Source organism: Pleurodeles waltl, chromosome 3_1 (assembly GCF_031143425.1).
Source record: "Pleurodeles waltl isolate 20211129_DDA chromosome 3_1, aPleWal1.hap1.20221129, whole genome shotgun sequence".
Lineage (NCBI taxonomy): Eukaryota > Metazoa > Chordata > Amphibia > Caudata > Salamandridae > Pleurodeles > Pleurodeles waltl.
This window is the reverse complement of record NC_090440.1, coordinates 511110129-511182217: the sequence shown is the minus strand read 5'-3', so window position 1 is coordinate 511182217 and position 72089 is coordinate 511110129.

Below are 72089 nucleotides of genomic sequence, written 5' to 3'. Positions count from 1 at the left end.
CAAGGGCTCCATGAGGTCAGATCTGGGAAGAACCACTGAACATAATTTGCTGCTGTTGAGAAGAACATAGTAGGAGATGCTGCCATCTTGGTGGATTGGTGAGCAGGTAGGGCCTGGTCTCCTCTCAGTTCTTAAAGGACTTTATTTTCAAAAAATGTTCTAAATCCCAGGTTTTGGATTTTGGCTACATTTAGTACCAATAATAATGGTCCAGGGCTGGAGAGACTGTCTTGAATGGTCAGGACTAATTCAAGCAGGGTTCAGGTGCAGGTTCAAGATGGTTGTAGCCTTTTCTGTCCCCTGAGGATATGATCAGGAGGCCAGCCAACTAGCCCTTGGAGTCAATCTGGTAGTCCTGGGTTCAAGAAGAGAAACAGGGCTCAAGCAGCAGGGCAGGCATCTGAGGGTTCAAGGCAGGCTTCAAGTAATACAGCAGTACTTCCAGGTGCAGCAATGCAGTCTTCTGAAGTACACAGCAGGCTACAGCAGAAGGGAGTCCCTAGAGAGTCCTTCCGCAGTTCCAGACAGTGGACTGAAGATTGGGTGAATTCTTTGAAGTAAGAGAAGTATCTAGAGAATTCCCTTTAAAGTTCTTGGCGTTTCCTGCCTCCACTGCCTTGGCTCCATCCTGGCTGCCTGTAGGAAGATGGCTCTTTATACAGTGGACCAAAATGAGGAACACTGTGCAAAGAGTGCAGGCAAACCCCAGAGACACAAATGGCATTCCAAATGCTTTCTTTTGTGGAAGTGTGGTCAAGTAGTTAGGCATATCATAGCGTAGTGATAAGCATGTAAGGCTCACATTCATACAGTAAGTGAGACATACACTCAATAAAGAAATCCAACACCAATTTATTAAAAAACACATTTTATATCAATTTTGATACCAGGATCACCAAAGTCAGGTGAGTACTTTTCGAGTTGCGACTTTTTAAAGTTTTGCAGAAGTTCACTGTGCATTTTTCAGATGCAGTAATGTTATGCTATGGAAGAAGAACAAGCACGGCAGACAGCTATAGTACAGCGACTTACGGGACCAGTCTCCTGGACGTGGGGTAAGTGTGGTCCAAGGCCAAACCAACAGGTCACATGCGTGGCACTTGGGCAGTTGGGTGGTGCAGGTCAGCATCAGGTGCTTGTTCAACTCTATGGGGATCGGTCCAGTCACATAATTGCTGCAGGGGTGTACTAGGAGTCCAGTCCGGGTGAACCACCAAGGGGTTTCAAGTCTTGTGATGCTTGGGAAAGTAGGGACACCAGCGGTCCTGCTTTCCTTGGTCCGGGGCGTCCAGATGCAGATGCGGTGTGGTTCATTGATTTACTGTCACCAGGAGCAGCAATGGTGGAGGGGACCACAGAAACAGGCTGCAAGCAGCACTGGGGGTCCAGTCTGGCTGAACCAACAAGTGGGATCGGATCCCACAAGCCTGGGTGATGTAGGGACACCGGTGGTCCTCTTCTTCTTGTTTTGCGCCGTCTGGGTGCAGAGGTGTAGTGGACCGTCAGGTCTCCGTCACCAGAGGCGGTCGCGGTGAAGGAGGGCTGCATAATCAGGCTGTGGGAGGTCCACAGAGGGCAAGCTCGGGTGGGCTTCACCTCTGTAGGACCTAGGAACCACTCTGGTACTGTTGGCCCACTTTAGCTCGGGCTAGGCGGCTCGGGTGCAGTGGTGCTGTTTGCCATCAGGTTTTTGGCAGTCTGTGTCCTTATTGGTTTCTTTTGAGTGCCTGCAGATTCATGAGAGCATCTCCTCTACTCCAAGGGAGTTCTTCTTGGTGATTTGCGAAGCACTGGCAGATCTCCTGGTTTCTTGGAGGCTGCAGCAGCAGGGCAGGTCAATTGCTCCTCGAGGGTTGGTGCAGCAGGAAGGCTAGCAGGGCTGCCGCCAAGTCTGTTATGCTCTGCAGTTCTCAGGTTCAGTAAGCTTTTTGTCCACTCCTTCTTTTACACTCAGCGAAGACCTGTCTTCCTGGTATCAGGGCTCCCCTGCATACTCAATTTAGGGGCACTAAATGGAGTATAGGCTTAAAGATACTACTCGTAAATGCCCTTTGTGAATTCCCAAAGTCGTAAATGTAGATGTTTGGTCTAAGTGTAGACCAAATGTCTAAGTTTAACTTTGTGAATCGGGCTCCAGATATTTGGAATAGTGTGCTTTCACAGTGCATATATACTCCATTGTTTTTTTACTGTATAGTCCTGGATTTTCCATGGACGGGCCTAGGTGAGAATAAAATGTTTATTTCATGTCTAAGCCTGGAAAAAGTTATTTTTCGCAGAGTTTCAAAAAACAAATTATATGGTGAATGTACAAAGGTAATTTTTTTTATAACTTTAGTGGAAATCAAAACTGATTTAGAACCATTATTTCACTCAGCCCCTCTAAGAAGGCTCAATGCACTTTCCCTACTGATGGTTAGATGCCCTGCTCCCAGAAGACAATGGTTTGTCAGTATCTGGACTCTTTTCAGGGTTTAGAAATTTTAGAGTTAGCAGAACAAATGGCTGCGTTCATACTTCTTCCTTTGACTTGGAGATGCCAATTGGGGTTGACAGGATCGTCTCCTGTTTATTCCCAGGGCCCTGCTAGGACTTCTGCCTCCACTCTAGCAGGAGAACTAACCAGCTTTTGACCCAGCCAGATTGGAGGATTCCAAAGTAGAAGACTGGAAAAGCAAAAGCCAGAGTCTCTCCAGATGGAAGAAAGGGTTATCAGTTTTGGGTTTATTTCTTCTAAGAATTCTTACAGTAAAGCGAAGAGGAAGTCCTTGCTGGAAGAAAGGGACTTAAGGACAATAGACTCTTGCTGGCTTTCAGACACTATAACTGCTCTACAAGGGTCAAGTACTTGACTTTCTGCTTGCACGCTCCAGGGACATAAAAGGCAAACAGACCGCTGACTCCAACAAGGCCCAACTGACCCCTGTAGACCAGACCCTGCAGGAGCCCTGGCTGGAAAGAGTCCTGGAGGCTAGATTCCTACCCTGACTGCCTGAGAAATGCGGGAGTAAATAGGAGCAACTTTCCCAGCAGTTGGAGAAAATTAACACTTAGTAATATTTTCTACCTCAGAGGATAGGGACATGATGCTGAATCTTCCTGAAAGAAGACACTTCTTAGGCAGGCAAGACAATGAGGTTTGTACCACTCTGATCATTTTACTGCTGTGAAAATGGGCTCAGTTGAACCTCATGGCAAAGGTATCTGGGCTCTTGGAACCCAGTCTTGCTACACCTCAAACCTTGCCCTGCTGAATGATACTGATACCCAAAAACGTGACTAAGTCTGAAGGTACAATTTTAGACCCAGGCAATGTGGCAAATCTTCTGCAGTGGCAAAGCAAACTCAGCGGCTATGAAATCCAACTTTATCCAATTCTGAGCTTTTGGCACCAAAACCTAAAGCAGGGGCTAAGCAACAATGCATCCAACTTTGGAGAACCCAGGTAAGCTTCAGCCTTAGACTTTACCCTGGATGATTTGAGCTCCAAAATAGTGACTAAGGCCCTCATTACAACATTGGTGGTAAAATCCACTTACTGCCGTGCAGAAGACCGCCAACACACCGCCGCGGCTGCGGAAATCCGCCACAGCTATTATCCCAAGCACACCTTCAGACCAGCATGCACACACGTCAACACACAAGGGAAGCTCAGGCAAACATAAGCACCACACATCCCACAGGCACTCACGCAAGCATCACACGCATGCAGACACACCAACATCCACTGCCTCCACTGTGTCCCCCTCCTCCTTGTCTCCCTCCCAGTCTCGTCTACACTCACACCTGCATGCACTACATCTACAGCCACTACTTCAATCAGCAGCACACCCACCACCACACCCCGCTCACGTGCAGTCACCACCCCCACTACCATTCACACGTCCCCTGTGTCCTCTCCCAGTGTGTCTGTGACGCCACCTCCCAAGATACACAAACGCAGGCACACACCCACCCAACAGCCATCCACCTCACGACAGCCTCCAGCGCATGCACCTTCACCCAAAGTCACCAAACGAACACCTCCTACAACCACAACCTCTTCCTCCACTCCCAAACCCCCTTCAGCTACCCATTCCAGTGTCTCCAAAAAACTTTTCCTGTCCAACCTTGACCTCTTTCCCACACCTCCCCCACCCCGTCCGTCTCCTAGGGCCCGACTCTCCAGGTCCCAACCTAGCACCTCAGCCACAACATCTCCGGGACCAGTGGTGCCTGTAGTCACCGGAATCTGGAGTGCACCGGCCACCAGGGCAGCCAGTGTGGCACGGAGCCACAGCACGGACAATCCCCCACCTGTCAAGCATCAAAAGTTGGCCAGTGCCCGGCGGGAAAGGGGGAAGACTCCAGCCACCAAAGCCACTCCCAGGGGTCCCGTTGGGAGTGTGGAGTCAGCTGCGACACCTTCCAAGGTGGGGAAGGGCCACAAGAAACCCAGAAAGTCTGGGAAGAGCAGGATGGCAGAGGAGACTGCCATCATCCCTGCTGCCCAGGAGGCCACCGCCATCATCCCCGCTGCCCAGGAGGCCACCGCCATCATCCCCGCTGCCCAGGAGGCCACCGCCATCATCCCCGCTGCCCAGGAGGCCACCGGCAGCACTGGCCCTGCTGCCCAGGAGGCCACCGCCAGCACAAGCCCCGTTGGGCTAGAGAGGACCGCCAGCACAAGCTCCACTGGGCTAGAGAGGACCGCCAGCACAAGCCCCGCTGGAACAGAGAGGACCGCCAGCACAAGCCCCGCTGGGACAGAGAGGACCGCCAGCACAAGCCCCGCTGGGACAGAGAGGACCGCCAGCAGCTGAGTCACTGCAAAGGAGCCCACCGCCTCAAGCACCGCTGAACAGGGCACTGCCGCCTCAAGCACTGCTGAACAGGGCACCGCCGCCTCATGCACCGCTGAACAGGGCACCGCCACTACAAGCACCGCTGAACAGGGCACTGCCGCTACAAGCACCGCTGAACAGGGCACTGCTGCCTCATGCACCGCTGAACAGGGCACCGCCTCCTCATGCACCGCTGAACAGGGCACCGCCGCCTCAAGCACCGGTGAACAGGGCACCGCCGCTACAAGCACCGCTGAACAGGGCACCGCCGCCACAAGCACCGCTGGCCCATGAGCGCCAAGGGCACTGACGAGCAGGATGAAGCACTCTGGGCACAGAGCCCCTCCAGAACCAGTGGGTATTCCCATCCACTACATCTGTCCTTAGCAGGATGAAGCACTCTAGGCACCATGCCCCCTCCAGAACCAGTGGATATTCCCATCCACTACCTTTGTCCTTAGCAGGATGAAGCACTCTAGGCACCATGCCCCCTCCAGAACCAGTGGAGATACATCCACTACCTCTGTCCTTAGCAGGATGAAGCACTCTGGGTACCATGCCCCCTCCAGAACCAGTGGAGAGATACATCCACTTCCTCTGTCCTTAGCAGGATGAAGCACTCTAGGCACCATGCCCCCTCCAGAACCAGTGGAGAGATACATCCACTACCTCTGTCCTTAGCAGGATGAAGCACTCTGGGCACCATGCCCCCTCCAGAACCAGTGGAGAGATACATCCACTACCTCTGTCCTTAGCAGGATGAAGCACTCTAGGCACCATGCCCCCTCCAGAACCATTGGAGACTGTCATCCACGTGAGAGACTGTGGCTTTGCACTCCCCAGGATAGCACAGTGGGCAACCCACCCACTGTATAGACTTGAGAGACTGTGGCTTTGCACTCCCCAGGATTGCACAGTGGGCAAACCACCCACTGTAGAGACTTGAGAGACTGTGGCTTTGCACTCCCCAGGATGGAACAGTGGGCAACCCACCCACTGTATAGACTTGAGAGGCTGTGGCTTTGCACTCCCCAGGATGGAACAGTGGGCAACCCACCCACTGTATAGACTTGAGAGACTGTGGCTTTGCACTCCCCAGGATTGAACAGTGGGCAACCCACCCACTGTATAGACTTGAGAGACTGTGGCTTTGCACTCCCCAGGATTGAACAGTGGGCATGTGGCCCACTCGTGGATTTGGCGTCGTGCACTCAAACAGCTGAGGTGCCCCCCTTTCCCTCCCCCTGAGGTGCCTGTTTTCTAGCCCTCTGATGCCCCTGCAGTGTTCTCTCCTTCATGGTCGGGGATCTTGTGTGGGCCTCGCCCATACCGTGTGGGCCCAGTGTTCCACGGACTTCATTGGAGCACTACCTGGACTACTAAGCTTGGTGTATATTTTGTTTATGGTGTATATATATATTTTTGCGTACTTGATTTTAATATATTACAATGGTTACACTCATTTCCTTTTGCCTTTGCATTCTTCTGGGGATTTGGGGCTGTGTAACTATAATGTATAAATAAATATGTATTAGTGTGTGTGTTGTAGTGGGTGAGGGTGGGGGTGGGGTTGTTGCGTGTATGTGTCCCTGTTTTTTCTCTCCCCCTCCCCTGTGTCGTAGGTGCAATACTCACCGTTGTCTTCGTCGCCGGCGTTCGTGCTCCTGGTAGACGAGCAAGAAGATGAGGGCTGGCAGGATGTGCAGCACGGGTTCCATGGCTTCCGGATTCTTCGTAGGGTGTGTAGAGGTGAGCGTTTTCCCTTCGAAGTCGTGTTTCCGCCGTGTTTTTGTCCGCGGTGAATCTGCCCCAGAAAAGGTGGCGGATTGGTAGGTTGTGATACTGTGGGCGGTACTTTGTCTTCCGCCTGTCTGTTGGTGGTGACCGCCAAGCTGTTTGTCTGTACAGCCGTGGCAGTGGAAGTGTTAAATTGGCTGTCTTTGTTGGCGGTTTCCGCCACGGTCGTAATTCCATTTTTTTTAACGCCGGCCTGTTGGCAGTCTTACCGCTGCTTGAACACCGTCCGCCAGGGTTGTAATGACCACCTAAGGCCCAAGGTAAATACTTTGACTGGAACAACCCACTTGGAGTATCCAGCCTTTGCCTCATCATGGTTGCCTTGAAATTGTGCCTAATCCCACGTCAACTGATATATTTCAATGGCACTTTACTTTCTGTAAGCACGTTTTTGTCTTATATTGTAATAATTGTTCAGAGTAGGTGTTAAAAGGGGGCATGCGATTGAATACAATGGGCCCCTATGTATGCTGCAGGAGTAGCGCCGAAAATAATGACGCTGTCACCCCTACCCTACACCATGGTGTGCTGTATTTTAAAAATGGTGCACACATGTTGGCGGTTGGGTGGTGCAAGGAAAGTGGCGCTGCACTGGGTGCAACGCCACTTTTCATAAATCAGCCCATTTGTGTTTGACCTGAAGAGTCTTATTACTTGTGGAGGACCCACATTCTACCCAAGTAATACCCCACTTTCTTACAAAAAGATTCTTTAAATATGTCAAATTACCTCCAAAATAGAAGCATCTTAAACGGTAAAGGGGAACTCCAAAATACCTTTCTTTCTGAAGTTTGAAAGTTAGCCTACAAATATAGGGGTATATTTACTAAGATTGTGTACCCTGCTTGCAACACAAAACTACCACAAAATCTTTTTTCCCAATTTACTTTGCTCTGGAAATTCACTTGAAAGTAACGCAAAGCAGAACATAGCACTGCTTTCCATTACTGAGAGCCAAGGGGGCGTTCCGTGAGTGGTGCGTAGGCGCTCCCTTGCAACCACCCATGGTTTTTTATGCAAAGCCCTATCTACTAAAAAAAAAAGTAGACAGGTGTTTGCATAAAAAAATAACACCCATTACAAAGAGGCACTATCAAGGGGAAATGCTTTTATTTCTCCAGTCTTTTCCGATTTTGCATGCTTGCTGCACTGTACAGCACACATACAAAGTAGTAAACATTTGCAAGTAAGTCTAAGCATAATGTTGTGTACTGAAAGGCCATCCTTCCAGTACAAAACCTATGCAAGACTCATGCAGACACCCTTGTACTATGGGGCAAAGGTGTGTGCATGGCGCTCTTCAGCCTTATTTCGTTAGGGTGTTAAGGAGAGGGCAGGAGAGGGCCATATTTCTATGTGCTCTCCTGCTCTCAGCTTTGAGTGCTGCACTGAGTGAGAATTTGATAAATATACCGGAAAGTGCCTAAAATAACCCACATTTCTAACTGAAGATGGTTAACATTAAAATGAAAAAGTTCCAAAACCTTGAAGACAAACTTCTGAGAGGCGATGTGTAAAACGCTGGCCACTGAAAACAATTATTGCGTTTCCTGTATGTCGGGTAACTGAAAAACAATCGAGTTGCATGGAAAAAGGTTATGCTTAATCCATAAGTTTTTTAGTTTGAATTATTTATGATTTTTTCAGTCTCCTTAACACTCAACACTTTGGTTCCCGTGTAGTCTGCATTTTCCTAAAGAGCATGGATGATTAAAAATGCAAGAAGCAAACAGTGCTCATTAAAAACAAAATAAGATATTATTTTTGCACCTTGGGGTAGATTAATGAATATATTAATAATTGATACAATGTTATGTTTTCTCTTTAATGGTCATCAGATTCTTGATGAAACTGTTGAGCCTAACATCTCATTACAACGTTTGCTTAAGAATCAATGCATACCTAAATTATTTGTGTCAAAACTAATTTATTTCCACAATAACATGGAGTGTCAAACCTTGACACCTTGTTAATAGCATCCAGCTCATTTGCATTTTATTCAAATATCTCCGTTTATGAAACAGGGATGTGTGCTGGCGCTGGTCTACTTGGCGTGCTGCTCAGGCAGAATATCCGCATTAGTTTAGAGCATGCAGCCCAGGCAGGGTTACCTGTGGCAACTAATTATGGGATGCTTGACGCATATTAATGAGGCTTGTGAGCAAAGCTTCACTGCTGAGTGAAGAATAGGGCCAGTGCATGGCAACATGTGGGAACTCCAAAGAGGAAGAATTAGAAGTAGAGGTTTCAAGAGTCCACTGACTTACATTCTAATGATGGGAAGGTAAAGAGGTATAATGTGGAAGTGAAACATCTACTGGTATACTGTGGTTCAGATGTTCGGTAATGTAATCAAAATGTTGAAAACTGATTGTATTCCTAATTCATGGCAGCCATTGTTTGCCTCACATTTTAGCAGTGCGGCTCGCGGGAGGGAAAAGGGGCAGGCAGTGCAGCATGTGGCAGGGGAGACAGAAAAAGAACATATAGACCTTCAATACAACCTTGGTGGTCGGTGATAAAGCAGCGGTAATACCGCCAACACGCTGGTGGTAAATACTGCCACATTATGGCGTAAAGAGCCCAGACAGGCAGCCATTTTACCACACCGACCGCCAGGGCGGAATCAACAGGCACCACGGCGGTAGCCGCCAACAGCCAGGCGGAAGTCAATGTTCCACCCACTGTAATATGACAGCCCAATCCGCCACCTTTTCTGAGGCGGTACCAACGACATCAAAACCCTGGCGGAAACAATGCACAGAAGGGAAACGGCTCACCATTGGAGACTCAAGGAAGAACCACGCCGCCATGGAGCCCGAACTGCAGACCTTCCCAATGCTTTTCTACGTCCTGCTCCACCATGAACACCAACGACCGCAAAGACGACCACGGTGAGTACAGCTGCCTAGCACACAGGGGAGGGGGAGAGGAAAAAGAGAGTGACACACACACTCAACACCCCCACTCCCAACACCATACACACAAGCAGATGCAGTAACATAACATATTTACCCCATACCCCTCAGGAATAATGCAAGGACCACAGGAATAGATTAAAGTGAGTGTAATCATATTAAACAGTAAAAATAGGAAAATTCAGTCTAAAAGTATATACATATGTACAAACAAGGGACACTGATCAGTCCTCAATGTTCGTGGCCCACAGGGTCACATTACAAAGTCCAAGGCCCCACTTGACTCCTGCAACAACATGGAGAGAACACTGCAGGGGCATCAGTTTGAAAATAGGCAGGCACCTCAGGGGGACGGGGAACGGGGGGGCACCTCAGCCGACAGATGGAACAACACCACTGGTCCTGGAGGGGGCAACATGCCCTGTGCTGGGGAGTGCAAGGTCACAGTCCCTCAAGTGGGTGATATGCCCACTGGCTCTGGAGGGGGCAACATGCCCTGTGATCTTCATCCTGGAGAGGATGCGGTGAGTCGGTGCCATACCCACTGGTTCTGGAGGGGGCATCGAGCCCCGTGATGCACATCTTGGGGATTGCAAGGTCACAGTCTCTCAGATGGGTGTCATGCCCACAGGATTTGCAGGGGGCAGGCAGCACAACAGCCCATGGATGCTGGATTAGAGACTGTCCGCCGGCGGTGACGGCTGCTCCGTGGTGGTGCTGCTGCTGCTGGTGGTGGTGGTGGTGGGAGGCCCCTGCCCATCCCCTGCAGCCTCGGACGGCTGCCCACTGCTGCTGGTGGTGGTGCTGTTGCTGCTGCTGGTGGTGGTGGGGGAGTCTCCTGCCCATCCCCTGCAGCCTCGGACGGCTGCACCACCATTTTTGGTGGTGGGGCTCTGACTGAGTCCCAGCACCAGGCCCCTTCTCCTTTCTGCCTGCTGGTGCAGGCCCCTTGCCCTTCCTGGCAGCAGCTGGGGTGGCACCTTGACCTTCCTGGCAGCAGCTGGGGAGGGCTCCTTGACCTTCCTGGCAGCATTTGGAGCAGGCACCCTTTCTGTGTGTCTGGCTGGTGGCCTGGATCCTTTACCACCACGAGTTGCTGTGGAATCTACTGGGCCCCTGGACTGGGTGGCTGAGGTGCTTGCCAGGGTTTTACACACCCTGGCCAGATGTGAAGGACAAGGGGGTAGGGGTAGGGAAGAGGTCAATGGTGGAGAGGAAAAGCTGCCTAGGGACATTGAGCCGGGAAGATGGAGAAGGTCTGGGAGTGGAGGAAGAGGGAGTGGTTGTAGGAGGTGTCTGTCTGCAGTGTTTGGGTGCAGGTGCATGGGCTGCATGCTGTTGTGAGGTGGATGGCTGTTGGGTGTCTGAGTGCTTGCGTTTGTTTTCTTTGGGAGGGGGTGACAGACACAGTGGGAGAGGACACAGGGGACATGTGCATGGATGTTGGGGTGGTGACTTCCAGTGAGGTGTGTGTTCCAATAGGTGTGCTGGTGCTGGAGGTAGTGGATGAGGATGTAGTGCATGCAGGTGTGAGTGTAGACGCAACTGGGAGGAAGGTGGAGGATGAGGAGGAGGGGGCCACAGTGGAGGCAGTGGATGTTGGTATGTCTGCATCTGTATGGTGTTTGTGAGAGTGCCTGTGGGATGATGTGTGGTGATTGTGTTTGCCATGTCCACTCTTATGTGTTCACCTGTGTTCATTCTCATCTGCCTGTGTGCTTGGGATAGGTTGGGGTTGAGAGGAATGGGATTGGGCAGAGGAAGTTGGAGGGGGGAGTGTGGAAACAGGGACAATGGCTGCCATCAGTGAGGAGGCCAGAGCCTGGATTGATCTCTGTTAGGCCGCCAAGCTAGTGTAAATGCCTTCCAGAAATGCATCGGTCTGTTGCATTTGGGCTGCCAGCCCCTGGATGGCATTCACAATGGTGACTGCCCAACAGAGATGGATCTCAGGAGGTCAATAGCCTCTCTCACTCAGAGCAGCAGGGCTAACTGGGGCAGGGCCTGAGGTGCCTGGGGCGAAGGAGATGCCCACCCTCCTGGGTGAGCAGGCATGGGTAACTCGCTGAGGGGCTGCTGGGAGGGTGGTGCCGGTACGGTGGTGGCAGCTGTAGCTGGGGTGATCACAGAGTTGTCTGCCACCACCAGGGAGCTTCCATCGGAGGAGGTAACCGTGTCCGAACTGTCCCCTCCAGCCTCTGCTGTTGTGCTCCTCTTGCCCTCTGTCCCACTGGTGCCCTCAGCGTCGGTGGACTCTGCCTCCTGGGTCCTGTGGGATGCAGCTCCCTCCGTCACCGGTGCCTCTGCTCCTCCACCAGATGATGCTAATGCATATAAGGACAGGGTGGCAAAACAAAAAGGGGGGGGAAGAGACAAAGGATACACTAGGTCAATGGCTACACCAACACCACCGTTGGCGTACATACCACCCTCACACACAGGGAACAGCCCTACGCACTATGTAATGCACTACTAGTAACAATGCTAGTCACCAGGGCATGGGGAGGGACACATACTGCCAACTGCAGCATACCTGGGACCCACACAGCCCTGCCCAGTAGTGGATGCCTAGCTAGGTTGGAGGAATTTCCCATCAGATCTATGCCCAACATGGGACCTACTCTGCAATGTCAGGACTGGTGTTGGGGCACCCACAGACACACATCCCCCAACCGGATGCAACCCCACCAGGCGTAAGTTGTAATGATGGGCACTGTACTCACCCCTTGTGGCTGCTGTGATGCCCTCAAGCGCCTATCCAGCTCCGGATAGGCCACGGCCAGAATGCAAGCCATCAGGGGAATCAGGGTTCGAGGGGCACCCCTTCCTCGTTGTGAGGCCATCCCCAGCTGGGCCTCCACCATCTTCCATGCCCAGAGTCTCAGGTCCTCCCACCGTTTCTGACAGTGGGTGCTCCGCCTTCCGTAGACCCCCAGGGTCCGCACGCCCTTGGCGATGGCACTCCATATACCCTTCTTTTGATGAGTGCTGACCTGCAGAGGAAATATACAAAGGGAAAGGTATTAGTTAGACAGTCCTGTCTGTTACACTCATGGCCCACCATAGCCCTTCCCATCCCCTTTCGCACAGACATGGCCCAGCATACATGCTGCACGCTGCCCGGGGCCCATCCACCAACCCCCCCTACACGAGGCCTTCACACACAGCCCCATGCCTCGTGCTCACAGTGTACTCACCTGTTGGTCTGGAGGCCCATACAGCAGTCCGTACTGGGGTAGGGCCCCATTCACTAATCTCACCAACTCTGCCGAGGTGAAGGCAGGGGTCCTTTCCCCAGTCACACAAGCCATGGTAGGTTCCAGACACAGGTCACAGCAGCACTTGCAGTGTAGGTCCTCTCCTGTTGAAGGTCAGGTAGCAAGTGAGTGAACAAATCGAAAATGGCGGTGAGGTCCACTGCGGTGCATAACGTCACCGCCGGCGCACATCACCATTGGCCACTGTACCCCATAGGGCCCAATTTTATCCAATGAGGTGTTGCACGGCGGATCCCGGCCGCCTCCCACACCGGCACACAACGTCAGCGGAATTACCTCACTTCCACCTGGCCCTCCATACAGGACAGGCGGACACCATTTCAAGGGGGTGGCAGTGCATGGAACATAACTTTTTTTCACAGATCACAATTGTACATACAGGACATATGCTACTAATACATTTAAAATTCACATCATGCATTGAACTGTAATGGCTACAATGTAAATTTTATGACTGGCTCCTCACTCTTTTACCCCATAGATTGCAACCGCTGCAGATGAATAGGAGATGGAGACATCCCCCCATGTACAGACCCCTGGTGGACTTGGCAACAATGGAGGACAGGCACATTATCCTCACCTACAGACTTGACAGAGCCACAGTCACGGAGCTGTGTGTCCCAACTGGAGCCTGACCTGATATCTGCTATCCGTCAACCCACTGGCATCCCCCTCTTGTGCAAGTGCTATCTGTTCTCCATTTCTTGGCAACTGGCTCATTCCAAGTGACAGTGGGCTTGGCAGCAGGAATGTCACAGCCAATGTTCTCAATTGTGCTGACATGAGTGTTGGGTGCCCTGAATAAACACATGTGCAGCTACATTGTTTTCCCCCAGGGGGAAGATGTGCCCACGGTGAAGGCTGACTTCTATGCAATGGGACATATCCCCAACATTATTGGGACGATTGATGGAACACATATTGCATTTGTTCCCCCCCACGCCCGGCAAAATGAACAGGTCTTCAGAAATCAAAAAAGTTTTCACTCGATGAATGTACAGATGGTGTGTTTGGTGGACCAGTACCTCTCTCACATCAATGCTAAGTATCCTGGGTCAGTGCATGAAGCCTTTATCCTGAGGAATAGCAGCATCCAAATGTGATGGCCCAACTACAGAGGCACAGGGTGTGGCTAATAGGTGAACCCTGGTTCCCACCCAGTGGATGTTGGTATATGGGTATGGTGTGGGCCATAAGGGATAGTGTGTGGCTAACAGTTGTCCAATGATATTTGCAGGTGACTCAGGTTACCCCAACCTATCATGGCTACTGACCCCTGTGAGGAATCCCAGGACAAGGGCTGAGGAACGTTACAATGAGGCACACGGGCGAACAAGTTGGATAATCGAACGTGCATTTGGCCTCCTGAAGGCTAGGTTCCGGTGCCTCCATCTGACTGGTGGATCCCTGTGCTACTCACCCAAGAAGGTCTGTCAAATAATCGTGGCATGCATGTTGCATAATCTTGCCTTGAGACGCCATGTGCCTTTTCTGCAGGAGGAGGAGGCTGGAGATGGCCATGTGGCAGCAGTGGACCCTGTGGACAGTGAAGATGAGGAGGCAGAGGATGAGGATGAGGACAGCAGATCTGCAGTGATTAGACAATACTTCCAATGACACACAGGTAAGACAGTGTTACTTCACATTTCATTTTCAGTTTTTTGTCTCACATTGTCACTGGCAGGCTGTGATTTCCCACTTCTATGGCCACTCTCTGTACCCGTTGGCAACTCTTTTTGCAGATGTCGGTGCCCCACTATCGCTCCTGGTGTTGTCACTGCAGTCAACTACAGGTCTTTCCTATGTTAACATTACTGTACAGTTGAATTGCAATGTTTAAACCTTGTTAAACGAATACATACTGCAATCATTTGACTTACTCCATACTTTTTTTCAGTGTGTTTATTGCAGTGCTATGAAGAAAAGGGAGAAGAGCAGTGGGCTGGGGTGATGATGGAGGAAAGTCCAGGGTATAGTTCCAGTCTAGTTGTAGCACAGGTGCATTCTCCATGGGGGGAAAGGAAGGGGAATAATGGCAGTTCAAGGTGGACAGAGTGACAGAGTGGGACACAAGGGTGACAATCAGGAAAGTCTAATTTCCTGGTGGAGCTCTTGGCAATAGTCTCTGGCTTCTGCCTGGATCACAGGGAACGTTTGCGGGTTGGTTCTCCTTCTGGAGGGGGAGGGGTGCTGGTGGCCTATTGGTCCTGTGGCGGGGCCTCCTGTCCACTAGCGGCAACGGAGGTGGAGGGCTGTTCAGTAGTCTGGTTAGTGGCAGGGGCCTGCTGGTGTGACACTGCCTCTCTCATAATGTTGGCCATGTCTGCCAGCACCCCTGCAATGGAGACCAGGGTGGTGTTAATGGCCTTCAAGTCCTCCCTGACACCCTGGTACTGTCCCTCCTGCAGCCCTCTGTTCTCCTGCACATTGTCCAGAATATGGCCCAGCGTATACTGGGAATGTTGGTAAGCTCCCAGGATCTCGGTGAGTGACTCCAGGAGAGTTGGTTCCCTGGGCCTTTCCTCCCCCTGGCGCACAGCAGTCCTCCCTGCTTCCCTGTTGTCCTGTGCCCCTGTCCCCTGAATGGTGTGCCCACTGCCACTGACCCCAGGTCCCTGATTGTCTTGGGTGTGTGGTGTGCCCTGGGGTCCCTGTAGTGGTGGACACACTGCTGATTGACGTGTCCTGGGTACAAAGGTATGGGCACGCTGGATGGGTGCTGTGGTGGTGTTTCCTGAGGGGGAGGCTCTGTGGTGGTGTGTGACTGTGGCTGGGTAACCGACTGACCGGAGGTCTCTGATGAGCCAGGTGGGACATCCAGATCCAGGCGAGCAGAGTCACTGTCATCACTGTGGGCCTATTCTGAGGAGGGGACTGGATGTTACTGGTACCTCTTCTCCGGTGACATTGGCTGGGATACCTGTGAGGATGTAAATGCAGTGTTATTGTTTCTGTGTGTGACATATTATGCATGGAAGGGTTGCCCTCTATGGTTGTTTTTACTCTGGCAGCTTTCACTTGTGTATGTTTGTGTATGGTGGGATGATTAGTTGTCTCTAGGCTGCATGCTTTAGTGATAGGTGTCCATGCAGGTCTGTGAGTGGTGTCCATGCATTGGTGGTGCATGCAGGGCTTGGCATTGGGATGAGTGAGATGTGATGGTGGGGTGTGGGACGTGGTGATGTGATGTGAGTGAGGGTGGGGGTATGTGATGGTATGCAGGTAGGGGGGTGATAGAAATAGAGAGTTGACTTACCAGAGTCAAGTCCTCCTGCTACTCCTGCCAGACCCTCAGGATGCATGATTGCCAAGATGTTCTCCTCCCATGTTGTTAGTTGTGGTGGAGGAGGAGGTGGGGGTCCACTGCCAGTCCTCTGTACAGCTAGTAGGTGTCTTGCTGCAATGGAACACACCTTCCCCGTAGGTCGTTCCACCTCTTCTTGATGTCATCCCTTGTTCTGGGGTACTGTCCCATGGCGTTGACCCTGTCCACAATCCTCGGCCATAGCTCCGTCTTTCTTGCAATGGATATTTGCTGCACCTGTGCTCCATATAGCTGTGGCTCCACCCAGATGATTTCCTCCACCATGACCCTTAGCTCCTCCTCAGAGAATCTGGGGTGTTGTTGTGGTGCCATGGGTGTTGTGTGAGTATTGTGGGTAAGGGTGTGTAGGGTGATGTGTTGGGGTGTGTGTTGAGGTGCGTGGGTTGTGTATAGGTGATAGGTCGTGGTTCTTGGTGTGTGTGTGGTCTTGCTGTCTCTCTGGTGACAAATGTTTGTATTCGTAAAGGGTTGTTGGTAGTGTGGGTGTGTGTTTTATAGTGGTTTGGGTTTGGTGTGTGTATGGGTGTCAGGTGTGTGTAGTTTGAATTGACCAATGTGGTGTTGTTTTGTTTGAGTGTGTGTATTTTGAGCATAGCGGTATATACTGCCAATGGTTTACCGCCATTGAATGTCCGCTGTGGTGGTTCGTGGGTCATAATGTGGTGGGCGTTGTTCTGTTGGTGTAACGGTGTGGGTTTTGATGCCGCCAGTTTATCACTGACCTTTGGGCTGGCGGATTGGTGTGTGTGGCTGAATAGTGACGGACTGGGGTGTGTGTGTGTGTCATAATATGGTGAACGGATATCCGCCACGGCGGCGGTATGTTGGCAGCAGTTGGCATGGCGGTAAGTGGGATTTAGCCCCAATGTCATAATGAGGGCCATGATAATTTAAAAAAAAAAAAAAAACTTACCTTTCTTGCTGCACGGCTCGGATCCTGAGTCCTCGACTGCAGGCACAGGCTCCCAGACTTCCCTGCATCCAATCCTAAAGCAATTTTCATTCTGCTGGCAGCATGAAAGCAGTGTTAGGATTAGACAGAGTGCCCAGCCAGGGTTTTGTCTCCAACCAGGCAACTCAGTGCCTACGTTGCCGGGTTGGAGAGAGCCTAGTGCACATGTGTGTTTGGCCGGCCTAAGAAGGCTGGCCTAGCAAACATGCTCACTGAGGGAAAGTGCTGTGCACTCCCCCTCTGTGCTTGTCACAGCCCGTGTGCCCACTCCTTTTACAAGAAAACGATAATAGTTTATTATTGTTTTCTTGTAAAAGATTTGCAGCTGCTGCTGCTGGCGAAGTGGGGGGGTGACGCTCCTCATAGCAGACGAGCTGCCCCTGCATTTTAGATCATTACAGCATTGCTGTTCTCTAATGTCTCTGGGGAGAAGGAATAGAATGGGGGTAGCAGCTAGGGACCTTATAGCAACTTGGGTCCTTAATTAGAGTTTGGAGGACAGGATATTCCACAGTTTATGGAGGTTTGTGCAGCATGACTATAAGCTATTGCCAAAGCTAATAGCTCTTATAGATGAGAACTCTTGGCTTTGCCAGTGCTTGTTCCCACATTGTATATGTTTTTTATGCAATGGAGCTCTCTGTTTTCCTCTTTGTCTCCCCTACTTCACTCATTCTCATTCCTGTCTCATTTCCACTTTCTTCCTTTTGCTCTTTTGCTTATTCTGCCTCTCTGGCTTCCTCTCACACTGTTACCCACCCATCTTCATTGTCTTGCTCTCTTCCTCATTCTCTCTCTCTTTCTCTGCTTCTCCTTTTCAGTTTTTCCACCCCTGTCTCCCCCTCATTCAATTCATTTGATAAAAGGTGTTGAAACAGCGTTATGTATACACTACTGTAGATGTCATGTCCAATTTGTAAAAATGTAGTGAGAAGAGCACTCAAAGTTTTTTTCTAAGTTTTGCGCTTTGAAAAACCCAATAGGGCATATTTATAAGAGATTTGCATCATCATGCTTGCACACGCAATGTGGTACACACAGGATGCAAATCTCAGATTTTTTAAGCCCCGCAAAGCCACTTTGCGTGGCTTTGAATGGCTTCAAAAATCTGGAGTAGCGCAAAGCAGTGCAAATCACTGTGTTGCATTATTCTGCGCAAGGAAGTCATTCCAAGGGTTTCTGTGGGTGTTACCAAGCAACTCCCATGGTTTTTGAAGCATTCCCAAGCTTACCAAACATGGTAAACCAGGAAATGAACAGAAAAGAAACGCCTCCCCAGGAGAGGCGTAACGAGGAGAAATATCTTATTTGTCCTCATTACATCCTCTTTTTCTGTGTGCTGCATTCTGCAACACACATCGATAGAGGAATATGCCTCTAAGGATTATTTTCATGCAGGAAGGTGTCCCTTCCTGTACAAAAACAATCCTGCATGCAACGCAGGCACCCTTGTACCATATAAGTGCCAATAAGGTTGGTTGATCAGCACAACCAAAAGATTGCACAGAACACACAAACGCAAACGAAGAAGGTGCATCATTCAGAATTGATTTCACCATGTGTCCTGACCAATACCTCGAATTTCGTCAAATGTCAAGGTACCCAAGGAGAAGTTTGTAGGACAAATCAGAATGTAGAAGAGAGATGCATATATCAGTGTGTGCCAGACAGGATTCATCAGTTGTCTCGGTATACATATCCTTAAGGATCAACCTCAGAAAGCTACAATGTACTTTTCTTATCAAATTAAAAGAATCTTCCAGGTACCGCACAAACTTTTCCACCTGATTATGCCTCGGTCACAATTGTTTCCTGGTTTCGGTTTCTCCAAATGAGATTCAGTCTTTAATTTTCACATTTACAAATGCCTAACTTATAGTGAACTTTGAGAGACGGGAATGGATGGATCTTTGACATGTTGTGCTCCCTAGTAGAGGCAAATATATTGTTCAGCAGAGAAACGTGCGCTGAATAAGTCCTTGAAATTCCATCCTTTCAAGATAAGGCCCTCATCAAAGCATCTCACATCATGAACCTCACTATGGTCCTTCCTAGGAATGGGGAGTTATTGTAGTTGATGCATTCTAGGCTTTTTGTCGCTAAGCACTCCATTCAGAAATCTCATTCGACAAGCACAATGTTTTACAAGGGCCACAAATCGTCAAATTGCTTTAAACACCATCAAACATTGCACTGCCCTTGCGGAAAAATTGCATATTTCAAACCTTAATGCAGAACAGACCTCACACATGATGCTGGTCCACTGGGTTTGGAAACATTTCTTTTCCAATATGAACTCAAATCTGACATGCCAAGATAACTATGGGATTTATGAAAGACTGGCACTGGCAAGAGAAAGAGTCTGGATGATGTGTAGGCATAAAAGTGCCTTTACCTCTATCTTTATAGATATAAATTGACTGTGATCACAATTATCAGGCGCTTACAAACATGTTTTGAAACCCAAAGGACTAGATGCTGATCAAAAATAAAACATAGGGCATGTGACTGTTGATGCTCTAATTAATACATCAAGAGGGATTTAAGGCAGGAACAGGGCTAGCTGAGTCTCTCAGAGACTTTGTTCAAGGTTATAAATAAAACTTCACCTAACAAAATTCTAAAGCGATCAACCTGGTGGGTTTATTCAAAATATAGTTTCATTGCAGAAAGGATAAATAATAAATCAAGTAAATTAACATGCAGATTAATATAATGTCTATCTTTAAAAAATAACTCAGTGCTTTCAGGGTAGATCAACAAATCTCAAAACAAAGGTCTCAGACAGAGCAAAACAATTTGCTAGCAGAATGTCTTGAAAAAGGTTTGCAGCTAAAGGTCTGGCTCATCTTCAAATAGCAGGGTCTTTTATGATGCTTCAGGAACTGAAGGCGCACACATTTCATGACATGATATTACATAGAAGGGTTGATAAAGAAATGGTTCATGTACAACAACATACCAATCTATTTGCTTGTACAACACCACTAGAAAGTCCTACTTCCTAAAAGATCTTATTGGTTAAAACTGTGCATAATAAATTAATGATATGAACTCATGCTTATGAAATACAGGAATTCAATGGTTTGTTCAACTACAAGCAGAGCTCGGCTAAGCAGCCTTGACATTATTACAGTGAACATTCTTTCCACTTCCTTCTGTTAAGCATAATAACCTAAATATTTTACACAGAAAGAGAAAAAAACACATGCACGTGGAAAGCTTGCACACCTAAACTACATATGCACTTTCTGCAACATTTCATGAATGTCAATGCAAGCCTCGTCATGTTAACTGAATCATCCCTAAATTAAACATTATGTTCTATCAAATTAAAACTCACTAACATGACTGCAAGATTATAAATCACACAACACTGGAGAAAGATCACATTCTTGCAGACATCTTTTCAATGTCTGCCTTGCTGAATGCAAAGCAATCAACATCAGAAGTATACATTTGCTGAGTCTTGCGAAATGTATGAGTCTTTGCAATCACCATCAAAGAGGGTGAAGAGGTTTCTCAGGAGAGCCCTACCCCCAGCACAGTGCTCGACCTGGTGCAAATAGAAAGATGTAGAAACATGGGTTGTCAGCGAAGACAAAAAAATCAGCAAGGTGAATAAACTGAAAGCTTTCTGAAGCATTTAACATGAATGCATTCAACAGGAAGAGTGAATAATAGTACACACCCACGAGGGTTATCATGGAATAGTTGTAACCTAATGGAGAATTTAACAAATGATCAGAGACCTGAAAGCAGACCGCTACTAGTATCACGTCTATGAGAATCCTAAAATGGCAACCCGCCCGAATCTTTGCAAATGTCTCAACTACTGCCACGTTTCTGGGAAGAATATGCAATAAACTATTTGTTGTTGCTACTACATTGGCTTGAAATAAAAGGGTCCCTATGAAATAAAATGGTGCCTATCTATGGAAATGCACATAATGACTAAGTTAAATAATGGACTGCCATTCAAACGAAAGACAGTCCAATACATTGCAAAGTACATGGTACCTCATCATTGCAAAATAAGTCCAATTTGGCCTCAAGCTATTGACAAAAGAGAATGATTTATGACCACTCCCAAGAAGATGGTACAGATAGCTCAGCCTTCTCACAGGACCTTTTCTAAAGGCACAGTGTCAAATACTTCAAGGGAGTACCCCTCACATTCCACCTGCCAATCCTCTGTTGAACTAATGTTTAGAATTGTACATACATGTGTTCCTGAAGCAAATATCCCCACTATTTCAGCTCAATGGGAAGAATGGTTGTGTCATCTCAGTTACATTCAGGAGAAGCAGAGTATGTAAAGAAGCAATCTGGCAACAAATTTAAGTTTTGCTTCTATCCCACTTCTGCATTGTAACTGGGATCAATGCATCAGTGACATTGTGATTAATGTATGCTACAGTCCATTGTAGTGTAAAAGGCCATTTTATTAGGACATGATTGCAATATCTTACTTAAATTACCAGCAAACAACCTTATGTTTGCATTCCAATATGATAACTTCATTGAAAACATCTTAAAACATTCCTATTTGTTTGATGCTTCTTTTTACCATCCCTTCCATGGGCTCCTTCCATACACAACCCATTTTCACTTCTTCCAACCAAGCACCCTCTCATGCAGATTCCTCACCCTGTCCCGGGCATCTGACACACTGTAATCTTTCCTCCCCGTGCTCCCTTCTATTCTCCCCCGAGGGGTGGATAGACCCACATCTGACTCTCCACCCTCCAAACTTATGCCACACTACTCCCCTCATGCAACCTGCCCTAAACTGGTGAACTAAAACTACCCTTTCCCCAATAGAGAAAAAAACCTCTACCGAACCCAAGGCCTGTAGGGTGGGTGGGGTGTAAACAAACTTTCCCTGTTACTAGTGTGAGGGTAGCCCAGGAAGAGGACTACTCTTTCCTGCGACCCTCTTACATAACTCCCCAATATCCTGCCCAACATCCCCCACCTATCCTGTCCTCCTACGTACTTGCCAAGAAGAATCCCGTAGGAAGACTGGGCTGCGCCTTCTTCCCATGGGACCCTCCAATGTGATTAACATATACTACAGTCCATTGTAGTGTAAAAGGACATTTTATTAAGACAGGATTGAAATACCTTGCCTAAATTACCAACATATAACCTTATGTTTGCATTCCAACACAATAACTTTATTGAAAACACCTTAAAACATTGCTATTTGTTTGATGCTCCTTTTCATCATCCCTTCCATGAGCTCCTTCAATACACAAGCCATTCTCACTTCTTCCACCCAAGCAACCTTCTGTGCAGATGCCTCACCTTGTTCCGGGCATCCCACACACTATCTTTCCACCCTATGCTCACTTCTTCCCCACCCCAATGGGTGGATAGGCTCGCATCTGAGTCTCCACCCCACCAACTAATGCCATGCAGTAAAACCGCAGCAGGGGATTTACCCTCATCCCCATGCCCCACCAGTGAACCCACTGCAGCACCACCTCACTCTGACTCCCTGCACCACACCCTTTCGTTCAACAGTAGACCCACCAAGTCCCTCAACTCCAGGATGTAAGACACATTTCCAATATCTGACAGGTGTACCCCATCATCACAAAATAAGCCAGTCTTCTTCCTTAATACCGCCTTGCACAAGAACCTTAATATCATGACCCCCACAAAAAACCCTCATTGCGCAATTCAGCTTCCTCCTTGCTCTATCAATTGCCCAGTGTTTCAGTGCTCTCCATTTCCTACAAGGCACAAACTCTGTCCATATCACAGTTGTCCCAGCCAAGTTTTGTTGAATGAGCAGTAAGTCCCTTTGCATGTGTTGCAGTAGGGTAAGCCCCAATAGGTGCACCAGATCCTTCTACCCTAAGTTAAGGACCAGTATGTCCGGACATCCCCGCTTCGATATTACAGTGACCAAAAAAGGCAACAAATTTCCCCATCTCATATCACTCTTCCCACACTAGAAAACCTCATGCCAACTGCCAGGCAATCCCAGGCTTTGTCCATAGATCTGCCGCTCAGCATATTTTACTTCCCAATGGATGAAAGAATGTCCCACCAGCCACGTAATAACCTTGGACCTTGCTCACTCACCCTATGAGAAAAAGAGGAGTAGTTAACCCAGTACTGCATATCCTCCCCAGATGCCCCCATTGTAATTTCTTCCTTTCCCAGTTAAGTTATGCAAATCCATCTCACAGCAGTGTGATTTCTACCTACCAATACGCCTTACCTGAGACTAATTCGAGTCCGACCGGGCAGCCACAGTTACTGCCCCTATCTGAAATGAGTGAGTGCCAAACTTAGCCGCATTGCAGCCCAATTTCTTTACTGCCATACACAGTACAGACTATAGTTGAAAGACTTTAACGTTGTCACCATCAGTGTGACAAAAAATTTGTTCCTGTCTTCTCCCTGGCCACTCACAAAAACTGCGCCATTCCCTGACAGGGCATGCTTCCTCATCCCCTCCTTGCTGCAACCATACCCATTTACCTTTCCCTAACTGATCTGTCCTGGATTGGTGAAACCATATCCCTTACTGATACTCCCCCAACCTTGTTTACCCATGCAGCAAACCAACCTCCTGACCTACACCCAACAGTTCAGACACTCTGAATGCCCCCAAAAACATCCACACCATGCATAAAAAGAAGATAGCAACCTCAAAACTGTCTTTACAACACCCAGCTAATACACCCAAAATTCCAGTCAACACTTCAAATGTAAGGGCCTCCCTCAATTCTTTACTCTGCCCTACCATTTCTTTATTCCACCCTTCCTAAGTTGCCCCCAAAATGTAATCTTTCACCTGGTCAAAACTCCAGAATAGGTATCCCTAAAAGGCCAAATATGCCAGTTTCACAGCTATTGTCGCCTGTGACAGACCCCTTAAATTAAAAACATCACAAAACATATCACCTTATGCTCCATACTCTTCAGTTCCATACTTAGAAAACCCCTTTGACTTCCCTTAAAGAACTCAAATTCCATCTATGTCAGGCTCCTAGTGACTACTCGACCAGCCTAATAACTTTTATGCTCCCCACTCCCAAATGTCTGCCGGGATAGGTGTCTTGTGTTCCTCTGCTCCAGGCACCAGAATGCAGAACCAATACCAATAAGAACGAGACAATGAGTCCACTATAGAAGTGTTTTCACCTGGCACATGTTAAGCCTTGAAAACAATGTTCAGCTTGAGATAGAAAAACATACAACGGCGTAACAGCTGTAAAACCCTCAAGTCTCATACCTTCTAGTGATTAACAAGCTTGATCACTGTCATATTATCCACACAGAGGAGCACAGTCGGATTAGTCAGTTCAACACCCCACACCGCCAGCACCTCCAACAGGGGGAAAATCCCAAAGAAGCAATACTTTGCCCTTGTTCAAACCAAGTTTGTGGCCATTTCTCCGCACACCACCTCCTATAGCAAAACCCAAGGCCCGGCTGCATCCAAGAAAATCTGCACCTGCCATAGTGTGTCATTCTACTGAAAAAGCATGGAAACACCATTGAAATCCTTCAAAAACAAATTCCAGGCCCTACGGTCTGTTCTCACTCCCAGACAAATCCAAATTCTGTGATGTGGCAGCACTGTGCCAGCCATTACCATCCCCAACCTTCTGCAAAATGTCCTCCCTCCACTGACTACTCTGCTTGCAAAATTCATACAGCCAAGCATCTGTTGTGCCACCTTAAGTTCTAATCTCTGTGCCTTAATCATTTTGTCCATAAAAACCTGCATTTCACACAGTTTGTCCTTTGGCAGCCTTGCCACAAGCATCTGTGATTCAAGTTCAATCCCCATGAATGTCAAAACTGAGCTAGGGCCCTCCGATTTCTCTGGGGCCAATGGTCCCCCTAAATTGTTTGCCATGGTTTCAAATTACTGAAGAGACCTGACACCTTCACCTGAACCCCCCTCTTGCTGGCAGACAGAAAATCATCTAAGTAGACAGACACTAGGTGATATCCACTCAGCTTTATAAATGGCCACTGCAGAAAGGTACTGAAGGCCTCAAACAGAGCGCACGAGATGGCACATCCCATAGGCATCACCCTGTCTACATAAATAGCACCATCCAACTGTATGCCCAGTAACGAAAAATGTTATGGGTGAATCGGCAACAGCTGAAAAGCTGACTTGATTTCAAACTGTACCAACTTCACACCCTGGCCACACATATGTGTCAGCCCTATTCCTCTGTGGCGTCATCCACAGAGGAATAAACCACTTTCTTGTCCTGTCATGCAATGAAATCGTTCACTGACACCCCTTCTGGCCCGACAAATGATGTATCAGCAAAAATTCACCGGCCCACCTCTTTGGAACTAAAGGAGAAATCATCAAATCAGGCGTTGGCCAATCATAAAAGGGGCTCACGATCTTGCCGTCTTCAATCTCCTTCCGTAGCTTAACTGCCAGCCAAACTGTTGCCTACTTGGCCGACCGCAAATTGTTGGCCCATCTCCTGCCCTCTGTCTCTTGATACCCAATCTGAAAACCTTCCCTGAAACCCCACACCAATCTCAATGCCGAGTCCTTGACAGCCATGGCAGTGGGCCGGCTAGTCTAATTAGCGTAGAAGCCTTTTGGGACAGCAGCGCCCTGCGTTCCTCTTCCCCTGCTCACCCTCTGTTGCTCTGATGGACTAGCCTGTGTGAAGCAATAGGTGACTGGGTGGCGCCCACCACATTTGGAAGACTTTTTGCTTGAATTTGCAAAGATGGCAAGACCAGAAACTTTTGTTGAAGTCCCAGCAGGCGCCCACATTGACACCTGATGCTTTTGAAACACTTCCCGCCTACTGTTGAGCAGGGTGCTTCTGAAAAGCTTATATAATACTTGTAGGCCGCTCACCATGTGTGTAGATACCGCTAGCTGAGACAAGGCCATCCATTGCATCCATAATTCAGAATCTGTGATCCTCCCAAGGCTTGTCTGGGTTAACACTCACCCTTGCTCTGAATTCTTTATCATAACTAAGCCAGGTAAAAACCCCAAAATCCATCTTTTTTATGATGTCTGTTAGAAATGGGGTCTTTGGTTGGCAGTCAGGTTAACCCTGGTCAAGCCAGGATCCTCACTCTAGTCAGGGTAAAAGAGGCTCACCCTCAGCTAACCCCCGCTTACCTCCTTAGTAGCTTAACACGAGCAGCAGGCTTAAGTTCAGAGTGCTAGGTGTAAAGTATTTGTACCAACACACACAGTAACTTAATGAAAACACTACAAAATGACACAACACAGGTTTAGAAAAATAGAAAATATTTATCTAAACAAAACAAGACCAAAACGACAATAATCCACAATAAACAAGTCAAGTTATCAATAAAAAATAAAAAAGAGTCTTCATGTAGTTTTGCATGCCAAATCTAACACGTGCCCCCCAGCTGAAAGTGAGGAGCAACTACCCAACCTCATGGGAGTTCTCATCACTAAGGCAGAAGAATCTGGACAGACCATCAGCATTGGCTTGTTCTGTACCAGGGCGGTGTTCCACCGTAAAGTCCATCCCCTGTAGGGAAATGGACCACCTCAACAGTTTTGGATTCTCACCCCTCATCTGCATTAACCATCTGAGGTGCCTGTGGTCGGTCGGAACCTGGAAGTGAGTCCCAAACAAGTAGGGCCTTAGCTTCTTCAGGGCCCAGACCACAGCAAATGCTTCACGTTCTATGGCACTCCACCTACATTCCCTGGGAAGTAACTTCCTGCTAATGAAGGCTATGGGTTGATCTAGGCCCTCTTCATTAAGCTGTGAGACTACTGCTCCAATACCATGCTCTGAGGCGTCTGTTTGCACAACAAACTCCTTGGAGTAGTCAGGTACCTTCAGCACAGGTGGTGTGCACATGGCAGCCTTCAGGGCATCAAAAGCGGTCTGGCAAGCCTCTGTCCAGATCACCTTTTTGGGTTGCTTCTTAAAATCAACTCAGTCAAGGGGGTAACAATGGTACCATATCCCTTGACAAACCTCCTGTAGTAGCCAGTGAGATCTAAAAAGGCTCTCACCTCAGTCTGGGTTTTGGGAGGTTCCCAAGCCAGAATGGTGTCAATTTTTGGCTGTAGGGGTGCCACCTGGCCACTCTCTACCTGGTGTTCCAAGTACATCACAGAACCCTGCCCTATTTGGCACTTTCTCGCCTTAATAGTGAGGCCTGCCCTCTCCAGAGGTGTTGCAGATGTTCCTCCCATGTGGAACTAAACACAACAATGTCATCCAGGTAGGCGGCACTGAACTCATCCAGCCCAGCCAACACCTGGTTGACCAACCTCTGAAAGGTGGCAGGGGCATTCTTCATCCCAAATGGCATTACTTTAAATTGAAAGTGTCCATCCGGGGTAGAAAATGCTGACCTCTCTGTGGCCCCCTCAGTTAAGGCAATCTGCCAGTACTCAGACATAAAGTGAAACGTACTGAGGTACTGGGCAGCTCCCAAACAGTCAATGAGCTCATCAGCTCGGGGGATGGGGTGTGCGTCAGTCTTGCTGACAGCACTGAGTCCCCGGTAGTCCACACAGAACCGGAGTTCTGGAGTGGCACCAGGTGCAGCAGCCTTTGGGACCAACACCACTGGGCTAGCCCAAGGACTGCTGGAATGCTCAATAACCCCTAGGGTTAACATTTTGGATATTTCATCCTTAATGCTAGCCCTGACCCTGTCAGTCACCCTGTAAACATTATGTTTAATGGGTGGAATGTCCCCAGTGTCCACATCATGTGTGCACAAGTGTGTGACCCATGGGATCAGGGAAAACAGTGAGGCAAACTGTCCCAACACCTGGCGACAGTCCCTCTGCTGCTCTTCAGTCAGGGAGGGGGAGAGGATCACTCCATCCACAGACCAATCTTTCTCTCCTGCAGACAGGAGGTCAGGAAGAGGCTCACTCTCTTCCTGCACCCCATCATCTGTTGCAAGGAGCATGGACAGTTTAGTCCACTCAAACTGAGGCTTGAGGCGGTTAACATGCAGGACCCTTAAATGGTTCCTTGGAGACTGCAAGTCCACCTGGTAGGTGACTTCACTCTTGCGCTCCACCACCTCAAATGGCCCAGTGCACTTATCCCGGTGCACCCTAGGCTCCACTGGCACTATTACCCACACTTTTTGACCAGGATGAAACTCGACAAAAGTGGCATTCTGGTCATACCAGCGTTTCATATCCTCCTGGCTTTCTTCTAGGTTCTCCTGTGCGATACTCCTGAAGCAGGCAGTCTGGTTTCTCAAAGCTAGCATGTAACTAAATACATCCTGGGGGGGTTTACTAGGAGCTTTCTCCAAAGCCTCCTTTACCAGATTTAGAGGTCCCCTCACAGGGTGCCCATAGATCAGCTCAAAGGGACTAAACCCTAGTCCCATTTGAGGCAGCTCCCTGTAAGCGAACAGAAGGCATGGGAAGAGGACGTCCCACTTCCGCCTCAAGGGCTCTGACAGGTCCATGATCATGCCTTTCAAGGTGTGGTTGAATCTCTCAACCAGACCATTACTTTAGGGGGTGGCAAGGGGTGGTGAACTTGTAGGTTACCCCACACTCCTTCCACAGAGACTTCATATACATGGATATGAAGTTGGTACCCCTATCAGATACCACTTCCTTAGGGTACCCCATGTGGGTAAAAACCCCCATCAAAGCACGACCCACCACAGGGGAAGTGATTGACCTCAGAGGAATTGCTTCTGGGTACCGGGTGGCATGGTACACCAAGACCAGGATGAACCTGTTGCCCATAGCTGTCTTGGGATCCAGAGGCCACACAATGTCAATACCTACACTCTCAAAGGGGGTACTAACAACAGGTAAAGGTTGGAGGGGAGCCTTACATTTCCCCCCACTCTTGCCACTTGCCTGACAAGTTTGGCAAGACCTGCAATGTGCATCTGAGTGCCTGCGCATTAGGGGCCAGTAAAAGTGGTTGACAAGCCTCTCAAAGGTCTAGTCCCTCCCCAAATGTCCAGCTAAAGGCACATCATGGGCCAACCCCAGTAGGAAGGCCCTGAAGCACTGGGGTACCACCAGCACACGGCTGACCCAGGCTCAGGAACCTTATGCTCACTATACAGGAGGTCATCCTCCCAATAGATAGGTGTGATCCTGGCTCCTTGCCAGCCGCCTGGTCTGCAGCATGCTGCCGCTAGCCCTCCAGAGTAGAGCTGCACAGAATGCTTCCCTGGTGGACCTCACCCAGTTCAGCCACCTGTTCTCCTGTAGACTCCGTGACATTACCCTCAGGCGCTGCCTCCTCCCAGACCGTGGGAACTTCTGAGGCCGGTTTACCACACCCCTTGACCTTTTTTCTTCTTAGTGGTCCCCTGGGCCACTGTTTCAGGCTCCAGGGGCTCTTGACCACCCTGATGGGCTGCCATTGACCAGGTGGATATGCATTTTCACCCAGGTAGACCCAACATCTCCAAGTAAGACCTGTGTTCCACATCCTTCGAAGGGGGTGTCTCCAGGTCATTGCCTAGCAAACAATCTACAGGCATGGTTGGACTCACAGCTACCTTCAAGGAACCAGAGCCCCCCCCCCCATTTAAAGGGAACCTGTGCCACTCTGCACAGGCGCTCTGAGTTGTCCATTGCAACTACTTGGTGAAGCACCCGGGGATCAATCTGCTCTTCAGACACCAGCTGACTCCTCACTGTAGTCACACTGGCTCCTGTGTCTCTCAGAGCCTCCACCCTCTGTCCATTAATGGTCACCCACTGCCTGTACTTTTTAGTTTTCTCAGGCACGAGGGTTCTCTGGGCCATCTCACTGTCCCCTAGTGAGACAAGGGTCATCTCAGGTGGCTCCCACCTACCTGGAACCAACTCCTCCCCAAGCGCTACACTAGCCAAAACCTGGGGCTGCTCACCAGTGGGTGCTGGTGTACTCTTGGGGCATTTGGGGCTCCCCATCACATGACCCACTTGGTCACATGCATAACACTTATGTGGGGGTCCTCCTGCCACTGGCTTCCCTTTTGATAGCCATGGCTTCTTCTCACTGGGGGGGTTGGGAATCTTTACTCTGGGAATCAGTTTGCGGCCCTTTAGGGAACTCCCCCTGTTTACCCTCACCCCCCCTTTCTTCTGAGAGGGACCCTGCCCACCCTTGGTGTGGTCTCCCCCATACCTCTTCTGGGCCCTGGTGCTCTCCCAGTGGTCCGCTTCCTGTGCAAGCTTCCTGGGATCAGTCAGATTGCTGTCAATCAGGTCCTGGCATGGCTCTGGAAAACAAACTGTAAAAGTGCTCCCAAGCAATCAGATTGTAAAGCCCCTCATACGTAGTTACCATACTGCCCTTCATCCAACCATCCAGTGACCTGCAATAAAAATCATCACATTCTAACCATGTTTGGGATTCCTTCTTATAGGACCTAAACTTGTCCTTATACTGCTCAGGGGTGAGACCATATCTTGTGATTAGGGCATCCTTCATGATAGTGTAGGTGAGATTCTGAGCATCCCCTAAGACTGTCAGTGTATCCCTCCCCTCTACCTCAAAGTGCTTCCACAGACCTGCCCCCCAGTGAGCTTCAGGGACCAGATTCATGTGGAGAGCAGACTCATACCCCTTGAACCGCAAGTATATGTCAACATCCCTTTTTGTAATCCCTCCTCTCAGGCTGCACTGTGATGTGGCTGCCACCATCCCTACTAGACTAGCTCCTCTGATCCAACTCCCTTAAGCTGAGCTCATGAGCCAACAACAATGTTTTATCCTCTATGACCATCCTCATTTTCTCCAACTCCCTCTGGTGCTCCCTCACCGCCTGTCTGTCCTGCAAATCTTCAGGGGTCAGACCCTTAGATGAGACACTGCTACATGCCCTGGAGACCCTCTCCTTCGACATAACAGGCCCACCCACAATACCATTGTGTAGGGAATGCTCTTCCTCCTCCCTTCCTCTATGTGCCCTTCAGTGCTCTTAGCTGTCACCCAGGGCCTGAGCGCATTTTGCAGCTCCTCCTTCTTGGATGAGCTCTTAATGGGACAGTCAAAACTTTTACAGAACTGCTTCAACTGAAACTTGTATAGCTCTGTAATTCCTCTAGGTCAAAAGCAGCTCCAACTGATGCATCTCCAGATTGGGACATGATGAAAAGTCAAAAAAAGTGCAAAGTTCCAAAAAGGCAGAAAACAAGTTCCCAATGAAGTTCAGAAGTCAATCAAAGATTACCACAAAAATGGATGTAGGGAAAAATCCAAGAAAAAGAGAAAAAGCAAGAATCTCAAGACAAGTAGAATGTGGTCACGTAGTGGTCTGCACTCAAAACAGTAGTGTACACTTAATCACTATGGCGGTCATTCTGACCGCGGCGCCATGTGGTTACCGCCGAATGACCGCCCCGCGGTCAAAAGACCGCAGCGGCCATTCCAACTTTCCCGCTGGGCCGGCGGGCGACCGCCAAAAGGCCGCCCGCCGGCCCAGCGGGAAAAGCCCCTGCAACGAAGGAAGCCGGCTCCGAATGGAGCCGGCGGAGTTGCAGGGGTGCGACGGGTGCAGTGGCACCCGTCGCGATTTTCACTGTCTGCAAAGCAGACAGTGAAAATCTGTATGGGGCCCTGTGAGGGGGCCCCTGCACTGCCCATGCCAGTGAAAACCGCCAGAAACAGGCTGGCGGGAAGGAGGTCGGAATCCCCATGGCGGCGCTGCTGGGCCAGGGGAAAACCGGCGGGAAACCGCCGGTTCCCCTTTTCTGACCGCGGCTTTACCGCCACGGTCAGAATAGCCCAGGAAGCACCGCCAGCCTCTTGGCGGTGCTTCCGTGGTCCCTGGCCCTGGCGGTCATGGACCGCCAGGGTAGGAATGACCCACTATATGTCAAGTACAAATACAAGTCCAATCCCATCGCTGCTGCCAATGTTAGAAATGGGGTCTTTGGTTCGCAGTCAGGTTACCCACTGTCCAAGCAAGGACCCTCACTCTAGACAGGGTAAAAGAGGATCACTCTTAGCTAACCCCTACTCAACCCCTTGGTAGCTTGGCACGAGCAGCAGGCTTAACATCAGAGTGCCAGGTGTAAAGTATTTGTACCAACACACACAGTAACTCAATGAAAACACTACAAAATGACACAACACAGGTTTAGAAAAATAGAAAATATTTATCTAAACAAAACACCAAAACAACAATAATCCACAATACACAAGTCAAGTTATCTATTAAAAAGCAAAAAGAGTCTTTATGTAGTTTTAAACACAAGGCTAATGCTGTTAGCATGAAAATGTACCTTGTGTGCATCAAAAATGACCCCGCACAGGCGAGTGTGCGTCAAAAAGGGCTTGTGATGCGTCGATTTCACTCACAGGCGACACCTTGCATCGTTTCTCTTTTAGACGGGTCGGCGTGCGTCGTTTCTCCTCTCCGCAGGAGAGCGATGCGTCGATCCAGTCAGCACTCTCGGGTCTGGGCAGGCCTTGTGTTGTTTTTACATGTCCAGCGGTGTTTGTGGCAGAAATTCAGCCGCACGATGATCCGAAAACCACGCAGCGTGGTTGCGATCTCACCGTTCTCCATCAGCGATGCTGCGTGTCGTTTCTCCAGCCGCGGGCGTCGATCAAACGTTTGCATTGCAGGAGAGTGTAAATTTTCAGCTGCCAAGCCAGCTGCGTGTCTATTTTTCAGACGCAGATTGGAGTCGCGGCGATCTTTTTTCCCCGCACGGCGGTCTGTGCATGGATTTCTCACTCTTGGGCTGCCAGCTTATCTTCTCATGGTCGGTGGAACTTGATGGGCACCACTTGGCAGAGTAGGATTCTCTCTAAAGGCTCCAGGTGCTGGAAGAGAGAAGTCTTTGCTGCCCTGAGACTTCAAACAACAGGAGGCAAGCTCTAAATCAAGCCCTTGGAGAGTTCTTCACAAGAAGGAAGGCAACACAAAGTCCAGTCTTTGTCCCCTAGCACAGGCAGAAGCAGCAACTGCAGGATAGCTCCACAAAGCACAGTCACAGGCAGGGCAGCTCTTCTTCCTCAGCTCTTCATCTCTTCTCCAGGCAGAGGTTCCTCTTGGTTTCCAGAAGTGTTCTAAAGTCTGTGGTTTTGGGCGCCCTTCGTATACCCATTTTGCCCTTTGAAGTAGGCCTACTTCAAAGCAAAGTCTCTCTTGTTTGTAAAATCCCGCTTTGCCTAGGCCAGGCCCCGACACACACCAGGGGGTTGGAGACTGCATTGTTTGAGGGCAGGCACAACCCTTTCAGGTGCGAGTGACCATTCCTCCCCTCCCTCCTAGCACAGATGGCTCATCAGGAAATGCAGACTACAGTTAGGCTACCTTTGTGTCACCACTGTCTAGTGAGAGGTGCAACCAGCCCAACTGTCAAACTGAACCAGACAGGGACTCCACAAACAGGCAGTCACAGAAATGGTGTAAGCAAGAAAATGCTCACTTTCTAAAAGTGGCATTTTCAAACACACAATCTTAAAATCAACTTTACTAAAAGGTGTATTTTTGAATTGTGAGCTCAGAGACCCCAATCTCCACATGTCTATCCGCTCCCAAAGGAATCTACACTTTAATCATATTTAAAGGTAGCCCCATGTTAACCTTGAGAGGGACAGACCTTGCAACAGTGAAAAATGAATTTATCAGTATTTCACAGTCAGTACATATAAAATATATTACTATATGTCCTACCTTAACCATACACTGCACTCTGCCCTTGGGGCTACCCAGGACCTACCTTAGGGGTGCCTTACATGTAAGAAAAGGGAAGGTTTAGGCCCTTGCCAAGTTGAATTTACAGTTTAAAACTGCACACACAGACACTGCAGTGGCAGGTCTGAGTCATGTTTACAGAGCTACTAATGTGGGTGGCACAACTAGTGCTGCAGGCCCACTAGTAGCATTTGATTTACAGGCCATGGGCACCTCTAGTGCACTGTACTAGGGACTTACCAGTAAATCAAATTGCCAATCATGGATAAACCAATTACATACACATTTTGTATAGGAGCACTTGCGCTTTACCACTGGTTAGTAGTGGTAAAGTGCCCAAAGTAACAAAAACAGCAAAAACAGCACAAACAGAGTCCTGCACTCATCAACAACCTGGGAAACAGAGGCAAAAAGTTAAGGGAGACCACACCAAGGACGAAAAGTCTAACAATGTCGATATATTTAAATAGAGCAATAGCCCTATCTGAATAAATGTTGGCAAATATGAGGAAGGCCCGCTTCCAGTTCTCCATAGTAATGGGCACCGTGGGTCACCACACAAGCTCCCACTCTTCTTTATTGGACCCCTCTTTAGCCTGTATGCCCCTTTGTAACAGCTTGAATACTTCAATGTGTTTGTGTTTCCATATTCTGATCTTGTTTTTTTCTGACATGCAACCCCAAGGGCATCGCCAAACCCAAATACGGCAACCTCTTCTTACGAGTACCACGTGCGACTCTTCCATACCTGCCTCATCTCCCTCTTTCTTGTCAGTTGTATCCTTACTCACTTCCTTCGTCTCCACCTCCTTTGACTCTTGTTACTTCCCTTTAGTCCCTTCAGCCTCCTTTCAAGGCACCCCAGCTTCCTCAATCACTTATGGGATGTACCCTCGATGTAGGAGAAACCTCCCATACTGCCCACCATTCTTTCTTATCTGATGGTATCCAGTCAGGAACCCATTTTGCCTTGAGACTGCCTCCCCATGCTTCACTCCAGCGCCCTGTGGAGTCTCTCAGGTCCACACTTGACTTCTGTAAGATATCAATTGGAGAAGCCGTTGAACCACCAACCCGCATGCTCTGTACCACAGGCACGCCCACTTCCCTCTGTCCCCCTGTTTCACATGTTTTTCCACTTTTGTTCATCCCCTTCTTACTCAGAAGCTGTGGCTGAACATCCCCTGTGCCACTCTGACCCCTTGTTGACAAATCAAGGGGGAAGTCTGAAACTGGGGGCCCTCTGATATCTAGAGGCCCATTTTCATGCCACCTGCTGCTCGCACCCTTGCACCCTGCGGTATTAATGTCACTATTTGCGGCTCACCCTCCTGTGAAACTGAAAGGTTGGGCCGGACACTATCTATTCAGCCCGCCATCCAGGTGCTGGAAGGAGCTGGCACATTCCAGCAGTCTTAGGTTTGTTCGGCAGGGGTGACACTCTGCGTCTCTGCCTGCCGCCCCCCACCCCAGGAGCCCGTTTGGTGTGCAGCAAAGTACATGCTGCAACCGCCGACGCCGACCCTCTCTCTGCAGCCCATGCAAGGCACGCCACCCCGACCCAGGCCTAGTCAAGGACACCAGGACTGAGCAGTTCAGCCCTACCTGCCTTACCAAGGGTCCGTAGTGCATCCAGCACCACGTGCGTCTGGTCCTTCACCGACATTGCAGGTAAGAGGCCCACTGAATCACCCTCCCTGCTTGCTCACCGGCTGAAACTACGCACTTCAAAGGCCCACAGTAACCTTAAAGCACTTGTTAGAAATGATTGGCAGTCAGGTTACCCCCGTCCAAGTAAGGACCCTCACTCTAGTCAGGGTAAGTCACACACAATCAAAATTATCCTGTGCCCACCCTATGGAAGCTTGGCACTGAGCAATCAGGCTTAACTTAAAAGGCAATGTGTGAAGTATTTGTGCAATAAATCATGTAATAACACAGTGCAAACACCACACAAAAAAATCCACCACATAGGTTTAGAGAAATATAGATTATTTATCTGAGTAGCTTAAGGTCAAAACGATCAAGATTTGATAAATACAAGTTGAAATATCACTTTCAAGAGTTGCAAAATAGTCTTTGAATAAGAAACAGAAAATGCTTGATTTTTCAAAGTGCCTGGTGTGCGTCAAAAATTAGATGCACGAGGATCGCAGAGGAGGAGGTTGCGTGGAAAAAGAGTGTGTGCATTGGATTTTCCGGCGCCCACAGTTGATGCGTAGTTTCTTTTTCTGCAACACGGGACTTGCGCCGTTTGATTTGGGTTCCTCACTGGGGTGCGGGAATCTTTGTTGACCCCAGGGACGATGCGTTGAAATCCTGGGCGTGCAGGGTGAAGTCTCAGGCTTGCGTTGTTCCAGTAGCGCATTGCGTCACATTTTCTGTCGTACAGTAGGCGCTGCTTCGATTCTCCATCTGAAAAGTCGTGCTCTATCATTCCGGCTCAGCTGTGCAGCGAACCAGTGGGCTGTGCAGCAAATTTCCGGTCGCAACATAGGTGCTGCGTCGATCTTCACTCAGGAAGTTGGGCTGCGTCATTCCGGTTTGGCTGCGTGATGCTATGCAGGCTATGCGTTGTTTCCAGCAGGCTGTGCATTTAATTTTTGGCGCACAAGGATTTCTTTGCAAAAAGTGAAGTATTTTTGGCCCTGAGGCTTCAGAAACAGGTGGCAAGATCAATCCAAGCCCTTGGAGAGCACTTCTCAGCAGAGCCAGAGGCCAGCAAGGCTGAAGGGCAACAGCAAGGCAGCAGTCCTTTACAGCAAAGCAGTCCAGGTGAGTCCTTTGGGCAGCCAGGCAGCTTCTCTTGGCAGGTTGCAGGTTCTGGTTCAGAGTTTCTTTCCCAGGTGGTGTCTTGTCAAGAAGTGTCTGAGTTAGTAGGGTCAGGGACCCATTTTATATACCCAAATGTGCCTTTGAAGTGGGGGGGACTTCAAAGAGACTTCAAAGAGTGGCTTAGAAGTGCACAAGATCCCCTTTTAGTACAATCCTGTCTGCCAGGGTCCCAACAGGGGGTTTGGCAGTCCATTGTGTGAGGGCAGGCCACTGTCCTTTGAAATGTAAGTGTCAGGCCCTCCACCCTTCCAGCCCAGGAAGACCCATTCAGTTTGCAAATGTGTGCAGGTGTGACTGAGCATCCTGTGTTTGTGGTTGTCTGGGTGAAATGCACAAGGGAGCTGTCAACCAGCCCAGCCCAGATGTGGATTGTAAGGCACAGATGATTTAAGTGCAGAAAAATGCTCACTTTCTAAAAGTGCCATTTCTGAAATAGTAATATGAAATCCAACTTCACCAGTCAGCAGAATGTTGTATTACCATTCTGGCCATACTAAATATGACCTATTTACCCCTTTCTAATCAGAATCTACCACTCAAACAGTTTATGAGGGTAGACTTAATGTTAACCTATGAGCAGGCCTCACAGCAGTGGAAAATGAATTTAGGACTTTAGGACTTTTCCACTACCAGGACATATAAAACACACAGATATATGTCCTGACTTTTACCCACACAGCACCCTGCCCTCTGGGTTACCTAGGGCCTACCTTATGGGTGACGTATGTAGAAAAAGGGGAGTTTAAGGCTTGGGAAATACTTTTAAATGCCAAGTCGAAGTGGCAGTGAAACTGCACACACAGGTCTTGCAATTGCAGGCCTGAGACATGGTTAAGGGATTACTTATGTGGGAGGCACAACCAGTGCAGCAGGCTCACTAGTAGCATTCAATCTACAGGCCCTGGGCCCTGGGCACATGTAGTGCACTTTACTAGGGACTTACCAGTAGATCAAATATGCCAATTGGGCATGAACCAATGTTACCATGATTTAAGGGAGAGGGCATATGCACTTTAGTACTGGTTAGAACTGATAAAGTGTTCAGTCCTAATGCCAGCAGAAACAGTGTCAAAAAGTGGAGGATGACCACCCTAAGGCTGTCAGGTCTAATTGCACTAAACTAACCCTTCTGTTACTAGTGTGAGGGTAGTCCAGGAAGAGGGCTACACCCTTCCTGCGACCCCCTCATATAGTTTCCCACTATCCCTCCCCCTTCTTGTCCCCCACCTATCCTCCTACGTACTTGCCACAAAGAATCCTGTGGGAAGAGTAGACTGTGCCCCGCTTCCCACAGGACCCTCCAATATCAATGCCAACACAGAAACTCTGGGCCTGATTCATAAACTATATTTTGTAGTACATAACGTTCTACTAAGTAGTACTGATTGCATACTACAAAATGCTGTTAACAAACGTACAGCAGGAGACATCTTCTTCTGCCTCTTCCTCCTTTTCTGTGAGGAATTCCCACCACAATGGGGGATACCACTGCACTCATAGGTATACAAATTAGTAGTAAATTTCGAAGGAACTGGTGGGGAGTAACAACTAAATGGCATACGTTTAGGGACATTTAAAGAGGGGTTTGAGAGGGACATATCAATATGAATATTCACCCACAAAAGAATAAGACAATTGCAGTTCACAAGATACACTTCTAGAGTTACTACAGCCTTAAAAGGTGTCAAAACAGGCTCAAGTGTAATCTAGTCCAGCCCTGTAGTAAGTGAAGAACCACACGTGACTAAACACTGGTACTGTAACACACTACCACAGAAAACAATGGACACAGAAATTAAAATAACAAGCTCTAGGAATTAATGTTAAATAAATTGAATCAGTTTGACATTTAAAATTATATTTTTAAGTGATAACAGTTTTATATAGTTATTGCTTATTTTTAATAATAGCCTTACATAACAATAAATGAAACGTTTCAATTGTCTTTAGCAAAAGTGTAAAATGTTTTAAAATTAATTAAATATCACCAGTTTTCACCAACTTTAATAAATATTAAACATAAAAATCTTAGGGTGAGTATTTTCTTGAATTATTGTTAGAAAAATATAATGTATATATTAATAGATTTGAATTATTTTACTATCTAATAGCCATTCTGTTTACTGAATTATTGTGCTGTAAAAATGTATTTTATTATTTCCAGTTTAATAAAAAATATCTTACATTTATTTACATTTAATAATTTTCCCCATACTTTCCCATAGAGGGATCTCTACTGTGGTGGCGGAGGTCTCCAGCAACATGTGAAATGCTGTAACTTTGACTTGTAAATTGTGAAGTAGGAGGCTTCATACCTTCGTTGGAGGGGGAGGAGATATGTAAGTCTACACCTAGGCATAAAACTCTACTTTGAAATGGTGACTAGATAATAGGCGGTGAGGCATACCTAGATGTAGGGGTAAGTATGCAGGTGTGTACATACAGATGTCTATATTTACCTTTGTGGATTGGACTTCAATTGACACAGTGCTAGATTTATGTATAAAAGATTAGGTGCCAGATTTACTAACCTTTCTCACAACGCAGTGTAGCTAGGCAACTTGCTGCACTGGGCTTTATTGCGTGAAAGGGAGAGCCAGAAATACATCATATGTACAAAGATTTTGCACATTTGTGATCTCTCTTAGGGAAGGCACCCTTGCATCACGGTGCGTTACCAGGAGAATTGTTTTTGTGCAGGAAGGGACACCTTCCTGCACATAAAGAACCTCTAAAAGCATTTCCTCCTTCTAGGCGTGCTGCAATCTATAACGAGGAGTAAAAAAGATTTTTCCCCTTTTCATGGCATAATCTGGGATGTAAAGCGATTTCACGCAATCTCAGGTTCACAAACCTTTGTAAATCTGGATTTGAGTGAAATCCATGGGTGGATGCATAGGGACGCCCATGTTCCACCCATGGAACACCTCCCAGAATGAAATGTAACACAATGCAGTGCAAGCCTCTGCATTGCGTTACAAGTTGCCCCTTGCAAGGCTTTGTGAATAGCTACTAGCATTTTACATCAAGGATGCAACTATGACACAAAATGTTAGTAAATCTGACCATAGTTCTTCATATATGTATTGGAAATGCAAGCACTGAAAATGACGGGCAACATAAATGACATAAGATTCTAGCACGTTTTGGGACTGGCATATGACTCAAAATGGTTCTGTAGCCCTTACATGCTTCACACAAAACATGGCTGTCTAAGTAGAGTAATTGTCTTTGATAGGTGTCACTCTGTGATGGTGCAGCACAGTTTCTCCAGAGTACAAACCAATACGAATTACAGGCCCAATGGTGGCAGTGTTTATCTAAGTAGTGATTACTTCACAGCTGTAGACAGTTGCCAAATCAGAAACAAACAGTTTGTGTTTGCTCTTGGTTTCCTAGCACGGTTCGGGCATAGCTTTAGAAGAATGTGGATCCCCTGGACTCTCAAATGTGAATTACATTCAGAATGACAAATTCACAAGGCAACAAGGAGAGACTATCTATCCTGCACTACATTTGCTTGTCCTCATTTCAGACAACATCCACACTGCACATAACACTACTTACACACCGCTTGTCACAATTAACCGCATGCACATAGAGGAAAGAAAATCACCCCAGTTCTGGATTTCTGATAAGATTTTACTCAGAGTGGATCACTAGAATGTTCTCCACGGTCTACAGGTGAGAATGCACCTCACCTTACAGTGATCTCACCAACCATCAGCCCCCCACTCATACCCAATGAGAGAACAGGAACTGCCTTCAGCTATGGGCAGGGTGTACATTGGGTGCCCCTAAGACAAACAAGATTTGAGTCCTCCTGGTGCAACATTAAAGTAAACATGGATCAGCTCCCATGTTGTGGTCTCGCCTATGTGATTAACAGTGCTCAATTTGTAAATAAAAACATGCCAGAGCCTAAAGCCCTCCTCTTAAACAGGTGGCTGCTGCAATTAAGTGTGCAAACACGGAATACTGAGGCAGTGTAATCCTGAAGCCATCTCTGGACTCTTTAATCCATTTACAGCCCCTCCCTGCCCCTTCAGGTCCCTTTTGTAGTTTTCTGCTTTCTCCCATTGTGACGCTTTTCGTTTTTCTCTTACTCCGTCTTTCCCATATGTGTCTTTGTTTGAGGCAGAAGATTAAGGGCCGGCCCTCAAAAAGAAGTGCTGGTGCTCCTCACCGGAAACAACAAGCAAAATTAAGCACTGGTGATTAAGAATAGCTGGCAATTGTTCATTAACACTACAGTTAAAAAGGAGTCTATGTGCAAATTAGTTCATAAAAGGTACATGACAAAGATCTTCCACGGGATTTGAATTTGTGTTTTAGCAAATGGTGAGTTGAGACCCTTGGTCGCTCCTCGCACCACCTCCCCGCGCTGCCTCCACTTAGCCGTTCCTTTTTGCCTAAATCCCCTTGCCGCTGCGTCCCCACCGCCCCTCCCGCCTCCCCCACCTCCTCCCACCTCTTCACCGTCCTTTTTCCATTTCTTTCTCTCTCCTCCACAGACTACATCCTCCTCAGTGATTTCAACTTTCACTTGGAGAACCTTCAAGACCACAACTCTACCTCCCTCATAGACAACCTCACCAACCTCGAACTCAAACAACTGGTCACCGCACCCACCCACTCAGCAGGAAACATGCTCAACGCAATTTTCACCTCAAGCCAACACATAGCCTACACCCACACCACCGAACTCCTCTGGACTGACCATCACTGGGTCCACTTCTCCTTCACCAAACCCCCCAACACCACTATCAACACACCACACCCTACTGCATGTGGGACAAGATCCCCACATAACGCCTGAACTCCCAACTGGCTCACAACCTCCCCCCCCACACCAACGACCCCAACGCAGGAGCACACAACCTCTCTAAATGGATCACTACCTGCGCAGACACACTAGCCCCCCTCAGAAAACACATCGCCACCCGCAACATCAAGAACGCCCCATGGTTCACCCCCGAACTCCAAGACTCCAAGCGCAAATGCCACCAAGCGGAGAAAATATGGCGACATAAACCCTCTACAACCAACTTCTCCACCCCCAAAGCCACCATTCGCACCCATCACTAACTCATACGCACTGCCAAAAGAGATCACTACAAGACACGCCTTGACAACAACTCTCAAAACAGCAAAGAACTATTCACCATCATTAAAGAGCTAGCCAAACCCAAAGCTAGCAACATAGACCCCCACACACACAGCCCCTATGTAATGCCCTCTCCAACCACTTCTATCACAAAATCCTGGACATCCACAACAGCTTCATACCATACACACCCACCACACACACCCCTCACTCACCCAACTCAACCCCCACTCACGACACCCCCACCACACTCACCACCTGGGCCCCCACCACACACAAAGAAACCGAAAAAACCATGAACTCCATCCACTCCGGATCCCCCTCCGACCCCTGTCCACATCGCATCTACAACAAAGCCAGCCCAACCATCGCCCCCATACTCCGCGACATAATCAACTCCTCTTTCGACTCCGTCACCTACCCAGACCCCTGGAAGCACTCGGAAATCACCGCTCTCCTAAAAAAAAACAAAGCCGACCCGGAGATCCTCTCCAACTATCGCCCCATCTCCCTCCTCCCTTTCCCCACCAAGGTTTCTGAGAAACTAGTCAACGCCCACCTATCCCACTTCCTCGAAGAAAACAACACCCTTGACCCCTCACAATCTGGGTTCCACAAGAACCACAGCACGGAAACCGCCCTCATCGCATGCACTGACAACATCAGGACCAAAGTCGACAAAGGCGAGACCATCGCACTCATCCTCCTAGACCTTGCCGCAGCATTTGACACTATCTGCCACCACACACTCCGCACACGCCTCCACAACATAGGAATTCACCACAAAACCTTAGACCGGCTCACCTCCTTCCTCACCGACCGGACCCAGAGAGTCCACCTTCCACCTTTCCACTCCACCGCTACCAAGATCATCTTCGGAGTCCCCCAAGGGTCCTCCCTCCGCCCCACACTCTTCAACATTTACATGATCCCTCTAGCCTATATCCTCCGACCACACGGAATCACTATCCTCTCCTACGCAGATGACACCCAACACATCCTCTCCCTCACCCGCAACCCCACCACCGCCAAAACCAACCTACACGCTGCTCTCCTCAACACCGCCAATTGGATGACATCTAACCACCTCAAGCTTAACTCCAACAAAACCGAGATCATCATCTTCGGCCCCAACAAAACGATATGGGTCGACTCCTGGTGGCCCACCGCGCTAGGCCCCGCACCCACCCCCGCAAACCACGCACGCAACCTCGGCATCATCCTGGACCCCTCCCTCTCCATGACACAACAAATCAATGCACTACCCTCCTCCTGCTTCCACACACTCCGCACTCTAACAAAATCCTTCAAATGGATTCCCCCAGAGACCAGGAAGACAGTCACCCATGCACTCATCAGCAGCAGACTTGACTACGGTAACGCCCTCTACGCCGGCACCACACTCAAACTCAAATGCAAACTCCAGAGAATCCAGAACATAGCCGCACGCCTCATCCTTGTCCTCCCCCGCCGCAAACGAATCTCACCACACCTCAAATCTCTTCACTGGCTCCCCATTGACAAGAGAATCACTTTCAAGATCCTCATCCACGCACACAAATCCCTTCACAACACCGGCCCGACCTACCTCAACAAAAGAGTGAACTTCCACACTCCCACCCGCAACCTCTGATCAGCTGACCTCGCACTAGCTACAGTCCCCTGCATCCATCGAACCACCACAGGAGGCAGGGCCTTCTCCTACCTCGCCCCCACAACCTGGAACTCCCTCCCCACCAACCTCCGCAAAACCAAAGACCTCCTACACTTCAGAAAAAACCTCAAGACATGGCTGTTCGAGCAGTAATCCGCCTCACCCCCCACCCCAACTAGCGCCTTGAGACCCTCACAGGTGAGTAGCGCGCTCTATAAATCTTTTTGATGGATTGATTGATTGATTGAGGAGCTATTGCCTCTCGATTGTAGTGTGACAAGCATGCTGATTCCCCCTCAACGCTGTGAGCCCGCTTGAAGATGTTATAGACTAATCTCAGGTTCGGACATCAATTTGCAATTCCATAATGGTCAGGAGAGAGAGTTTTTCACTTCAGTGATGTTATGGTTCAAAGAAGGCCCAAACTTGCAGTCTTTCACACAACGGAGCACTGTGTGAAAAATAGGAGTGCTATTTTGCAAGATTTTGGCAGGGAGTCCACCCAGAATGTCACTTGCTCAAAAAAGCGCAATGCACGGTCATGAGCCATGGTGCAAACATAAGCCAGAGGTGTTTCTTGTAGGGTTTGTAACAAAGAGACAGCGTCTTGTAAATTGCCTACGCACAAAGACCAGAGAAGGACAAGCCACGTTAGATATGCGCCTTTTCTTAAAGCACACATGTAACACTTTACTATCAAATGTGAATAACAGCTTGCTGTCTTATTTGCTCCTCTTTTCACATGCCATTAGCATGGTTGACCCGGCTTTGCTTCATAACTTGTGGGACTTTGTGCAGATTTACCCCAGACGCGGTCACTTTGAAAAATTAGCAGAGGATCGGCCCTTTATGACGCGCAGCAGTTGGCTAGTGGTTAGGTCCGCTTATAGCTCTAAAAAAGCAGTAGCACTCAAACTCACTACTGTAATTTTGGCAGCTTGAACTGTAAGTTAGTGCTTTAAAAACAATCATTTCCTTGTCCCAGTATTTACTCTTTCACTGTCAGTGCATGCAGCAAAACCAAAGTGGATGAACACAGTAATAGGGCATCGGGAAACCGATAACAACAATCACACTAGGAACAAGCATTGGTAAATGGAGAAAATAGTGCAACAGCCAATAGAAACAGAGGAAAAGTGGCAAGCACAGGAACCAGTGAAAGGCAAGGAAAGCAAGGGGGGCGGGATGTAAGCCTCTATTAAGATTTATATTAAATAGAATAGATTTCACAAGCACAACACAAACGGTCTGCAGGAGGAATCTAAAAAACGGCAGGATAGTACAGCAGTCCTCAGTGTGTGGCCTTTTATCTCTATATAATTATACTCAGTTTGCTGTGAGAACTATGTATATGCTTTAAATACATTTTATTTACCTTATACAATGGTTATGCCAGATCTATTGTTAATGAGGTTTAAACCAAAAAGGATAACAGTTCAATTAAAACAAGGAGTTTGCAGTGAGCGCTTTCTGCTGGCCTCAACATCTAGTCTGATGTTTTTTGGTGTTCAAATATCAAAGTATAAACTTAGGGCAACTTCAGTTATACTGGGGTTTTTTTGTGTTTCAGAATCAGCAACAATTGTGATCAGAATAATTGTGTCAAGAAGTAAAATGTCAGTGAGACACTCATGGAACATATTCAGATTGTTGTGTTTGGGGCACTTTTGTTAGTCATTTCTTATTCGGTTTCGTGGCTTGAAGACGGAGAAAATGTGACCACAGTTTGAGGAACTGGCTTCCAACACACAGCTGACGCTTCCAGGCCTGTCTCATCTGAAGTATGTGCTGATGAGTGCAGAAGAGAGAATGCCAAAGTAGCTGTAATGAGTCCCACTATGAGGGACGGAAACTGGGTCACAGCATGAAACGCTATGTTTTGATTCTCACATTTATAATGAGCATGCACGAGGAGCTGGTCTCTTTAGCTGAAGCGACTCTGATCGCGAGAACATGTGCTTCTTGTTGAAGGTCATTGCTAAACAAAGATTCATATGTCTTTCATTTGTGGAAAGCTAACCTTTTGCATACAGGTGCCGATGTTTGCAGGTGTGAGGAGGTTTGTGAGAACAACGTTCTTCTAAAGCATTTTTCCACAAGTAAAAGCCATTGCTCATAGGAAGTATCAAGTCGGGGGCAATAAAAACAGGACTGCCCTACAAGTGACAGCTCCCTAGATTTGGGCCACCGGACATTGTAAACATATCAGTCAGTAAGCCAATAGGATTTCTCGGTTGAAACCGAGAACTCTGCTATCTTTGAAAACAGCGCCATCAGTCTGTTAGGGATAAAGCTGGATTTGCATGTTTACCTCGAACTGACCCAGCAAAACCAATTTGACCTAGAGCGCAATAATTCAAAGAAGCACTTCCTGAGGTTTATGGAAGCACTTCCAGGGTTAGGTGCACTGGTGACCCTTCTGGATTGTCCTGGGCGAGCTGGCCATAAGAATACATCACATGAGCAGGATGCAGAGGCATAACTCAAAATGATGGGATCATTTGCAGAATGTGAAGAGTGGTCCCTGTGTCGCCCCGATTTCACAGACATTCATTGACCTTGGGGTTAGTGGGGCCTCCTTGAAGGGGTGGGAGCCCCATGGAGGGTTGGGGGTCTGTGTTACACCCTTGGAAAGATGACACTGAATATGGAGAACATGGTATTGCAAACCCATCCCTGCTAGGGGGCATGCCTGTTTACGCCTCACTCTCTCCCCCTCCTCACACACATAAACTAAGCAAGGTGAAAACTTGACCTGGTGTGACTAACCGGATTTACCTGGCTGTCAGTACTCACTCAGAAAAGCACAAAAAGGCTGTACCCCAGCTAACCACATCACACTCTCTCAAAAGGCAGCTCTCCGTGATCCCCAAGATGATTATAACCTGGTGAATGACAAAAAAGAAGACTATGGTTTCTACTCGCCCAGGCAGAATCTAACTGTGTCTGGTGGCACGTCCAAGCTGACACCTCAGTATTTTGTGGGTTAAAGACAATGAGGTGAATAGTATTTAAACAGGGGCACGTGCTATAAGGAAAACCAAATATGTTGCTGAATGGTACAGCTGCGTAGGTGAAAGCACCCTGCATCTTTATTGTCACTTAAGTGTAGCAACATAGGAGTTCTCCACGGAGAGGCTTCAGATACCAGTGGCGCCAGACTTCTCAAAGATGGGAAGGCAAACTACTGTCAACCAAACACAAAAGGTCTACACTCTCTTCCATTTTGGGACCGGAGACAGAGCATGCTGAAAGGGGTTCTCTTCTGGAAATAGCTTTCCCCTAAGACAAATGTAAAACACTCATCTATGCTGGGTTTGGGAGCTCTAATGCAACAATAATAGTTGTAATAAAAAGGATCATGGTCGCAAAAATAACAATCAAATCACATCAACATGTAGGAATGAAGCACCATCCAACGACCCTTCAAGTCATTCCCAACAGTTATCCCATTGCAGATAGTCATGATACAAACAGATAACATGAAAAACCTAAATTAGCTCACCCACAAACAAGGTCAAGGGCTAAGTACTGATTAATAACCATTGATAATAAGCACAGCAGCTGTATATTACAGGAATATCTTTTAAAATGCATATAGAAAAGAACCAACATTTTTCTGTTCCTAACAGAACCTTTCTCACTGTTCTGATTTTATAGTCCTTCTGTTTTACTGGTTTTTAATTTCTGACAAAACATATTTAACAATACAGAAGAAAATCTTTTGATCATGTGCATTGTTGGGGTTTGAATGCATAATGAAAAACCAAGCTTGCGTCAATTCCTACACACACTCCTTTAAAGTCCTTTCTGTCCCAGACCTTGCCAGCATACTCCCTCAAAGCCACTTCTTACGAGGATGATGCCTAATCCTTCATCAAATCTCTCTCTGAGGACGCTTTATTAACCCTACTTACAAATATCAGTTCCTCCCTCACACAAGGCATCTTCCTGGAACCTCTCAAGACAGGCCAGGTCCCCCCAATCCTAAAGAAACCTACACTAGACCTTGATGACTTCATCAGCTACTGGCCCATCACTCCCTACCACTCATTGACAAGATCATTGAAAAAGCACTCTGTGTTCAACTCCAAGATCACATCCATGTTAATCAACTCCTGCACTATTACCAGTCTGGCTTCAGATCACACTTCAGCATGGAAACTGCTATCGTACACATTGTAGACGATGCCCTCTTGACCACAGATGAAGATGACCATTCCTCCTGATAGTGCTTGACCTGTCAGCTGCCTTCGACTCAGTCAAACATCTCACATTTATGTGCACCCTGAAGTATCAAAAGGGATTTACAGCATTGTCCTTCACTGGTTCGTCTCCTACCTTTGTTTTCAAACAACACTTGTTTCTTCATATGGACACCTCCACTGTCTCAAAAGATTCCTATCCCCTGTGGTGTTCCCCATGATTCCATCCAGTCTTCTGCCATCTTCACCCTACATGGAGTTGCTTGGTTCTCTACTTACATATAACTGGATCAAGATTCATCAATATGCCTATGATACACTTCTGTACTTAAAAAGTCTCCTCTGTTTCAGACATGCAACACCTCAAATACTGCATGCATATTATCCATTTTGGGATATCCACAGCCTACTTGAAACATAAGCCAAGCAAGAAAGAATTCCTCTCATTTGCCAAGAACAAGAAACAGTACAAACATGGCTTAATGAATTGAACCATGGTGGTTTCAAAACCCAACTTTCATTGAATGCCAAGTCATTTGGATTTGCCTTGAACACCAACCTCATCTTCAAGGAACACAATGATAAAAAAGATGGACTGATACTAGCTCTCTCTCTTCTAATGAAAATCATGTTGTTTCTTCCAAAAAGTGGCTTTAGACCTGCTGTTCAAGCCCTCGTAATCTTTCACATGAATGGCGGCATTGGCGTACTTCATGGCCTCACAGACTCCACACTGGCACCCCTTGGGGACATCCTAAACACCACAGCAATTCTAATCTAGGGACTGAAGGAATATGGTCACATCACTTCCATCCTGATGGAACTCCTTTTAACTCATCTTGTGCCTGCATCAGCTAAAAACCGACAGCATCAATAATAAATCTATCATGACTAGCACCTTGCTTATCCTGCAGATAAAAAGAGAACTAGCCTTTTCCATCTATACACTCAGGATCGGGAACATCATCCCTGTATTCATCAGGACTGACACAGTGCTGCTTCAGATTGGGAAAAAGTTGAAGATTCACCTCTTTAAAGAACACTATCACAATGCATTAACTGTTCACAACCCAGCATGCTGTCCTAGTACTCGTTGTCTTTATGCTTTTCTTTGGCCATGTAGAGTATTGTACTGCATTTTTTGCTAAGTTTCCAGCACAGAACCACCACATACATGCATACATATGTGAATTCTAATAGCCTGAAAAATTAAATGTACAAATAATTTGATCCAAATGTCATTCCAAAAAGTCATAAATGTAACTTTCAACAATTATCCAATAATTTTGGTATTAATTCATTCAAAATCAATTGTTATATGTATCATAATGTTATTGTTCAGACGAACATCCACCAAAGGGTCTCCTGGCACTACAGTTTTGAATTTCTTCCTGAAAAAGTATGTGAAGAAGCTGAAAATACATTGTCAATAGGGACTTTGTGATCTTTTTTACAATAAAAAAAGAGAACCAGTCAAGCACAGTTCCTATTTTGCCACAGGTTTTAAGTCTTTAGAGCAAGATGGTGTGATCCGTGGTATCAAAGGCAGTGGATGGGTCTAAAAGAATAAGGAAAGCAGTGGTGTTGATATCAGCAGCCATTCGTAGATTGTAATGACTGATACCAATGCAAACTCCATAGTTCTTCTGAAAGCTGATGTGTCCATTTTCAAGGATATTGGTAATTTCCAGTAAGTTAGATAGTTAGACAATCACTATCTATCCATTATCCTATCACCTTGTTCCCTGGGTATTGCAGGTAACAAGGTGATAGGTGGTAATCTGATGGCTGTCCCGGATCTAAATCTGACTTTTTAAGAATGGTTCGGAGTACACGCTGCTTGAATTCTGTAGGAACAACCTCTGAATTTAGATAGCGATTGACAATTTGCTGTATAACTTTATTTATAGTTGTCAGCTCTTAATGAATAATACAAGGAATGATATGGTCAGGGAGCACTTGATTTTCACCCTTTAATTAATCTGCGCTCAGTTTGCCAAAAGAATTGCAGAGTGACTTCACCCCTTAATTGTTTATTCAGTGAGATTGGACTTTTAATAACGTCACAAATAGTTGTGCTTTTATCATTAAAATAGGTGGTCAAATAATCACAGAATTGTTGAGAATAATTGGAGGATGATGGAAGATTAGTAAACTCATTAATCACTTTAAATGTTTCCTTTTGTGTTTTTTGTTGCCATTGTTTATTCTCTTGTTGTAGAAATTGGAACGGGCCGTGCAAATGGCATCTTTTTATACTGGCATCTTTTTACATATTGCATTTTCTGACCTTCAGAGTTTTCAATTTGGTAATTAGCCTGTCTTGCTTCCAATTTCAGTTTCGCAAGGGTTTGATTAAACCATAGGAAAGCGTTTGTTGATTTTTTCCCTCTGTTCACTTAAATAAGCTATTTGGTCTGCTATATCAGTGGTCGAATTCATGCAGCTGCCATGACTAGAAATCGGACAGTCAAAGATGGACAGAGAAACAAAGGCCTCATTAAATTTACTATGGCTAACTTTATGTCAGGGTCTTGAGAACGTATGTCCTGTTTGAGGTGTCTAATTATTGTACACATTTTTAAGAAAAAAAGGAAAGCAATTAATGATATGTCCAAATCTCTTGAGAGATTGAGATAGTGTTAGTCAAGTAGGGCTGGAGCCATACCATATTTATGATATGTCCAGCACCATGTAAAGAGGAATTACTCGTCTGCATATAGCCACAGATCTGCACATGGATGAGCAGCTGTAATGTGCTGAGGTCGCCTCTACTTTCAAAATGAAAATTTAAACCATTGAGTTTTAGCCCATGGCTTCCATCACAAGCAAAGGCTGAGATGAAGTCCCAAAATGTTGGCAAAGATGCTGAAGGCAAGCCAAATGGGAAATGAATAAGCATAATCGATAAGGAAGACTTTGCAAAAGTGGCGAGAGATGTAATAAGTATTTCAGATTAGACTATGCTTAAAATGTTAGAAGTACGTACTGAGAAGTGATTGCTAAAGATCACGATGATTCCTTCACCTCTTTTTCAACCTGGTCGATCATGGTTTAATAACAATAAGCCTTTCGAGCTTACTGGCTTGATTTTCTTTACAAGAGTCAAAGATGCACTTGGTACTCCTAAGGACCTTTTCGAATTATGCTAAGAACTATCTAGTTGCTAGATAGATTTAGTAGTACATAGCACTAATAGTACGCTGGTGGAATATATTGGCATGGAAATGATTTTTATCATCTTCGATGTGGTGATTGATATTACTGTTGATATGTTATCGATTTACAAACACATCTTTCTGAGGCTTGATGAAGACTTAGCTGTACATCTATGGTCCTTGTAAAGAAGTCACATTACTTAGTTACTGAATAGCTTGTTTGATTTTTAGAGTATCTTGTTTATCACTTTCAGACGCTGTTTTGATATTTTTATTTCAGAGGGATGTATCCTGAAATCACTGAAAGATTAAATGGACTGCATCGATGTGACATTAACTACACTTATTGCTGACCAAGATATTATTATCTACCCACAGGTGCCGATAAGGGACTGAAGTTCCACGATGTATGTAGCATCACCTGCCACGTGACAATCATTTATTTTCAATTGATGGAAATGAGGCGAGGTCATTATTGAATGAATGTGCACTCTATTCAATTTTGACATTATCATTTGATATGAGGAGGAGTTTGGTAAAAGACAAAATCATTTGAACTTATGGTACATATAACAATTGTTTTTGAATTACCATCAGCATAGTAATCTTTATTTTGGCTTGTGCTATAAAAGAACAGTTTAAAAACACGTTATAATAAATAATTTAATAGCTTAAAACTGCAATGTCAATACATATTACAATACACAGCACAAGAAAAGCAGTACTAAAATGACAAATGTGTATTACATGGGGAATAAAAGACATTAAAAGAAGATAGGGATTAAATATTATTATTAGCTTTAATCATAAAACCACCAAACATAGGGGGTGGATGGGCATGGTTCTCCTACTTGAAAAATACAATATTTAATTTAGTGGCAACATATCACCTCAATCATAAAGTTCAAGAATGGTAACAAGGGAAAGGGAAAAACAAACAGATTATTCAGTCTGCTTCAGTGGCGCTAGAGTCGACAATAGGGGCCATATTTATACTTTTTGACGCAAAACTGCGCTAACGCAGTTTTGCGCCCCAAAAATTAACGACGGCTAACGCCATTCTGAAGCGCCATGCGGGCGTCGTATTTATTGAATGGTGTTAGCCGGCGTTAGCCGACCGGCGCTGCCTGGTGTGCGTGAAAAAAAACGACGTACACCAGGCAGCGCCGGCGTAGGGAAAAATGGCGTTTGGGCGTCCAAAAATGGGGCAAGTCAGGCTGAGGCAAAAAAATCGCCTTAACCCGATTTGCGCCATTTTTTTGGGCATCCAGACGCCATTAACATGACTCCTGTCTTAGCGAAGACAGGAGTCATGCCCCCTTGCCCAATGGCCATGCCCAGGGGACCTATGTCCCCTGGGCATGGTCATTGGGCATAGTGGCATGTAGGGGGGCACAAATCAGGCCCCCCTATGCCACAAATTTTTAAAAAAAAAATACTTACCACAACTTACCTTTTCTTCCCTGGGATGGGTCCCTCCATCCTTGGGTGTCCTCCTGGGGTGGGCAAGGGTGGCAGGGGGTGTCCCTGGGGGCAGGGGAGGGCACCTCTGTGCTCATTCTGAGCCCACAGGTCCCTTAACGCCTGCCCTGACCCAGGCGTTAAAAAGAGGCGCAAATGCGGGGTTTTTTGCCCCGCCCACTCCCGGGCGTCATTTTTGCCCGGGAGTATAAATACCACGCACATGCCTGGGAGTCATTTTTTAAGACGGGAACGCCTACCTTGCATCTCATTAACGCAAGGAAGGTGTTCACGCCAAAAAATGACGCTAACTCCATGAACTTTGGCGCTAGACGCGTCTAACGCCAAAGTATAAATATGGAGTTAGTTTTGCGTCGAATTTGCGTCGAAAAAAACGACGCAAATTCGGCGCAAACTGAGTATAAATATGCCCCTAGATGTTTTATATTTAGACCTGACATGCCACATTGAGTGTAGAAACCTGGACACTGCATAAACTATATGTTGACTGGTATCAGTTTGCAGTATTCTATAAGCCTCTTTATGCTGTCTGGTTCCAATGTTGCAGCAAATTGAAAAAGCCTTTTGACCCAGAGAATTTTATATGAGGGGCAAAAGAAGAGGGTGTGAGCCACTGTTTCCAGAACTGAGCTGCAAGACAGGCAAGCCAACCCTTTTGAACTTTGTGGATGTGCCCACCTGGCAGTAAAAGAATTTAAAGGCAGGGTCCCAAACCTAAATTGGATGAAAGGAGGCTGAATCTTGTCAAGATATTGCTCTGCTGAGTATTCATCCTTCCATCGAATAAAGTCTCCAATCAAAAAGCCCAGGACTGTCCTAGATAACAGAGCATGTCGAGTACTGCATGTAATTCAACTTCAGGGCTGCTTTGGATACAAGAAGAGACTCCCCCACTTGAATCCCTCCTCAAGCTCTTGCTCCCCATTTCTTTCAGGGATTCTCTCACGTACTTGAGCCAAGCAAGCTCGTCTGATCCCAGAATGCTCATTAATTCTTCAAGCCCTTGGCGATAGGATTGTAACTTGGATGTATCTCAAATTCTTCTTCAGTATAAAAATGGTTTAACATTAATCTGATCAGTTATGGGTCTGAGCCTCACACCCAGCCTAAGGGGAAGCACTGGAGTACTAACTGGGAGACAGATCAAGAAGCGGTTCTCTGAGATTACCAGGGTGTTTGCTCCCTTATTCACCTAAGCTCAGCACCATAAAGGGCTACGACCGGGACCTGCAGGTTATAAGTCAGAAAAACCGGGGAGACATGTCTAGAGTAAGTACCCCTGTTTACCTTCAATGGTCCCCTATATGATGTTCCAGCTTAAGTCTACTCCTTGTTATGTGGGTCGACCACTCCATGTGCTCAGTGAGGGTGATTCCAAGGTAATCAATGGTGTGCATCCATTCAAGCGAAGTCCTTCACAAAGTGGGGTTTGGTCTTCAGATCGAGCAAGAGTTGAACACCATGCATGTGGTTTTTGCCACATTGATTTGAAGGTCCCTCAGTCTGCACAAACGACTGAATTTATTTAAGATTTTCTGAACCCCCATTGAAAATGTAGGCATGAGTGGTATATCATCTGCGAATGTGAATGCAGGGCCCTTCATATTAGCTAACCTTGGGATGTTGTCCTCAAGTTAGGATGGGAAATCAGATAATTAGCATACAAGGTGAAGAGGGTAGGGACAAGGACACATCCTTGCCTCACCCCCTGGTTAACATGGAATGGTTCAGTTACCTCGCCCAACCATCCACATCTAACCTGAGCAAAGTTGGACTTGTGCAATCTTACAATATACAATACCCGTAGAAGGTAATTAGGGATCCTCATATTGGCTAGCACTTGCCACAGCGTAACTCTTGGATCCAGGTCAAAGGCAGACCATAGGTCCACAAATGTGACATACAGTCGACCTCCCCCTAGGGCCACGGTTTTCCAATAAATTAGCTGAAGCCTAAACACCTGATCGATATTGGAGGTAAAATCCCCAAAACAGCTTGCAGAAGAGTGAGTATTTCATTGACCTCCATCCAATCAAGTAGCCTGCCCAGGATAATGCTACAAAAAAGCTTTGAGTACTATTTATAAGGCTGATGGACCTATAGTTGGCGAGAAAAGAGGGAAACCTTTTTTATATATGGGTGTGATTTCTGCCCCTGCCCAAGATGGAGGAATAGGTGTCCTACTCATCATATCATTAAAGAGTAATGTGAAGTACGGGCCCCATATGACAATCTCAGCATGGAACAAATCCCCAGGATCTTATCTAATCCTGGCGCCTCATTGGTAACTATCTTCCTAATTGCAGAGCACACATCCTGAATCACAATAGGGGGTACTCTCTGCTACCTTTCTCGCCACTTAATCCAACCACACGAGGACCGAGTCCCACAGGGTTGGAAGCACACTTCTTAATTAGCTCAGAATGCAAGCCAGAGAAGTGTGAGATCCAGGTGGATGTCTAAATGTCTATGGGGCTGACACCCTTCTTACCCCTGGTGGCTACTAAGTTCCAAAAGCCATGTTGATCACCTGCTCTCACAGCTGCCAACAGGCCTTCCCACCTACCTTGGTCCCACTCCATTTTGGTATCATCCTTCTATCCTTTTGTTTGATTGAATCAATTGGATCTGATTTTGGTTTTCTAAAAGTATGATTAAAACAGGAAAGGGGTCTGTCTTTGCTGCCATATGCTTTGAGTCTACAAAAAAATATTTTTTAAGGCCCTCAAACATTAACTTATATAAGCATAACATTATCTGGAGAGTGCTTCACTGGTCTAAGACCAAGTCCAGACCAGCACTGGACCCAAGATACCCTCCACATGCCTATAAATTGGCCCAACCAGTTCCAACGAATGGGCCATGGTACTCAGTTTAACACGGCGCCTGTTAGTGGAAAGATGTAACCTACTATCAAGCTGATTGGGCGGCTTCCTGACCCCTTATAGTTTAGAAAGCCCATGGTAAGTACTAGGGCATTATGATCACTGTCATGCCTGGGTATAACTACCATGTCGATCAAGGATGGCCAGAGCCGCAGATCAATTAGTATATAATCTAAAAGACTTGTACTGTGTGTTTCATTGAAAGTGTGCTTCCTGTCCCTATCCAAAGGGGATCTGCTGTTACAGGCACATATGCGCTGTATTAACGCTAAGGAATTTAATTGTTAGGCCATAGGGGACCAGTTCCTAATCAGAGAAAATGTTAAATTGCGACTAGACCAAACATAATCTTCCTCCACCAAAAGGTTAAGACCATCACTATCAAGGAGCTCATACTGACAGTTGAAATCCCCGCCCAGAAGTTTATACATCCTCTCAGGAAAGGATGTCAGGTGTGTGGAGCGGATTTAAACTGCTGGGGCTTCCTGTTTATTACCAATTGTTCTAAAGTAAACATTATAAGTGTATAACTCTAAATTTGGGAAAAAGGTTAGGCTTACACATAGAAAGTTATCAGAGGCAATCATTATTTCCCTAACAGCGCACCCAAGTGTAAAGCTAGCCCATGTCATAAGGCCCTGTGAGGGTCTGCCCTTGCCTTTTTTTTTGCTTCCTTACTATGGATTACAAACTCTACATGCTGAACTTCTGTGGTTGACCAAGTTTCTTGGAAAATACAAATATCATGAGGGTCAGTGAAAAGGCCCCAATCAGCACACTCCAATTTGGAGCCCTGTCCTGCAACATTCCAAGACAGTAGTTTACTGGGATGCCAGTCTCCTGTTGACCTGGAAGCTCAGGGTTTCTTTCCAGTGGTCCCATCCTTGTGTCTACAAGCGAGTTAGGCTCTGGGATTAACCCCTGTTCCAGAATCTGCTTCCATTTCCATTTTGCCGGGTGCTACAGCCCTCCAGGGGCCCTACTATGTATCAGCCATAAGGGAGCAATCAATATCTCCACTGTGTTTAGAACTAAAGGTTTGCCTAGCCTCCCCCATAGGTTGTTCATCTAGCACAAAATGGGCCCCTACTCTTATCTCATAGTTGACCTGTGGCAAGGGCGAGAGAACGACTTTGCCAATCACTCCAATTGCCTGAGTTGCAAGGGCAGTCAATCCCCACCCTTGCCCCTGACTCGGTCTGTCAGAGCACTACTCTTTACTATAATTTACGGCTTGTTCAATACATTAAACACCTACTTAATCAGTCAGTCAGTTTCTTCTAGGGCACCAAAGCAGTTATAACCAGAGACAGTAAAAGCCAAATGATTACAGGACTGACCACCAATGAATTATTGAATCTTAAACTTAAATGTCGATCAAATAACTTGTATATTTTATTTGTCAGGATGTTAAGATTCATATATGTATATATATATATGTATATATATATATATATATATATATATACGGTATTTCTATAGTGCAAACTTAGCCAATAGGCAGTGCAGCACTGTACATGGTCAAAGACAAGCATTAAGTCAACGGAGAAAAAGCTGGATTGTAGAAGATTATTAGGATTTATAATGTATTAAAACCACAACGATGCAGATGATTTATGGTATTCTTTCTATTATTTTTAAAGCTGTTTTGTATAATCTTTCTTTAGTGTTTGTTAAACAAAAACATTTAAAATAGAAGGACTGCAAAAATGGCAATGTGAGGACGTTCCCTGAAGAGCCAAAACCTCGGGGTTCTTTTTTCTCACTTAATTTAAATAACATTGCCTGCCATTTGATTGCGCACCTGGAAGAGTTTCCTTCATCCAAGAATAAAGGATTTAATATAGGTACTTGAATCAGTGGCATTGCACATCCCTCATTGGGACATCTGTTTGTTTACTGAGTGGTGTTGAATGTTTAGATATATTGATAGAATATCAATCTGTAGCTTAAACGGCATGTTCCACAAAGTGCAGAATTTGCTCTGATCCTTTTCTCTAGATACTTGAGGTAGTATGGATTTCTCTTGTCTGTCATTCCAACTTGTGCTTCCTTATAGGTGAATAGGCATCAAAGAAAGGGCAGCTAGTCCTGCAAAGAAATAGCAAACTGTGCAATTGTCCCTGGTGAGAAAAATGGAGCCCATAGTCCTTTAAACCTAGATAGGAAATACTACTAACATTTTCTAAAGTAACAACATAGGTATAATCATCATGGACATGCCATGGTATTTTTATTCACAGATTTATTTCACAACTGCATGAATGAGGTCAATAAGTGGATGACTCAAAATTGGCTAAAAATGAATGGAGAGAAAACTGAAATCCTGTTTTTTGGCACGAACATCTCTCTATGGAGCTCTGGCTGGTGGCCACAATCTTGCAGAGACCTGCCTGCGCCCATACCGGTGGCTAGAAATGTAGGGATCTTATTTGACAATGCTATGTCTTTTGACTTACAGGTTAATCATACTATTAAAGCCTGTTATTGGGCAATTAAAACCCTTCGGACAATGTTACCCTTCTTACAGAAGATCTCAGAATTCCAGTGATTCTTGCTTTAGTCATATCTAAAATGGACTACTGCGATGCTTTGATGCTGACATCAACAAAGTTTCTCTCTACGGGCTGCAACTCATTCATAACACCAAGGCCCACCTGGTGTTGGATCTTTCAAGGTCAGACTCTGCCAGTGGAAGCCTGAGACAGGTGCATTGGCTACCTGTGGAGAAGCGTATTTTCTTTAATACTCACTGCCGCACTCATATGGCTCTCCAGTCTGTTGAGTCCAAATACCTTTGTGCAACTTTGAGATGGTATTCACCTAGTTGTCACTTAAGATCCACCAGTCTCCATCTGGCCTCTACCCCGCTGTAGGAAATTTATATGGGGTGACAGAGCATTCTCGGTAGCGGCAGCTAAGCTTTGGAACACTCTCCTGCTCCGTATCAGGAAAGAGGAAACTTTTATGCCCTTTCGGAAACAGCTAAAAACATGGCTTTTTTCTCAGTAACTGATTGTCTATGAAAGTTGCGGCTGCTCCTCCATCTTTTTTGCTCTCATTTGCATCTCTCTTTGCTTAGTGCTTCGATGCTATGGCCGGAAGGCGCTTTACAAATACAAGAAATACAAATACAAAAAATACAAATACAAATACAGATAAGCAGGGCCAGTGTTACGATGATGCGAGGTACTGTAGATTCTCTCCAGTACCTTTAGTAGTGTAATCATCAGCATCAACGGGGACATTAACAACAGTCAGGTAGAGAACAGTGCTGAGATCATAGTGATGTGATACTAGTAGGGCTAAGCAACCAGGAGCATACCAAGGCTGCTGCAAAAAATGAGTAGAGGTGCACTGGCAGAGGAGTTCTAAGGACCCACCTAGTCAGGGTGCTGAGAGGTCAGACTGGAGTGACCCTCGTAGACAAGATTGTAGTTGAATGGCCTTCATACAGCAGTATGAGGGGTTGAGTAGGTCATGATTAATATGCTTCAGCAAAGCACTAAGAGGAGAACAGAAAGTATGGCTCAGGTGGGCTGGCAGAGCACTATGAAGCAGGATATGTCAGGGTCACGATGCATTGGTGTAGCTCTGTGGTATACAGTAGGTCAGATTGTAGTACCTTGGTGAGTTGAATGCAGTCCGATGACAATGAAGGGGTTGTTGTAGTTCAGAAATCATTTGCAATTAATACTCTGTGCCACAACCCAGAAGAACATGGCTGTTAAAGGTAACAAGCAGGGTGTTTTGCAAGGAAGTAAATGTTATCTCTGCCTTTTGTTAACAGAGATGATAATGTTTTCAGGACAGCACAATAAGGAGCAGAGCAAAGAGAATGTGGGCTAACAGAGCTGAGTATCATCACTAATTATATTTCACAAAAAAAGATACCCTGATTGTTGCCCATCACCTAATAATTTAAGTGAGTTAAAGAATGAGAACCCACCAGGGACCTTTATAGGTTGTATTGTTAGACACTCACATTCTGTTAGTGGCATTCTTCATCATCAGGTTTCACCCGGTCCCTACAAACCACGGTGAGTTCATCCGTGTTCCAGGGGGCACTTTTTCCCACAAGGGTCTTGAAAGAAAATGTATTTTGGGTCGCCTTTCATGGTGAGTGCCCAAGGTGTGTTAAAATAGGAATTATGGGTTCCTGCTGGATATAATACTCCTAGACTCCACATAAATTCAGAAATGTTCAGTTCTTAGTGGTCCATGGCTTTTTTCAAGATATATATCTTCTGTCATGCTTGTTTGCTAGTTAATGTACACTGAGAAGCCCTAGACCAGGAGACCAAGAAAGTGGCAGTGAGCCTGGAAGGCTGGTGGGTGGTACAATACTCTCGCCAAGATGGTGCAGTAGTTGGACTTGGAGAACCATGAACCCCACTGATATGACTAGGCTGTTTTTCTATTTCTTCTATTGAAGCAGCATAAACATTGTGCTGACATCACAGGAATATAAATTTAGGGACCGTATTAGTGTGGTGGCATACATCAGCTTTTTTTTAACCTTTGCCATATATCTGTGAAAAATGATATTTTGTAGAAGGAAGTTGACACACATCTTTACTTCGTATGCTGTGAAGTATATGTATCTAAATAGTAGATAATAGATGTGTTAAAAATAAAGTATTCCACCTTGTGTTAAAGATAATTAAGACATTCTAATGATTATGATTTTTGATATGCGTTACTCTGAAGTCGGTGGTGCAGTTCAGCTGATGAGGTCAAAGGTGCTGTGAAATGAACTGTTGGTTGCAGCACAACCACACCTTGTTTTCAGCATGCCCCTTGCAAAGATAGTGGAGGGCATTTACTCCAAGAGATTTGCGGACATGTTACTGTCATGGGTATTTGTCATTCTGTGAAGCTCGTAGCCTAATAGGCCACAGTGTATTCAATACAATCAGAGCGTCCCATAGGCAAATTAATACGCCAAGTTAATCCAAAAAGAGGCGAGTGAGTGAGTATTACGGCTCCAAAATGTGAGGGACATTGTCTTTCACGAATGGCTGAAGTGAGCTGACCCAAACCAACCAATGGCTTAAAGAGTCCGACCCAAAACCTCTCTATCTATAATTTGTTCTCTTCTTGTTCCTGACAAATGTTCTCACTGTCGCCAGACCGAAACAAGCTTTACAAGCTTTTTTGGCAATACTGTATTTTTTATTCTAATTGGTTGAAACAAAAGAATACAATATTGTCTTTGGCTAGGCATATTGTTTATAAAGATGTGACTATCCTTTTGAGATATATTGATGATCTCTTCCTTATATAGAACGGTACTGAGAAGCATGTTTAGGAATTTATATGCATTCTCAACCAGAAAAATGTAAACATTACTTTGAGTAGAAATATACCTCATAAAACTATTAAATAAATAGATATAAAACTTACAATAAAGGACAATGGGGTAGTCAGTTCCTTGTTTAAGAAGGACACAACAAGGAATAGTACACTACCTTACAACAGTGCCCATCCACCACCACTGAAAATAAGCATACTTATTGGGGAACATTTGCGAGCTGAGCCTAACTATTTGAAGACGAACAAGATCTAGATTCAGGGAACGGGGCTACCATGAACAAAACACTAAAACAAGCTACGGCTAAGGTGACGCTCATGATCAGGGAAAAACTTCGATTCGCCGCTCGAGGAAAGAAAGAAGTGGACGAAACTACACGTTTCATCACTACACTTGGGCCAAGTCTTACTAGTAAACACAGTGTTAAATAACGAAGGTCACTTTCCCTTAAACCCCCGCACCCATCAGCCACTTTCTAGAAAACTATAGAAGCCCCATTTTAATACGTTCATCTGAAGGGTTTCTGGAACGACAAGTGTAAGGCATGCAAAGTAGAAATGTCGTGTACTACATACTAAGCCCCATCAACCAGCAAAGGAAAGAATATCTCTGAGTTTATTTTGCAATATATGTTCTGAACTCCATATCTTTAAAAAACATATGGGAAGCACATTCTTTCCGGGACATAAATGCATCGCCGACAAAATCATAGCCATATGTAGACAGGCACTTTAAAAAAATCCATGAGGGTGGCACAGGGTATTACCATACTTTATGATTGAATGTGCAAACCAGAATGTAAGGGGAGAATGAAATCAAGATACACAATAAAACGTGGCACATTAGAAACCTATGGTTTGAATTTGAGTGACTAAACATTGTTGCTTATTATATGTGTTTATTTATTTTACATAATCAGTTGTCCTATTCTGCATTTATGCAATATTGTTAACCTCCAGAATATACAGTTCATGAATGATATGAATGTATTAAAAAGTATTGCTATTTTTCTAATTTAAAGTAGTTTATCCCTTCTTAGAAGTGATTTTGTTTCAAATGATGCACTATTAATGCTTCATTTGTTTGTTCCGCATGTGGAACTGAAAAGCAGTGCAGAAAGTGGGATGATATACCTAGTCATGAACTACGATAGATAGACGTGGAAATGCTTAAAGAAATGGTGTTTGACATAACCATGATTTTTGATAATGTGTCTGATAAAAGCACTGTTCAGTACTTCACATTAAATCATTATACATATATCTTTGCCCACTGTGGCATGATGTATTTTTGATAATGTTTTGAATTGAAGTGCAATTACAGACCTTAACTGAGACATTTCCTGAAATAATTTGATAATTTTCACCAGTTTCTCAGCATTGGCCTAATTTTTCACGTTTTTCATTTTTTTCATTTACTGAATATTTTTATGGAAACTTTTTTTCACATGTATTGGCCTGACAGAAGCAAGAACCATGCATACGAAGAAGTTGCAGGCAATATCTTTATGTCTATGAGTCCTAATGCACGAGTCTTTTCATTGTTTTCATAGTGACATTGGTGGATAAAATGGAGTTTGCTTTCTGTAAACAAATTGGGTTGTGACAAAGGAATGATTGAGTCATGTTGAAAGCCGTCACTCTAATTTGGATCGAAATGTCATGTTGAGAAGCACTCTCACATATGGGCGTGGCATCGCTCTGAGTTGACCAGGATCACCCAGCTTTGTCAGGTGGGTAAACTGGAGGAGAACTTGCATATCAATGTTCTTCAGCATACAACAAAACCACAAGGAAAAAAACAATTATTGCCACTGACATGCTTCTAGCCAGTGACACGACTTGATTTGATACCGTGTGTTGAGGGAAATAGGGGAGGGTGGATCGTGATGGGTAGGTATGGAAGGGCATGGAAGGGGTGAGCGATGGAGGTGCGGTGATTTCTCTTTTCTTCACACTTGCAAGCGTTTCCTTTAAAACATTAAAAGGATCCATTGTAGCCATGGTGCGAACAGTGATGTACTGCGCTTGTGCCAATGGTACTGCATTACCCCATTAATAAACCGGGGGTGAAAAGAGCAATCTTGTTGAATGTAATGTATGCTAATGGGGTGACCTGGCTAATGGAACCCTTTTCCATACTGTGTCACTGTGCGCATCAATTATGCAGCCTCAATTATCCTCCAGCTTTTTCTAAGGTGGGGTTTGAGAAATGGGAGGCTTGAAAAGAGCTTCTGTGCCAAGAGAAATGCGTGATTAGGATTGGGAAGATGAAACCAGAAAGCACGAAGCTATTCACATCATGCCCCGATTTATATAGAAAAAATAAATATTTGAGCCTTAAACAGTTTCTCTCTGCATATGAAGTGTTGAGAAGGCGATGTTGTGTAGGAAGGAGTGATATATGTCTTATGGTATAGAGGGAACGATTTGGAGGCAGATTTGTTATCTTTCAGTCTAAGGTGGTGCAGCAACCAAAAATGTCTAGCGCCACACTTAACCTTTGCACCATAGTGGAGAATTGTGTTCAGTGGTGCTTAAACAACTTTTAGAGAGGGTACTGCCATCAATTTTAGATTTACAGACAACACATTCTCCATTAAAAGAACCACTAGATTTGCAAATACAGTTTAACTGACAAAACTTTGAAGTGCACAAATGATAATGTTTGGGAATCTGGTTTCAGTGAATATTTATTATTTCCGCATCAAAAGGTAAAATCTCTTGATTTGTTTTTATTCTATTAAAATCTTTTTTTCCATCACACCTCAGAATTATTAAATAAGGTCTTCATTTGTGCTTTCCTAACTTCAGATGTATTTTGAGATAGTTGTACAGTTGATTTATAGATATTTAAGTTTTGTTGTGTGTTAGAAACAAATGAAACAGTGCAGCCTTCCCTTTCACATCAAAGTATACGAAATGTGATGGATGGAATGCTTGAATTAATATCAACCACTGGTAATAACTTGGGACCGCAACCCAATCCATCATTATTTTGCACACCATGCTACCTCAGTTTGGAGACAGAAGTACGCAAACCAGCCTTGATCCTGTTACAATGGGAATAGTCCAATCCCAACTGCCATGTCATGTCCTCCCTGAACAGGAACATAAGCAACAAAGGAATGCTTTCACCCTAGTTATAGCTCATCAGCCAGGTATAGCTTGGTTCCAGTGGCACAGTGTGCTCGGGACCTCATCCCAGTCCATAGTTATTTTACAGTGGCTGAGATTCATTCAAGCATCCTATTCATCATTTTTTGTGTACTTTGATGTATTTCCCTTTCACGCTAGCAAGATCGTCTCATAGTTCATTTAGCAAAATCTTCCCACTTTGCAGCCAGAGAAAGAAATTTAAATACAAATCTTCATGTTAAAAGAATAAGGAGCAATTAGTCAGAAGACATCTGGCAGTTGACCTGTGTCTTTGTTCTCACTGCAAATGTAACAAGATAAACATAATGTAAAGGTATGTTTATAGCTCATTCACTTTGGGAGTTCCGGATGTTTTGGTGGTGATATAGCATCCCCCCCCTCCCCACTCCAATTTCCAGTGTTGAGCATGTTTTCTAGCATAGGATTTGTAATGGAAGGATAACCTTCAAATACAAATTCATAACCTTTGACAAATTATTAAAAAGCCACACATTGTATGTGTGCTGCACAGTGCATCACACTGACAATGTGTGGAATGTTTGGAGTAATGAGAAACGTGTCCTTGTTAGTGCCTACTTCTTGGAGATATTATTTTTTGACAAAGACTCTTCTGCTTAGCTGAGTATATCACACTTTGCATTTAAACTACATGTACAAGCGCCGATCCACCAAAGTAACGACCCTTTGATGTAAAGTGACCACAAACAATTCAAAACAGTATTAGAACTGAGAAAAGGGCACATTTGAAGTAAAAAATACCTTCTGTGCTAGAACCCTTGCAAGAGTTTGCTCCTTTTTGCCATACTTTGTATGACTTTGGCCCACCATGAACAATTAGTAAATCTGGTCCCTCATCTTTTATGTAAGCTGTTACCTATAGATCTTGCTTCCAATCCAAGCTTTCCTATTTCATAAATGGGATGACCCCAAGTTTCGGTTCTCCCTGTGTGCTTCGGTTCCCTCCCATGCATCTGAACCTGACCCAGCCTCAACTCTTTCAAATGCAACACACTCAATTTCCCAAAAGGACTGTCTATCTCTACGTCTGGGGACAGGTGTGATGCTAAACTGTCCTCAATATCACGTTTGCATGGTGTACTTTTTCACACTTGCAAATTTTCAGCGACAGAAATGTGTCAGAGATAAAGAGCTGTACATACCTTTTGTTATTTTCCAGACTAGATTCTGCCACATATGTTACATCATTGAAGTCATAAGGACTGTGAAAAATCTAAGTGCTTCAGGCCCATTTGGGAAAGAGAGTGGAATGTAGACTTTGGTGCATTTTGGAGTACACTGTTGCAGATATATTATTCAAGCATGGTGTGGTAGCACACTGTCTTTTACGGACAGTACATTATCCTTTAAAATGGCCATAAAATTGACACTGACATGAAGTTTTACTTCTGAAATTATATAGCTCAAAAATGAAAATGTGTGGAAATTACTTTCCAGCAAATATTTATCATTTGCACATCATGAAGTAAAGTGTCTTCATTTCTTCTGATCCTCTTAAAAGCTTTGCTTCCATCACACTTTGGAATTACAAAACATGTGCATCATTTGTGCTTTCCGAACTACTGCTATATTTTGAAATGCCCACACCACTTCATTTATAGGTACTTAAATTTCATAGTATGTTAGAAAAAAGGACATTTTACAGCTTTTCTTTCACTTTCAGGACCCTGTTAAGATTGACAAAGTTCACTTTACAAAATCCTCTAACTTTGCAGTCTGAGAAAGAAACAAAGACCAGTCTCCATGTTAAAAGAATAAGCAGCAATTTATCAGAAAGTGTAGGCTGACATTTGACCTCTGTCTTTGAATACACAATGAATGTGACAAGATAAAAGCTACATTTAAAGGCAGCTTTGTTGTTCATCCATTTTCAGATCTCCAGCCTGGTTATTTTAGGGGTGGTGTAGCACTCCCTTCCCACATCCCTACTTCCATTGCTTATGTCCAAGGCTTAGGAATATCAGTGTGATATAGGAGTCAGGAGGCTTATAAATTACCTGTACCTGGACACGTTGGAGGTCGGTGAATCTTTTAACCAAGTCGGGCTCTCCTCATCCTAGAATAGTTGGGTCACTCAGATCAATAATCAATAACTATTGCAATCGGTAATCAATACTCAATTAATAGATCATTATAGCACATCAGAAATCAATAACGGTTGGTATTTCGTTGGTATTTCGGCGCACCATGACCTTTCAGTCATGAATAATCACACCAGTTTATTAAAAGTTAGTGAATTTATTTCCCTATATTAACAAAGCTAACACGATGTATATAAGTCTCAAAACCAAATGATATATGTAGATGAACATTGCTAGCTGTCCATAGCGGCGGAAGAAACGCAATCTACGCAAAATCTGAATAATGATACACTCAGTTATGGCAATGCAAATCACTAATATGACTAACTGTATTTGACTAATTTCATACATTGGTCAGCATAACAAGATTTCAAATTAACATGGTGCATCGAATGAATATCTCAACTAACCTCTAATTAGCATTGGCATGTGGGATTTCATGAAAAACGAATTTAGTCAACACAAATTTGGAAACTTCTAACTTGGGCCCTATCAAAATAGCAGTTGGTACCTAAAAGGAAAAACACAATGCATAATACATTTATCCTTTCATATTTAGCAAATACAAACAGCATTCAAGAAAAGACTTCGTCCCTCAGGTACCGGTTCGATCAGCATGGGGCAGATTTCAAAGGGGCAAATTTAAGGACAAGCTTCCTTGCTGCGGCAAGAAGAATGGGGCAAAGTTACTTCATGGGCAAGACGGGGCAAATCAAAGTTAAAGTCTCTACGGTGAGAATTCTTAAAGTCTCTTTCTCTCCGATAGAGAGAAGGGCATCAGAGTGTCGTCCAAAATGGAGTGTGGCATCTGGCTTCAAATTGGCATCAAGGAAAAATAGCTGACTTCTCTTTGTCCAGTGGGTTTAAGTAAGAAACATTCCAAATTCTGCAGGGTCTTCCATTGGAGGGTTCATAGGTTGGCTTCAAACTTGTCCAATGAAAATTGTCTTTTTACTAGCTCTCATTTATGCATACATTGTCCTTGGAGCCTTGGAACACAAGTTGTAACATGGTTTGCCAATTATTTTACTATCTGTACCTTCATTGTCCGCACCTGCAGACTGGCCTTGTATCAAAGGGGATGAAACCGGCCTAGTACGAAACCTTGGAGATAAGTGTATTAGTCATCTCTGCTGGAAAAATACAACTTCAAGCAAGAATATATGTTTCATTAGTTCAAGGAAAAGCCACGCAGTTAGAATTTGAGACCAGGCAACTAGGCCAAAGCCTCTACTAAATTTAAGCTAAGCAAAACAGTTTCAACTAAGAAATCATGACATGCATTTGCAATTATGACGGATTACTACAATTTTCAATACTTCATGATTAATAAAGCTCGTTTACAATGATGGCGAACTACCCCGAGGGCACAATTTCCCTCGTACGTTATTTTCTTTACTAAAATCACACTACATTATACGCTTTTGATTACGTGATATGTATGAATATATGTTGGACCCTCTTTTCTGCGTCATCAATCCCTCCTCTGATGACTAATTATGTCATCACATCAAATCTACCCACAAATTTTATTCCATTAAAATTCTGTATAATAATTTGGTACTTCAGTTAATTCCCTTTTTCTTTTAATCCCTTTAGATTTTTCTCTATATATTTCTACCATTTTTGCTTGTTCTTTCTCTTCTCTTCTCCTTTTGCGTCTTGTTTTCAATATTTTGATACCTTTCCATATTCCCCAAGAGCCTAATAGACAAATTAATATTATTAATATTCCCTTTACTATTTTTAGTAACAATCCGTTCCAAACGTTGCTGAGCCAATTTCCCACAGAAGCAAATCCTTTTCCAACTTTCTCCCAAACTCCTGGTTCTTTCAATTCCTTTAAATCTATACTTTCATTAGTTAAATTTGTAAGAATCGTTCTAATTTTTCCACTGCTGTCCGGTATATATGTACAACAGTGACGTGTACCAAGCATTTTGCAAACGCCGCCATCCTTTGCTAAAAGAATGTCGAAGGCAAGCCGATTTTGAAGAGTCATAGCTCTTTCTGCAGCGAGTTCAGCATCCATCAGGATTATAGCTCCTGAAAATGTTGTCAGCATGTTATCCACAATAGTAGACAACTTTCGTATTTTGATTGAATTCAGTATCTCCTACCACACCAGAAGCTGTCTCTCTCTTCTGAACATGATGTGATTCAGACAGCTTTGGAAATTTCTTTAAGTCGTCTAGTTGATAAATCTTTGGGAACACTATTCCCAAATAACATCTCCCATACCATCCTTTAGGAAGACGATAATAGGCGTTAAGTCCACAAATATAATATATTCCAGGAATAACTGGATCTTGTCCATTCAGCATGAACGTCCACTTAGGTTGAAACAAAAACGTATGTTTGCATTCACTCGTTCCCACAAAAACTGTGTCATAATATGATTTATGTCTATGTATACAAAATCTCCCTACGTGCAATGTATCTAAAGCTATTTTCCCTTGTGTCTTTATTGCGGCAAAAGCATAGTTATCTACAGATGTCCTTTTGTGTAATTCCCTTTCTAATTCCTCCTTCATTTCTTTCCTCCTATCGTCAGTGCGGTCTAAAAAGTTTATCTCTACTGGTGAAAGCAAGCATGTAAGGTTCTCTCTATGTGCATGAGCTGTGTGAAAAGGTGACAACGGCTCAAATAATTCCCTCATTAATTTGAAATAATAATCTCTAGCTATTTTACTCAGGTACTCAATTATGGGGACATATGCAAATGTAACATCATAATTAGAGTAAAAATAGTGAATGTACTGTTGACCATAAAATCTGGACGTTATTATACTACATGTAATTCCGTAAGTAAGAGGCATGCTATGATACGTCACCCCTTCCACGAGTGAGGTAGGTATTTGTGTGCACACGTAACAATCTTTCGCATCCATTGTCTCAACATACTCACTCAGCAAGCGATAGAAAACGTTAGACGAAAGTTCCTTCTTATCATTCAAATGTCTCTCGTCTTGTTCGAGTCTCTTCAGAGCTGTTAGTTCAGTAATAATAGTAGGTTTAGAAGTAGAAGCATCATTCGTCTCACTCTCGTTCTTTCCATGCAAGAGCTATCGCTACAATTATTAGTACGCATGCGGTTATTAGACCTATACACATGTATTTACAACACTTCATTTTACGTCCCTGTGTAGTGTAGCCTGTCATGATCTGTATAGAATCAGAAAGTTGAAGACACCTTATCAAAGCGGGTTTGCAAATATTTACAAAGCTGAACGAGTTCAATGTTCACACAGTTTTCTTTAGCAGCTTAGTCTCTTATTGGTTAGCAGCGTTGTCTCAAAATCGGTTTAAAGTCAATCAAGTTAGCAATGTCTTAGCCGGTTGAAAGGTCAATCAGGTTATCAATGTCTCTATTCGATAAAGTTCATGGAGTTTTACTCCTCAAGTACCAAAGTGAAGCTCTGCCTCTTCGTTCTCGAGACTGAGGGATACGAATTCGTCTGACCAATCGTTAGTGGCTAAGTATGCCCACTCCAGACCAGAATATCTTTTGCTCAGTATTCTTTTTCTTTTCAATTTTGCGTCTCTCTTTGACTCTCTCTCGCTGGTACTTTCTTCCTTGGCCAAGTCCTTTTCTTCACTTGGTGCTGTTATTGCGACAGACACTTCTTTTCTTTTCTCTTTCACCTTTGGCCCTTCACTTTCGTTTAATGCTTCTCTTATCCTTAATTTTACTGGCGATATGCTTTGTCTCCGTTTCGCACTGTTTCCACTTGCTGGACCTGCAATCTCTTCTGAAGGAATTTGAACCGCTTCGCTCTGTCCTGCCTTGTCTTCTCCCTCTGGGAAGTCAATCAGGTCTTCCTTTTCTTTTCCTGTATCATCTGCTTCTGGAAAAGCCCTCCTCTGATCAGACTCTCCTACTCCTTCACTTGTCTTGAGCTCTTTGTCACTGTTACCCGCTTCAGGCTCTTTGTTACCTTCAGGACCGTCGTCACTTTCTGAGGATCCTCCTTGGTCTTCCCCAAATGAATCGGTTTCTTCGTCCTCAGAAAATATTTCTTCTTCCTCTATTTCTACCTGTTCGCTTCTGGTTCCTCTTCGCTCTGTCTCGGCGCTTGCCACTTTGTTATCAGACACAGGTGATTTCAGCGCTTCAACTTCCTCGTCTGTGGGACATAACACCCTCTTTGTGTGACTGGCGTGAATCCAGTTGGGAACTCCCGCACACTTCACAGCGGTGGTAGTTGTCAGAATCACTTGGAAAGGTCCTTTCCAACGGGGTTCCAAACACGACTTCCTCACGTGCTTCTTTATCACGACCCAGTCACCTGCTTTCAGGGCGTGTCCTGGACCTTGGATCGGTGGCAAGGTGGTTGCCTCCACCTGGTGAGAGAAAGAGCGGACCACATCAGCTAGACCTTTGCAGTAGTCTAACACCATATCATCTGTAATATTCAAACGAGCATTTGCAGGAACTGCTGGAAGTCTCATGGCTTTGCCCATGAGGATCTCGTGCGGGGACAGTCCAGTCTTTCTGTCAGGGGTGTTTCTCATTGACATTAGCACCAAGGGCAATGCGTCAGGCCATTTTAAGTTTGTTGATGCACATATTTTCGCCATCCTTGATTTCAATGTGCCATTCATTTGTTCCACTAGACCTGAGGCTTCAGGGCGGTAGCTACAATACAATTTTTGCTCAATGTTCAGCGCTGCACAAAGTAATTTTATTACTTCGTTATTGAAGTGACTTCCCCTATCTGATTCTAAGGAGATCGGGAATCCGAAACGTGGTATTAGCTCTCTCAAGAGCAGTTTTGCAACTGTGAGACTGTCATTTCTGCATGTAGGGTATGCTTCAATCCAGTGACTAAAAATGCACACAACCACCAACACATACTTCAAGCCTCCATGCACAGGCATCTCAATGAAGTCCATTTGCATCCTGCTGAAGGGACTCCCTGCTCTTCCAATGTGGCTCAAATTTACTACTGTTCCCTTCCCTGCGTTCATCTGTTGGCAAATGACGCAACAATGGCAAACTGCTTCAGCAACTTGACGGAATTTGGGGTTAAACCAATCAGTTTTAAATAGTCTAATCATGGCATCCCTCCCAAGATGAGCTTGTCCATGATAGAATCTGGCTAACTGTGTCAAAAGACTGTTTGGCAGAACAAATTTCCCTTCACTTGAAACCCATAATTCGACTAGTCTCTTTACACATTGTGATTTGGTCCATGAGAGTTTCTCATCCTCACTGACATCATTCTGTAAGGATTTCAATTCGTCCATTGTATCTACAACTTTTAGAGCAAAGATTTCGCTTGGTTCAAGTTCTGGCTCATTTATCAAATTCCATTCATCCCTGAGCAATATACAGTTCAATGCGCAAAACCTTGCGACTTGATCCGCATATCCATTTCCCAGAGAAACATTGGGGGTCATTCCGACCCCGGCGGTCGCCAACAGGCTGGCGGTGCCCCGCAGGGCATTCTGACCGCGGCGGTTTGGCCGCGGTCAGACCAGCAAAACCGGCGGTCTCCCGCCGGTTTTCCGCTGCCCTGGAAATCCCCCATGGCGGCGCAGCTTGCTGCGCCGCCATGGGGGATTCCGACCCCCTCACCGCCATCCTGTTCCTGGCGGCTCCGACCGCCAGGAACAGGATGGCGGTGAGGGGTGTCGTGGGGCCCCTGGGGGCCCCTGCAGTGCCCATGCCAATGGCATGGGCACTGCAGGGGCCCCCGTAAGAGGGCCCCACTTTGTATTTCAGTGTCTGCTTTGCAGACACTGAAATACGCGACGGGTGCCACTGCACCCGTCGCACATACCCACTCCGCCGGCTCCATTCGGAGCCGGCTTCCTCGTGGGGAGGGGTTTCCCGCTGGGCTGGCGGGCGGCCTTCTGGCGGTCGCCCGCCAGCCCAGCGGGAAAGCCAGAATGGCCTCCGCGGAGCGGCCATATGGCGGCTCCCTCCAGGCGGGCGGCTCCCGCCGCCCGCGGGGGTCAGAATGACCCCCATAGTCTTGTCCCTTCGAGTGTGCACTGCATTTTACCACTGCTACTTCTCCTGGTAATTGGATGGCATGTAACAATTCTCTTATTCTTTCACCATTTTTCACTGGCGATCCTGAAGAGGTCATGAAGCCTCTCTGTGACCACAATTGTCCAAAGTCATGCACTATTCCAAATCCGTACTGGCTGTCAGTGTAAATGGTAACTTTCATTAATGCGGAAAGTTGGCAAGCTCTAGTAAGGGCTACCAATTCTGCTACTTGTGCAGAGTAAACTCCTTGAAGCCAAGATGCTTCCAGAACACCTGTTACCGTACATACAGCGTATCCTGCTTTCAATATTCCCAGTGCATCTCTTAAACATGAACCATCAACAAAAATGACTTGATCGTTTTCTTCCAATCGGGTATCTTTGATATCAGGTCTTGGTTTGGTGCAAAATTCAGTCACCTGAAGACAGTCGTGCTCGATGTCTTC